This window comes from Hirundo rustica, chromosome 2 (assembly GCF_015227805.2).
Source record: "Hirundo rustica isolate bHirRus1 chromosome 2, bHirRus1.pri.v3, whole genome shotgun sequence".
Lineage (NCBI taxonomy): Eukaryota > Metazoa > Chordata > Aves > Passeriformes > Hirundinidae > Hirundo > Hirundo rustica.
Genome location: NC_053451.1, coordinates 8,265,232 through 8,337,320, shown reverse-complemented (window position 1 = coordinate 8,337,320; position 72,089 = coordinate 8,265,232). Strand labels below are relative to the sequence as shown.

Sequence of the window (72,089 nt, the reverse complement as noted above, 5' to 3'; positions counted from 1 at the left end):
ACACCCTCAGGGCAGGCAGCCACCTGCTCTGTGTTGGTGTTCTCATCCAGTCAAAGCCCCCGAGGCTGACAGGCAGGCAAGCCAAGGCACTGACTTCAGGATGTGTGAAGCAGGCTGTCGATTCAACATGCTGTTGCCACAAGCTTACTGATGGCGGTTTAAATGACAGGCTCTTCAATTGCTTTCAATGAGGAATGTAAAACAAAACCAAACAAAACAAAAAAAAGGAAAATCCAGCCACTGCATTTAATGTTCTTTTCATGAGACCAAGGCTGGTGCATGGCATGGGGAAACAAGCCACAGCACACGTTCTAGCAGGTCAGGCTGTCTGGGATGATCAAGTGGTTAAAGGATTAGCTACCTCTGGTCCATGGAGTCACAGACTGGGTGGTGGCTGCAGGTCTGCAAAGAAGAAAGCTGGTTGCTACCTCTCCTTCACCATCCTTGAACTAATGGGTATTGTCCTCCTAATCCCAATACCCCCTCAAGGCAAGTCTGTGAGGAACCGTCAAGAGGGAAGGCAGCCCTGGTGACAAAAGTTTTAAAAGACCCTCTAGGAGGTGAAGTTCTTTACCTTTACTTGGAAATTCATAATTTACCACATTTCTAAGACATTTCCTGGGGATAAGAAATGTTAATTTTTTTGCAGACAGCTCTACAGAATTAATGAAAACCTCCAACTTCCCAGGACCCTGGAGTCCCCTAGGAGCAACCGTCCCAATTAACATGTTCTTGATTGCTTGTCATTAGGCTTTTAGAATGTGAAAAAGTGTTGCAGAGAAATCACAGTTCAGTCACCTAGCTAATCCAGTGGAACATTTTTATTGTAGCATCTGAGTGAAGAAGCCATAAAACTGAGAGAGAGAAACTGTGCTGAATCTTTCCAGCTCTTTGAGCAAGTACCCCCCCAAAGATTTTGCACGATTTCCCCTCTCCCAGCTGTAATTTAAATAGCCCAAAACCTACGGCTTGTGCAGGAGTTTGTTATATGCTTTATTCTCTCATAACTTACACTTGAGGCCTGGTGGTGAAGAAAGTGTTAGAATTAAAGGCTCAAGGCACACCAGGGAGGTTCTTCCATTAATCCCAAGGTGAATCACGAGCTGAACACAATTATTAATGGAGATAATAATTGTGAAGATGAGGCACAGTATCTCTGCTTTTATCCCCTCTGCCTGCAGAGCCTGCACACAGACCTTTGTCTCTGCCCAAGCATTGCCTTAAGCATTCCTCACCAGGGATGTGATCATCAAACAGGCTGACAGAAATCTGCAGCACAACCATCCCATTAGAAATCACAAGGTGTTTTGAATCTTCTGTTACTGTGGGCACTGGCCCAGTCTCAGCTGTGACTAGCTCTCTCAGCTGAGGTAGACCAGGTATACAGGCCAAATTAGGAGTCACCCGAGGAATAAATTGGTACGTTCCAGGTTACTGTGGAGCCCAAAACCAGACACAGTGCTCCAGGCACCACTCTTAATTTCCTAATAGAGGAAAAGAATAATAGTCCTCAACCTGCTGCCTGTGTTTTCATTAAGGCAGTCCAGGATATGGTTCTGAATTGTTCTTCACCAGAAGGGCATGTTGCTGGCTTCTGTTCAACATGTCCATCAGGACTCTGACTTGTCTACAAACAGAACTGTACACACCACCCAGTCCCCACTGTCTGCTTTGTTTTGTAGATGTATGCTGGCAGGTTCAGAACTTAATCCTGCCTGTTACTGCATTAGATAACCCTCCAAATGAAGCACTTCTTGATATTGTGTCCCTCTGGGGTCACCAACATAAGAAGGATGTGGACCTCTTAAGCGGGTCCAAAGGAAAATCATTAATATGATCAGAGGGCTGGCACACCTCTCCTATAGAGGCTGAGAGAGTTGAGTTAGCACAGAGAAGGAAAGGCTCCAGGGATGCCTTCTAACACCTTCCAGTACCTGAAGGGGCTACAAGAGAGCTGGTGATTTTTTACAAGGCATGTAGTAACAGGAAGAGGGGCAATGGCTTTAAAATGGACAGAGGGCAGGTTTAGATTAGATATTACTGTGAGGATAGTCAGACTGGCACAGGTTGCTCAGAGAAGTGGTGGATGCACCACTCCTGGGAGTATTCAAGGCCAGGTGGAAGGGACTTTGAGCAACCTGGTCTACTGGAACGTGTCCCCGCCCACTGCAGGGGGGTCGGAACTGGATGATCTTCGAGGTTGCTTCCAACCCAAAGCACTCTGTGATTGTATGACTGTAGCATTCTATGATACCTGCTGCTATCCACTGAAACCATAAGGGCAGGGTGGAAAGCATGCTCCAAGAGTAAGACTAACCAGGCTGCTTGAGGATACACACTGGAGAGAACTCCAACGACTGGATGGACAGGGAACTTTCACCATGCTGTTCCAGCTGCAGGTCCCTTCTGCCACTCCAAATGATCAGAACTGATGAGAAGAATTTTTCTAGATGTCACTGGGGCATTGTGAGTGGGCTGTATGGGAACATCTGTTTACTACAGGCAGAGAAATCCTGAAATATTTGAGGGGCCACATCAGGTTCCCATTACTTGTCTCTTATAAAGACCACTCTAAGGACGGGATAACAATCAGAAAAGGAGCCAGAGGATTAATTATTTCTGTTCCTCTCTCAGTAACTGCTGAACATCCATATTGCATAATGTCAGTCACTAATATTTCTAAAAAATAAACAAATAAGGCTCATAATGCAAAATAAGTAAGGCTTATAATGCAAAATGCAGTAAGGCTTATAATGCAAAATTTAAAATCTGACATAAATTATCTTGACTCTTTCATGTGGATGCCTCAGCAGGGGAATAGACTCCAGTCAGGAATGTCTGTATTTCCTTTCCAGACACTTGGGTTAACACAGATGACAAAGAAGTAATCAACAATGCCAGACATGCTCCATGTTACACCTACCACACTGAATGCAGCCCTCCTCTGGACCCACTTAAGAGGTCCTTCTTATGCTGATGACTGCAAAGGCTGGCACACTCAAAAAGTGCTGCATTTGAAGGGTTATCTAACACAGGCAGACACAGATTGCTGTTTGGCACCTGACCACAGTGAACAAAATGCCTAAGCTGCAGTAGACCCAGCTGTCCAATGACCCACCAGCCTCATGCAGAAATATGACTTCTCTGTGCAGCATAGAGCCAGGAAAAGCATGCTCTTTCTTCACCTTTCTTCAGTTCTTCATCCCTAGCAGATGAAGGACAACAAAGACAATGACTTCTAATCCTTGCCTATTTTCAACAAAGGAAAAAAACAGGGTTGAAATTATCCTAAACTCTCCCAAACAAAACTAAGCATTTATGAACTGTTTCTTTGAGCTTTGCTTTTTTACAGTGCTTACTAAACATGACACCCTACAACTCCTAGTTGATTCATATTTACTCATGTGGACACTATGCACACAACTTTCCTACAATTAAACCTCAGAATGTATGAAGACATTCATTTGAACCTTTAGATATGTTCCTAATATCATACACCTAGGAACGCTGAATTACAAAGTGACCATTAACATTCAGCTAGAGCATGACAAGGTTCTGATGTTTAGGCCTCTGTCAACCTTAAATTTATTTTTACTAGTGTAAACACAGCCTCAGAGCTCCTTGACATAGAATTGCAAATCTGCCTTTAAAGTTGCACCTGGGACACAACAATTCCATATAACAGATCAGGCACAGTGAGGGCTGGCTGGAAAGTAGTTTTGCAGAAAAGTACTCGAGTATCCCAGTGGACAAGAGCATGAATCAGCAATAAGTCATTGCAACAATAAAGGTAAAAAAAAAATCTCCTGCTCAGATTGAAAAGGGTGATTCTTCTCTATCAGCACTCATGAGATCACATCTAGAGTATTATGTCCAGATTTGTACAAGAAATAATAAACTGGAAGAGGTCCAATGAAGGGATGCAGCTCTTGTCTCATGAGAGAATTAGGTTCATTCAGGCTGGAGAAGAGAAGGCTCAGAGGGGATTTTGTTGTTGCTCTTAAAATAAACACCTGATAAGAGGATGTGAGGAAGCCAGAGGCAGGCACATCTCAGAGGCTGAGGCTGACAGCAAAAGGGCTACAGGCAACAGTCGAGACAACACAGGGAATTGCAATTAGACATCAGGGAAACATTTTGAACATGAAAGTGGTCAGTTATCAGCACAGGCTATACAGAGAGGTGGAATCTTGGTGTTTACAGATATTCATAATTTGATGAGATCCTGGACATGATATGAGGAGAGACTTGGACTAGGGCCAGTACCTCACAGTCTGTATCATTCTACTACTCTATGATTCCATGACAAACCTTCTTAAAACTTCCATAAAGAAAACTGGTTTAAATCTAAGTAAAACTAAATCACCATTCATTAAGTATTTAGTGACTTAGAGGTACAACCAGATTTTTTTCATCCTTTTAGATTCTTTAATCTGAAATTCCTTTCAGATTTAAAAAAAAAAAAAAAAAAAAAAAAGAAAGAAAGGTTTTTTTCAGAAAAACCATTTAACCTAAGAAGAAGAAATTTCAGTTGCATGCTCGTTTTCCTGTCTGCATCTGAAAAAAAAATCTTGACTCTGCAGTTGTCTTCCAAACAGCAGATTTCAGAACCAAGCCCTCAGCTATGACTGTGGACACTTTTAAAATTTATTTTGGTTATTTTGCCTTGCTCCACAGAGAGTGTGCAGTTACTTTAAGGAAAATAAAATATGTTCCCCAGCAATACTGCAACATTTTCTAGTCACTTCTACAAGGAGGTGCAGCACTGTAGTAAAGAGCTCATTGATAAGGAGAAAGTCACATGAATGAAGCATCAGTGCATTTGAATTTCTTCCCTCCATTTTAATTTCTAAAAAGGTAGCATGAAGAGACCCAACTTGGTATAAGAGAACTACATGCAGGGAGCTGTTCAGATTCAGACTTCCCAAAATCCCAGGACTGCTGCATGAGTCTTTCCCTATCCTATGAAGGTCCAAGTTGTAAGCTTTCTCACAGGCACTTCTGAACATAGTGATTAATAACATTTAAACCCATCAACTTTTATGGAAGAGTTTATTCATTCTATATTACAATTTCTGCATAATGTACATAACAGTCCTACAGGAAAGGGGGGAGTTTTAAGTGGTCATCAGCTCCTCCAGCTTTCAGGCAATTTCAGCCAGCCTTAGACCACCTCTGAGAAATCAGATATTTCTTAAAAACTGGCAGTGGGACCACACAGACTCCCAAGGCAATCTGTTCCAGTGCTTAAATGTCTTTATAGTTAGAAAGTTTCTTCTAATATCTAACCTAAATCTCCCTCACTACAAATTAATCTGATTATTTCTCATCCTTCTCTCCACAAACATGGAGAACCATTGATCACCAGCCTCCTTACACCTTCATTATGACCAAAAACTCCAGTTCTGTTATCCACTTTTCCTTCTCTTTTACAGAAGAGATTATTCCTCCAGCTTATTTTCATAGGCCACATTTCTCCCTGTTGAGTGTCATTTAAGTTATTCTTCATTTTCCTAAAATATGACATCCAAAATATTCCTCCAACACAGATTTTGTAAATGTGAGGTAAACTAAATTACCTAACATAATGTTTCACCTAGGATGTGGCTGTCAATGCATTCAGGAGAGACATAAGTACCTTCTAAACCAACATTACATTGTTTACCTGTCTCAAGTTTATGATCTGGTACCACCACCAAATTGTTTTGCACGGCATTGTGGAGTTACTACTTTCCCCTACATTGTAGTGGAGCTTTATTCCCTAAAACATGTTCAGATTGGTCTTCATAAAATTCCCTTTTTGTAATTTTAAACTATATTTATTGTCTGAAGTGTATTCATTCCAGTTTTAAGCCCTTCTTCCAAAATGCTTGAGGTCCCTGTCAGATTGTTGTTCTAATAGCTATATAGATTTTTTTTCTTATATTCCTTGCTATCAGCACTGTATTTCACACTGTTCTCTTATTTTACCCATAACAATGGCAGTATTTATTATCAGAAATATTTGTTGCAAATTTATGTGAGGTTCTTTGACTCTTGGATCTTTAAGTAAAGTTCTAATACAGCCAGAAGTTTCCTATTACATATCTGCCTTTCTCTCCAGATGCAAAATTTATTGGTCAGCTGCTTCTTTATCTTCTTTCCTTTAGGATTAGGAATTACAAGGTTATGGGATAGCTTTCCCCAGATACTTTCTGATTTTAATTCATGTAATATTAATAATTCTGCCCATTTCAATCAAAACAAATGCATGAACATTTGTTCCAGCAGATTTCCAAACCCACAGCTGGCTAGTTTGTGTCCAGCTAGTTTGCTTTATCCAGAAGACTTTCATTCCCTGGCTGCCACCATTACCAGTCTTGCCCTTGAAGTGTTCCTCACGTTGTTAACACACTTCTCACACTTCATGGCCTGATCAAGTAATTTCCAGTAAACCTCTTCATGTGTTTATGCTTCCATTATTACTCCCTTCATCCAGATGCTTTCAAAACTCCTATTATCACTTCCTGGATATTCAAATATGCATGGACAGGCCTCCTTTCTGTTTTATTGGTATAACTATGATGTAAAGCACATATTTTACAGACTGCATCTCAGGTTTGTATTTATTTAAGTAAACACATATATACAGAAAGGTGTGATTCTACCCCACTCAGTGGAATGAGCTATGAAAACCCCCAGCAGATGATGAACCAGTTTGTAAAAATCATTTCCAGCAAAGTACAGCAAACTGCAAGACGCCTCCTCCGCCTCCTCCTCCTCCTCCTCCTCCTCCTCCTCCTCCTCCTCCTCCTCCTCCTCCTCCTCCTCCTCCACCCTGTCTAGCCAAGACTGTCACTGAGAGAATAATTATAATTCTGGCTGAAAAACTGCAACCCAGCAATATTCATCTTACAGTCTATATGAGGGTTGCAATTTAAAGTGGCACACACTTTTCACAGCAGCCTCCATATACAGATATGGACTACAGTTTCAATAAACTTTATTTTTTTAATAGATTTTAACTATAGAGTCATACACTTACAAACAAAATTATTGTGATTTTTCTTCACTGCAATGGTGCTAAATATGTATTAATCAGTGGTAACATAGAAGAAGGGAGGGCTGGCTCGTGTTGTGCATGTCACTGCTGCTGAAGTAAGTTCAATGAGCTCTGCTAGGCTTTCTTATGAAATTATTGCTGCATGTAAACAAAGGTACTACAGCCTTTCCTGGACAGCAAGAGTAATCAGCTTGTACAGAGCTTTTATCCAAGGAATATCAAATTGGTTACCCAATGTTCATTAATTCTCAGTGTATCTGTGTGATACATTGCTGCTATTCACAAACAAACTTTGCTAGTTTACAAGCTAACTAAAGTTATTAACATCGCTCGTATGTAAAATGCATGAATACACTCATTCAAAGACTCTCAGCTTTCAAAAAGAAAAAAAAAAAGTCAAGATAGTCACATATCTATGGATTTCTTTTTAATTAAGAGACAATACTAATTAAAAATGCCCCTCCATCCCAAGGCTTAAGACCACAGCCAGAACTATGGCTTCTTGTTCTCAAAGACTATTTTTTCCATCCTGTTGAGCAGATTCACATGATCCTTGTAGAGAAAGAATGCTGTTCCCTCCAGCTCTGCTGGGGCTGCAGTCAGCACAGAGAGCTCATGCTGCTGGAGGCACTAGCATGTCTTTCCCACGCTCCTTGCTGAGGCACTGGGAACAACCCAAGGGCAGCAGACCAGGGGACTTGGGGGTGTCCTGCCTCCCCATGGTTCACAGGCTCCAGTTACTCCAGCAGGGTAATTGCAAAATGTGTGGCCACTTGAAACTCAACTGGTCCAGCAGTGCCCATATGGACATGCTGAAGCAGAAGCCCTAAATAACGTTATTTTTTTTTGAAGCAAAAATTATGAGCCCCCAAGGAAGCTTGTCTCTACAGCCAAAGATATGTAATAACTGCTGACAGTCTCACATGATGTATAGCTTTATTTTGACATCTAAAGGACTATTTTCAATTATTTCTTCCTGGACAATTATATTTATTCTAGCCCCATAATCCATTGTGTCAGTCATCTCTGGACATAAAACATTTTAATAGTGTACAGTAAGCTTTCTCCTTCCACACAAAATATCTTTGGACCTATAATTACATTTCATAAAACTTCAGTACCATAACTTAGCAGTCCCCTTCCTAATGCTAGGTCCGTGTTTGTACAAAATAAAAAAATAATAATTAAAAAAGCCATATATATGCTTTATCTCTAAAGGTTAATTTATTTCTTGTCTATACAAAATGTCAAAAAAAATAGTCAAAGTGGTGTGTTACAAGGCAAGAATTAAGCTAATATAATACCTTGACAAGGCCGTTCCACAACTGGCAGCAGTGCAGGATTATCTTGGGTTTGAATTTAGTTAACTTCACCACATAACTTTCCTCATAGTAGGTCAATAATCTTGCCCTGTATTATGCCCCATTACCCAGTGCCAAACTATTTCACAGCATTTTAGAAGAGGAAAACCTGATTATTATGGCTATGGCAGAATTGTCTCTTCTGATACAGATTTCTTTTACAAAGCCCAGCTAATGACCAGAGGTCTCCAGGAGTGGGATAACAACATGGAATTTGTAAAGGCAGCTATAGCAAGGACTGGAGCAGGCTCTGATACCTCAGAAGGGTTCCTATACAGCAGTCAAAGAAGCAAAACTCAAGGCAAGGCCACACAGATAGAAAAGTATACTGATTTTTGAAGAAACAGATTTGCCTCACCCACACCCATTCTCTTAAAACTCTCTCATTCCTCTATGGTCTTAAGAACTGAGATGTTTTTGTATTCAAATACCTAGTCCTGGATGCCTTGCGGTGACATAGATGGTGAGGGACACCAGTTGCAAAGTTCTTATCCATTTTTCTGGATTCATCACAAGTGGTGATGAAATGCACGAACGTTGGAGCCTCTGCAGCCTCTCTTGATGAAAAAGGCTCATATCCAGTGTGAGCTGTTTTGCACCAGCTTTCTATCTGTGATGAGGTCTGTGGTCATGGAGCAATTACCACTGCTTCCAACACTTGAAATTTCATTTACATCATTCCTCTACTTTATCTTCCTTTTTCTGTCTTTTTGACCTACCATGTGTACACCATGACTTTAAATATTACTTTACCACTAATTCCAATGCCTGACACACATGCACTGTCATTCACACTCTGCAGATATGATTTAAAAATTTTATACACTTCAGAATGTCCTAGTGGCAGCAAGGGTCTCACCTTAACATGGAAGGTAAGAGCCCAATATCACCCAAATGCCATCTTTCATAGCTTTCAGGTACAGGAACTGGAGACCCAGGATATGGAAACCATTCATTGTAAGAACAAGCAAAGCCATACAGGTACAGTGGAATGAGTTTGAGATATATTGCTCTATTAATCACCTCAAAGGAAAAAAATGTCATTCAGCCATGGCTCACACTGCTGAATAGGGGTTAAATCAGAGATATGAGCCTAAATTTTCTACCAAATGACAGAATTTCATAGGAAGACAAGGCACGCTGGAATTATTGGTTGCACAGATACATTGGATGTTGAAAAGGAACTTTCAGGATGTATGGTTAGGGATGTAAAATAAGTGTGGCTCAGTTGATCTTGGTTAAATTCATTTATTGACCCCAGGTTACACTTTTGGGTACTTGGAAAACAATAATTCTTCTGGTACTCAGGAAATTAAGGGTATAATTATGATATGAACTTTGTACAATCACTTTAGAACATTTCAAAGGCAAGACATCTATAAGAGAAATGCTTCTTACTGGTTTAAGGAATGTTGCTAAGCAGTTCAGTACCCCTTGCTCCACAATTGTCAATTATTCCCATGCACATTGGTAATAAGGTTTGAGATCATTAACCTGTAAATCATTGGTTCAAATCTTGAAGAGTTCATTAGTGACTAGAAGGCATTAGTATCTAATGACTGGTCTCATTCCAGTGGACAAATAGTCGCTGTCACAGCTGGCATTAGTCAATTATTGCAGTACAGACCTAGGAAAGGTACCAGGTCCAGACTTCACTTCTGCCAATCTGATATCCCTGCCAGTTCAAATTATTAAGCTTTGAAAGTAATTTTTTCCTGAATTTTCAAGAGAAGCTCTTGGAACATTTGTTGGGAAAATACAGAACAGCATTAAAAACAAACAAACAAACAAACAAAAAAACCCCAAAAACAAACAAACAAACAAAAAAAACCCCAAAACCAAACAAACAAAAAAACCCCCACAAAGTATTTTTTAATGTTTGAATCCACTTTTCTAGAGATTTCTGTCTTATAACTCAAACACTGTGAAAAAATCACTGTCTGAAAAAATACAAAAGAACAAGAAATGCATTTTCCACAGCTGAGACATTTTATAATGTCTCTCTCTCTCTCCCCTGTGTGTATTTCTCTGCTTCATCAAAATTTGGAAATCACAGTGGTTCTGCTAACACGCAGAACCACTCTACAGAGTATTTACAGCAAGCCTCATCTGTCCTGCAGCAAGCCTGTGATGATGGGACCCAAGGGCTACAAGGATTCTCATACGCCACAGAGTTCAGTCCCTTGCAATCCAGACTAATCCAACACAAGGATTTCCAAGCACGCAACTCTTCTAACAGCATCCAGAAAACTTGAATTGGAAGGCAGGACAGGTTTATGAAAAAAAAGTTCACCACTATTGCTCAGTTTCTTCTAATTTAAGCATTCACTACTGGGAACACAGCACTGTCTTAGAAGAACTTCTGCTCATTTTCTTTAGCAAGATCAGAAGGACAAAGACCAAAAATAACAAAAGTGGAGGAGCAAAGCAGGAAAAATTGAGTATATCATGAATGACCAAAGCACCGCTTAGAGGGGGGGTTTTCTAGATGAAAACAGGCAGCAGATCCCAGGTGCCATAGGCTTTATAGGCCCTTTATAGGCTGCCATCTGACTACACATGTACAGCCACTCTCATGTATTTACAATAAATTATTATATGAGTCATAAGACACATACTGACCTTTGCAGTCCATTAATTTTCTTCTTTCCTCCTGTTCAATTAGTGCAAGACCTTGAGTCATTGTGGGTAACCCAGAATAATTGTAACTAAAAATTAATATGAAGCCAACGTGTGGTGTGCAAAGCTCTGAACTACTTTCGTCAACACGTGTTTATGATAATGAAACTGTGATGAAGTTTTTATTGCTGAGTAAAATACTTTTGAATGTACAGTCACTGACCTGCAAAGTGTTCATATGGTGAATGTATTACATTTGCCTAAAGATCTCTCTCACAGCTGAGAAATAAGCCAGGCCAGTTTTGAATAGGATTTAATGGAATAATCACCACCTACAAGTTTTGCAAATTGCAAATCCTCACACCTCCTGCTGCAAACAAGGCTTAGATATTCAGCATGTAAAATCCAATTAATAAATAATTTTAGGATGCATGTGTTTTAAGCTACTACATGGCAAAAGCATTAAATCAGGTCCTCATTTCTTCTGCACTTGTAATATAGGTCTGGGTTAGCAGACATTGAAAATACCACTCCAGCAAGGACTAGCTGTAGTAGTCACCAAACGAAGTAAAGCAGAATTTGCATTTACCCATCTTACCTGTCAGCCCATCAGCCACAATAACTCTGTGCTGTTAAGAACCATGTTACACAGCAATGCAACCAGAGAGAGGAAATGTTTTAGTGTGGGCTCCATCCTGAAAATCCTCAACAGACTCAGTTATAAAGATGCATAATCAAGTCTCACTTATCTTCTGTGCAAAGGTTAAAAACATCCAATAGAATAAAAAGGAGATCATGTCATTATTTATTATTTACCATATGGCTGACCTGGCTCACCTGACAAAGCAGCAGGAGAGAAGAGAGTCAGAGTAGAGTCTAAGATGTGTTCTTCTCACCAGGTATCACCCCCAAGTGTGAATTTTGTGCAGCTTGTGGGATTTGTCAGCTGTCCTTGCACCCTCCTCCCTGTGTGGTGGGCAAGAACAGGTTTGTGAAGGCCACTGCCCAATATGTCCTGAACCAACAGACCAGCCAAAGTTCCTTCTGGACCTGCTCCTACCTGACTTTGCTCCCTGACATCCTGGGCTCTGCCTGTACCAGGCTTAGGCTTTGTGGGTAGTATTGCTCTGAACCTGACAGAATTAGGTCCTGAAGGACATAAAAGGCATAAACAGTTGCTGTCCATATTTTACCTCACCTGCATAAAAATAGATCACTCCACTTTCCAAAGCAAGCAGTTAATCTTCATAAGCATAACCTATATTTTCTGAAGGAGGAAGAAAGAGTGCACTCTGCAAGTTTGTTATCTTTGGCATATTTTTCCTAAGCTGACTGATTGCATTAATAAGGCATAAGAAGACATATATATTAAAAATCCTGCATTTAAATCTTACTTTGTTTGATCTACCACAAACTGACAAATCCAAAAATTTCAAAGTTATAGATGACACCTTATTTTAGGAAAGGAATAGGAATCTAGGACAGAGACTGAGGGTAGCAGAACTGTGTCTAGTTGAAATTCTTAAGTTGCATTAAATCAGGCAATTAACATTACAATCCAGAGGCATGAAGGCCGATTGTTTTCTCTGAATTTGTTTCCTTGGGGCTTGACAGTGACACTCAGACACAGCTCTCAACAGAGAGTAACATTTAGCTATGCCACATTAGGAAGGAGCCTTGGGAGGCAATCACAGGTTCATATTTTGTCTTACTCAGAGGCGAAAGCATTTCACTGCATGATTGAAAAACACTTGCTTATTCCTTTCTTCACCACTTCCACTTCTCCACTCCAGTTGTGTCTAATATCAGAGAGTTAAGCACTCCAGAGGAATGTTCATTCCCCCATCATAACAAGGATGAACTTCTGGGAGGGACCTCGGGATACACCTAATAGATAGAAAATTATTCCCTGACTTTCTGTTTCTGCTATGAAAATAAAACCAATAAATGCATTTCTACATGCCCATCCTAGAGCAGATACCATAACATGTATCCAAGCCACTAAAATAAACCAGGGAAACAGCAGGTCTAGCAAATAAAAACATCAAACTGCTTTTAAAAATCTATATAGTAATCTTCTTCTGGGTAAAGGCACGCCTAATCACACAGAAAATAAAAATGGTACATGATGCCAGTAGTGGCTTATGTGCAAAGGATGTTATCAAAGCAAACCAGAGAGACTGTACAGAACAGCCCTTACCCCTCTGGCTTGACTTCAGATCTGTGTGCAAGCTTATGAACCCTGTATAATGGGACCAGATTAGCTCCAATTCCCGCATTTTCTCTGGCCATAAACCTTACAAGACACTACAAGAGAGGGAGAATTTGAGCATAATACATATCAAACTCAAATAAGGCATTTTCCCACACAGCCACCCAATTTTGTGCTATTTTAATGTCATATATTAACTTACATTTCATTCTTCAGTTGAAGCAGGAGCTTTAACCTTTACAGTAGTATTTATGAAGGAGAAAAAAAGAAAGCTCCTTTCCCCTAAATTTTTATTCAAGCACACATAGCCATACTGATGAAACTGCTTCCCCCAAAGTTAGCTCACAGATAATTTGCAGAATGAGGTCAGAAAATATGCTAAGTGGCATCAAAAATTAGTGTACACACATCAAAAATGCTGATCTTGAAAGGATGATCCACAAAGACCAAGAGAACAGTGTCCTGGGGTGACTGTGTATCCCCAGTCGTCTGTTGGGTGCAGGGGGGAGGGCAAGTGCGGTTTGTTTTTCCCCAGGAAAACTCTACTCATCGGAGTGACCTTGAAGCGGGGGAGTTGGAACACGGCAAGACGAAAGAAGCTCTGTTTTTTTCTTCCCCGGCAGTTAGTTAGTTTAGTGCTAGCGTAGTTAGACGCTGTAGAATAGCTGAAGCTTTTTGCTTTTTTCTTTTCTTTTTTCTTTTTCTTTTTTTTTTTTTTTCCTTTTTTCCCTTTTTTTCTTCCTTTTTGCTTTTTTTGCCCTCTCCTCAGAACTGTTCCAACCTCTCTGGACTAAGGACCTGGGGAAGCACTGGGGGCCTCCACAGGGGACCCACCCCACCAAGACCAGCCCTGCACATCTCCTTTTCTCCCAACATCAGTGGAGACGGAGCGGTGGAGCACAGTGACGACCCTCAAGAGGAGACTTTCTTTAAGTTTTTTATCCCTCCATAAGCGGCACGAAGCTCTTGTCATCGGGTTTTGTGCTGGGAGTGCTTTGCCTGTTTAATAAATAGGTTTTTTCCACTTCTCTCTGAGGAATTATTTTTCCCAAACCGGTTGGAGGAGGGGAGGGGGGCCCCGTGGGAGGGTTTCTCCCAAAATCTGCCTGAAACCACCACACAGAGTTATTTTGCATGTGCTCTGTCCAAGATCTCAATATGAACAAGACAAATCATGCATGCCAAGAAAAACTGATCATTCAAGATCCCTTTTTTCAAAGAGGGTAAATGGCCCACTTGAACTCCTAGCAAACTTTGCTGGGGGAAGACAGGAATGGGTATTTTTAAGTGTAATATATGTGCTAAAGTTAATTCGTGTTATCAAATTATAAAAGGTAAATGTTAAACTGTATGAATATGAGTGTCAAAGATGTGCTCAAACTAACATAGGTAAAAGTAAAATGTAGAAACCAAAAATGGAAAATTTCCTCAGCTTGGGAAGCACAGGAGGGACACGAGGAAAGTATGATTGGAATTACCAGAGAGGGGGCCTTAAAACTATTGCTGCCGGGAATCCCTGAAAAGAAACAAAGAACCACGGAAGACGAAGATACAAGTCCGGAGACCAAGATAATCACTTCAGATAGATATCTCTACTCGTCTCCGTCGAAATTAACATATCCACGACACACCCGGGCTCGGCCATCAGCTGCATTGTTCCACCCTACCGGTCTATTCAGACTCCCGATACCGGGACTTGAATAATTAATGAAGACGCCTCGGAGAGGATAACGTCAGAATTTCGGACTTCACTCCGCGATCTAGTGTATAAAAAAGGGTGGCTGGAGACCAAAATTGTGAACTTGGGGGGATACCAGGCTGGCAGAGACTGATATCCGTGTTCACCCAGCGGCGATCCCGGGCTCGACGCTGTCCTTTTAATTGTGGCTTTCTGAGACTGATATTTTGTCTCACAATAAAATTCTAAATTTTGATACTTTAAATTTATTTTATTTATATTTTATTTATAACAATTTTATTTATAACAATTCTGGTGACCCCGACGTGATTGGAGTGATACCGAGACCCCCGAGGGACCCCCGTCTCTGACCAGGAGGCGCCCTGCTGAATTCAGCGGCCTGGCGGAGCTGGGGTAGCCGGGTGGAACCGATCAACCACACGATGAACAAAAACAGCAAAAGCCACATTTAAAAGGGAAATAGGCGAGGTCAGAGCTCTCGGGGAACTCGGGGAGGTTTCTCTTTGGAAGCAGAACCTCCGGAGCCGCGGCGAAGAAATCTACTCATAAAAATCTACGTGCACGAAGAATCCACGCAGGAAAAGGATCATAAGTATTGCGTGGTTGAGTGGGAGTGACCAAGCGTGTGAGTGAGACGTGATTTTATCACCAAGCGAGTGGGACCCCAAAATCGCAGTTCCATTGTCCCGCGAGGGACGTGGTCGGTTGCGGGGGAAGCGAAAGTTTCGGGGGTAGAACGCACCTCACAAGTTAAGCCCTGAAAACTTGGGGAGTTTTCGGAAAGGGGGGTCGGTCACAGGAAGGCTGAAAGGGAAGGTTACGTCCTTACAAGTGTTCCGGGGACTGGTAAACCTTTCAGCCTTGGACCAGGAACGGTCCGGGGAGGAAGTAAGGAGAAGGGAGAGCTCGCACACACCAGAGAAAACCCGGGGGGGGAGCGATCACCCACAAAGGGCAAGTATCTGGTAAACCCACACCATGGGACAAACAAAAAGCAAAGCTAGTAAGAGGAATTTCAGGAAGACAAAGCGGGGAACCGGTAAAGGAATCCCCGAAATCCCAGTTGAGAGCCCGCTGGGATGGATGTTAGAACATTGGGAAGAATGCCCCATAAGGGAGAGAAAATCCAAGAAACAGATGGTGCATTATTGCATAGAAGTATGGGGAGGGGTGGAAATACGGGATCACGTAACTTGGCCCGTGTTTGGAACATTTGAGGAATGGATATGTAAGGCACTGGTGCATTATGTCAGAGAAAAGGGAACTACGGAGGAGCAGGAATATGCTGGGGTTTGGGGAAAAATAGATGCAAAATTGTTACCCGTAAAGATAAAAAACCCTGCCGCTGTCTCAGGGGATAAATGGGAACCCTTAGACAACTTACCTCCACCATACATTGCGCCCTCACCCCCTCCCCTCCCAGAGCAAAATAATCCACAAAACCCTGGGAGATTGGGACCCCCTTTGGGACGGAGAGTCCATATGCCTCCGTCTCTTCCATCTGCCCCTCCGTTGGAGTCACAGACAGGGGCCCCGGTCCCACCAGTCGGGCTCCCTCCCCCGCTAGAACCTGTGCAGGTCCCTCAGCCACTGGGAGGGAGGACACAGAGTACACACACCTCTGCACCAACACGGGATGACCTGCTGCCTGATTTAGATTCGGCGGCTTTCTTTAATTCCCCTGCAAATACACAGCAGAGTTGGGCAGAACCAAAACACTCACCTCCCGCTAGGAGGACCAGGAGACAGCTAAAGAGAATGAATGAGGTGGAGAGTGAAGGGGAGGGTGAAAAAGCAAATCTTTTTCCCTTAAGGGAAATTCCCACTGCTCCGGGAATTATCGGGTACGTAAACGTCCCGATTAATACCAGCGATGTAAGAGCTTTCAAAAAGGAGATGGGAAAACTTATGGATGACCCTTTAGGGGTCTCCGAAAGGCTAGACGAGTTTTTGGGAACTAGCATCTATTCATATGAAGATCTCACAGCTATTCTCAGGTCCTTGTTCAATACGGAAGAAAGAGAAATGATCAGACAAGCGGGGATAAGGGAATGGGAGCGGAGAAACCCTCAGAGCACTCCTGGAGATCAGAAATGGCCAAGCCAAGATCCCCGATGGAATGCTCAGACCGAGGAGGGTAGGAGAAGTATGATTGATATGAGGAACATCATCATACAGGGAATCAGAGAGGCCGTGCCCCGGGGACAAAATCTGAGCAAGGTTTTCGGGGAATGTCAAGGGAAAGATGAGACTCCCACAGAATGGTTAGAAAGATTGAGAAAAAGCCTCCAGATATATTCTGGGACCGACCCTGATTCTCCCGTGGGGGAGGTATTATTGAAAACCCAGTTTGTAGCAAAATCATGGGAGGACATCAGGAAAAAGCTGGAAAAGATTGAGGGGTGGCAGGAGAAGGGATTGCAGGAGTTACTGCGGGAAGCCCAGAAAGTCTATATGAGAAGGGATGAGGAAAAACAGAAAATACAGGCTAGGGTGTTAGTGGCTGCTGTAAGGGAAGCCCAGAAACAGGAACGCCCACAAGCTTCGGAGAAACCCTTAAGGAAAGCACCTCCGAAGGGAGCCCTGCATCCACAGAAAGGGACTTCAGGGAATCGGATGGAGGGAATGGAATGTTTCTATTGTAAAAAGAAGGGACATATGAAAAGGGATTGTCCGAAGAAGATAAGGGATGAAAAGATGTTTCGGGAGGACTAGGGAAGTCAGGGGCTCTATCTTTTGGGGTCCATAACATCGGGAGAGCCCTTGATAACATTAAAAATAGGACCCCAAGGAACAAAAATGGATTTTTTAGTAGATTCAGGGGCTGAGAAAAGTACATTTAAACAGTTGCCCCCAGGATGCCAAATAAGCAAAGATTCTATGGTGGTTATAGGAGCTAAAGGGGAGCCGTTTAAGGTACCCATAGTTAAAAATGTGGAAATTGAATCAGAGAATAAAATTTGTTTGGGGGACATGTTGTTAGTAGAAGAGGCTGATTACAACCTGCTGGGCAGGGACTTGATTGTTGCACTAGGTATTAACCTCATTGTAAGGAATTCACAGATTATGGTTAGCATATACAAACTAACCCGTGAAGATGAGGACAAAATTAACCCCAAGGTATGGCATACAGGGAAGGAAGCCGGGAAATTGGCTATGGAACCTATATCAATTGAGATTGAGAAGCCTGAAGATCCCATAAGGATCAGGCAGTACCCAATCCCTTTAGAAGGGAGGCGGGGACTGAAACCTATAATAGAGGATTTAATCAAAAAGGGCATATTGGAGCCGTGTATGTCCAGACACAATACCCCGATACTGGCCATTAAAAAGGGAGATGGGAATTATAGATTAGTGCAAGATTTAAGAGCCATAAATGAAAGGACAAGAACCCGGTTCCCTGTGGTGGCTAACCCCTACACCCTTCTGAATAGGATGTCCCCGGAGGATACTTGGTACAGTGTTATAGACTTAAAGGATGCATTTTGGACTTGCCCTTTAGCTGAAGGCAGCAGGGATTTTTTTGCATTTCAATGGGAGGATCCAGATACTAACAGGAAACAACAGTTAAGGTGGGCCTCACTTCCCCAAGGATTTGTGGACTCTCCAAATTTATTTGGACAAGCATTAGAACAGTTGCTAAGTCAGTTCTCCCCTAGGAAAAGGACAAAGATCTTACAATATGTAGATGATCTATTGGTGGCTGGTGAAACAGAGGAAGGTGTAAGAGAATGCACTATTGATTTATTGAACTTTCTAGGGGAAAAGGGATTGAAGGTAGCAAAACAAAAGTTACAGTTCACTGAATCTGGGGTGAAATACTTAGGGCATTGGTTGGTAAAAGGGAAAAAGAAATTGGATCCTGCAAGGATAGCTGGGATTATAGAACTGCCCCCCCAAAACCAAAAGACAAGTACGTCAGCTATTGGGGCTGTTAGGTTATTGTAGACAGTGGATAGAAGGGTATAGTGAAAAGGCTAAATTTTTGTATGAAAAATTAACTGCAGAAAAGATAAAATGGACAGAACAGGATGATAAAGAATTAGAGCAATTAAAGAGTGCTTTGGTAACTGCCCCAGTATTAAGCCTCCCTGATATAAATAAGAAATTCCAATTATTTGTAAATGTAGGGAACCACACAGCACATGGGGTATTGACACAAGAATGGGCTGGAGATAGAAAGCCTATAGGTTACCTTTCCAAAATATTGGACCCTGTAAGCAGGGGGTGGCCTACATGTTTACAGGCAATAGTAGCTGTTGCCTTATTGGTAGAGGAAGCCAAAAAGATTACTTTTGGGGCTCCCATCACAGTTTATACCCCACATAATGTAAGAACAGTTTTGCAACAAAAAGCTGAGAAATGGCTCACGGATGCAAGACTTTTGAAGTATGAGGCCATTCTCCTTCATGCTCCAGAATTAGAATTAAAAACAACACAAGCAAGTAATCCTGCTGGGTTCCTGTTTGGGGAAGCTTCATCTGAGCCTATACACAATTGTACAGACCTAATAGAATTACAGACAAAGATTATAGAGGATCTGGAGGACGAGGAACTTGAAGAAGGGGAAAAATGGTTCGTAGATGGGTCAGCCAGGGTTATAGAAGGAAAAAGAAAATCAGGATATGCTATTATAGATGGAAAAACTGGGGAAGTAATAAAATCGGATGACTCCCGGGGCTTTGGCACCACTTGTTACCTCCGCTGAGGCGTAGCGACCTGGTTCAGGAACGACACGGCAGCCACACCCAGGCTGCTCGGACCACCAGCTCACAGACACCAGTGTGGTGGATGGCTAATGGCGTTTATTAACTGGTTACATGGAGTTATAAAGCCTCTGTTTGCTACATCACATCCGTCTGCTTACGTTACAAGTTAGGTTTTGCTTACCTTAACAAGGACACTAACCAACTAAGAGTTGAGGGAGGGGTTCTGTCTGCCCATACAACGGGATATCTTCCGACCGCCTGTCCCTAATCTCCCACATAGGTGACACTTGCATCTTTTGGTTTCTTGGCTCTGTGGGTTGTTGCTTTGCTAGGTGCAGAAGCCATGTCTATTTTCTCGTTTCCCAGCAAGCAAAGATGCTTCTGCACCTTTCCTGCCCTTTTCTAACACTGGATGAGATTCTGAGGGAGTTTTACTTTTCCAAGGGCGTTGCTGGCTCTTTGCTGCTTTTCCACTTCTGTGCTTGAAAGAACTAAAAGCTCAGTTTTACAGAGAGAAGGTTGCTTGCTGCTAGGAGCCGGGGAGGAATCCCGAATTCCGAGCCGTATGCAGAGCTTTTGACTTGACCCAATTTGAATTCAGTTGGAGAGACTTAGAAACCTATTGCTCTCACAGTTTTTGATTTCTCCTTAGTAGAAGTGGTTGTAGACGTGAAAGGAAAGGAGTCTCTAAATGATAGGTCATGGCCTGTGCCTCATGCTTCTCTGTTTCCAGAGAGCTCAGAAGCAGTCTCAGTGTCTGCCCTGGCTTCCTCTGCTTCTGAAGAAGAGGCCTGAGAGGAAGAAATTGAGCTGCAGGACTCCATGTCTCCAGCTGTGGTCACAGAAGAGCTTGAGCAATCCATGAGCGTAAGTGCCAGATGTGGAGGCTGCTGTCTTCAGTGCAAGGCAGAGGTGCAAGTTTCTGAGCAGGCAGCACTTGCTGCTGGGGCCTGAGGATGCCGAGTGCTGCAGTCCTGCCAGGAGCGAGCGAGTCCCCCCCCGGCAGGGACAGCTGGAAACTGGGCGTTGATCTGTCATGTGGAGGGAGCAAAGCTGTGGTGCCTGCATGTTAGCATCTGGCTGCTTGGCTCAGTGAAGCTCCATCTCTTGGCCTCTGCAGTGCAATGGCCAAGGGTGCACAGGCCCGTTCTGGAGGTGCCGAGGCTTTGTTTGTGTGTTTTGGCTTTTTGGAAGTCTGTGTTTAGCTTGTGGAAGTCTTCTGCAGTTTTCTTGTGCAGTTCTTGGCTTCCTCTGGGTCTTTTGGCCCAGCTGTGTTTTGGCTGTTGAGAAGCTGCAAGGAGAGGATTGTGTTGTGCAGGAAGCTGTTGGGGAGCCATTGTTGTGGCGTGTGGCACGAGAAAGAAACCGTGCCCGTAGTTGTGACGCCTTCTTCTGAGGCAAAGGCCAGAAGCAGCAGGTTTCTGTTGATCCATGTTGAAGTGAAGTCAGCAGCGTTGTAAAGTGCATTGGAGCCTCGGGTGGGGCTGCAGCTGCAAGTGGTTGCCTGTAGTCTTGTGGAGCTAAGAACAGCAAGGAGATGTTGAACTTCTGCATGCTGCATTTTCAGTGCAGTGTGTGTGTGTGGGGAGCTGCCTGGGAGAGAAGGAGCCAGGGGGGCCGGTCACCAGCAGCTGAGCGTGAGGCAGCGTGTGCCCAGGTGGCCCAGAAGGCGAAAGGCAGGCCTGTGTCAGCAAGAGTGGGGCAGCAGGAGCAGGGCAGTGAGCGTGCCCCTGTGCTGGGCAGCGCTGCGGCCGCAGCTGGAGTGCTGTGTGCCGTTCTGGGCAGCAGGGAAGCAGCAAGTCATGGAGGGGCTGGAGCGTGTGCAGAGAAGGAGCAGGGAGCTGGGGAAGGGTGTGGAGGACAAGCCCAGAGAGGAGGTGCTGAGGGAGCTTCAGCCTGGAGCATGAGTCTCATCACTGGCTTTCATTTTCATCACTCACTCATCGCTTCCAGGTCTTTATGTGCTGGCGTATTTGACCTTTTCCCCTTTTTTTGATGGATTTTTCATTTGCCAAGGGTTGAAACCGTTGACGTTTTTTTCTCTTCTTCCCACTCCCAAATGAGCTTTTGCTAATGATATGTTGCCCTTTTCCAGCACTGGCTATGATTTGGTTAGTATTTTAGTTTGCAAGGTGGCAGATGTTCAAGGTGCTGTATTACCGCCTGAGAGTTTGTAATTTGAGGCAGGGACTCGGTTCAGATGGGAGTATTCTTTTGCTGAGTCCTCCAGTCAGGCTTTCACATCACTTTCCAGTTAACAGGGCCCTTCCCCTTTGGCAGCCCGGTGGGTCAGTATGTGTTGTGTTTGGGAATTGAGCAGGAAATCAATGCCCTGGCATTCCAGCTGGTCCTCAGAGATCACAAGAGCTGGGAGGGCCTGGTCTTCATTTCTGACTACGGCCACTTTTGCTCCATTGGTGTGGTCAAGTCCAAGAGAAGAACTTGCCTGGGCACCGATGCCTAAAGAGGGCAGTTCCCAGTGCTGTGCTCTGGCTCTGATGACATTCCATAAGGGCCGAGACAGTCCAGATTCTTCAAGAGTGTTGTTTAGTGAAACAAGAGGGGAGCAAGTTCATGATTGCTGCTGATCAGGGCACTGGCTACAAAGTGCTGATGTGTGTACCAACCAAATAGTACCTCCAAAAAAGGGAGAGATTATAATCTTGAGATCTAGCTGTCCATCTGTCCATCCACCCAGCTACCTATCCATCTATCTATCTGTGTAACAGTTACATTATAGAATCTTCTCGGCTCTGGTCCAAAGCAGCTGGAGCCGCAAAGCTCACCTAAAGGCATCCCTTTCAGAAGAAGAGGAGAGACATGTCCCATCAACTGATTCTGAGCAGGCAGAGATGTTTGCCAGTGTAGACATGGGTGTTTTTCCTCCTGCAGCCTCTTCTGCCCTGAATCCCGCAGTTAATTCTTTAAATTTCTGCCTGTCCTAGCGAGGTGGAAGAATTCTGTGTTTTAGGTGGTGTTTTGTGGCTCTTGTCATACGTGCATTACATGGATCATCGTTTCCGTCACTGGCATCCCTAGGGGTGTGTAAGTTAATTTGCTGATGGGGCCTAATGAGGGTCTCTGTTAATGAGGGCTGGTCAGAATTCTCAGTTGACAAAAGAGGGAGAAAAAACACCTTTGTCCTGAGGTGGCTGTAGAGGGTCTCTGACCTCCATCAGAGGATCTTCGTAGGCATCCTTGTCTCCTGAAGGAACAGGATTTCTAACAAGAGTGTAGATGTGAGAAAGGCAGGAATGGCGGTGCAGGCCTGAAGAGAACATGAACTCCGGAAGTGTCCCTCGCAAGGCGTGAGCTCACAGAGGAAGCCACCTGCAAAGCCGGGACGTAGCTGTGGGACAGGGCTTTCACTACAGAAAGACAAAGAGGACACAGTAGACGTGGAGAGGGGCCCTCACCAGACCCTTGAGAAACTCCACACCTTCCCTGTCAGCTGCCTGAGAGGCCGTTGGAGCTTCATTCCCACATGGACCCTGATTGTCCTGCCAGTGTCACTTTGGAATCCTTGCCTCCGCACGGGCAGAGAATGACCCAGGAGAGGAGCAGCAGCGTGCTTTGGGAATGTGTGAGCCCATCAGGCATTGAGTGTTGGCCCACAAATGTTGTGCGGGAAGTTGAAACCCATCTTCTGTCGCTTTGTCTGCAGGTCCTTCTAGAGATAGAGCATGAGCAGACTGTTTAATCAGAGATGCCATGCCAGACCCAGGGAGAGCTGTTCCCAGCCCAACACCAGGAAAAGCAGCTGGGGCAGCAGGTGGAAGAGCCACAGGAGAATGGCCAGGTAAGCGTGGCTCACCAGGTGACAGAGCAAAGGGCAGGAAGAGGGGCATAAAAACGGAGCTCTTGGGACTGAGGAGGCCAGGAGTCCCATGGGCACTGAAAGCACAGAGCCTTGTACTCTCCAGAGACCAGCAGCGGGAAAGGAGGGTTGCAATGGAAGCAGAGGTGGGCAGCGAAGCAGAAAGAAGCGGCCAAATGAATGGATATGGAGGCTGAAAGAGGAAGAAGCTGAGCCTGATGGCAGCTCCCAGTCACATGCTCTGCATTTGTGTGTACAGAACATGAAGGCGGAGCCACAAGCAGAGCTGCCCGAAGCTCAGAGTGACATCAAGGCAGTGAAGAGCAGGAACAAGGAAGACATGAGAAGCAGCCAAGAAGGGATGACTCTCCATGAGCAAAGGGGCGATCAACAAAAGCAGGTGGGTGAAAGAGTGGCAGCCACTCCACTCATGAAGCATCCTCTCGCTTGCTTTTTACAGAACATCAAGGAACAGCTGCAGGCAGAGCTGCAGGAAGTTGAGGCTAGGATCAATGCAAAGGGGAATAGGCTGGAGGAAGAAATGAAAATCATCAGAGAGACACTTAACACCCTCCCTCAGGCTCTACAAAAGCAAGTGAGTGAAAGAGCGATAGCCACCACAGTCCCCAACCTGGTGCTTTCTGCCCTTCTTGCCTTTCCACTGTGGAGCAGCTGCAGGGTGGGGTGATGCCTGAGTGCCATCCTGCTGGAGTGTCTATCACAGCCGCTCTGGAGGACATTTCCTGGTATCTTGAATCTCAACTGCTGCCCTGGACAGTGGAACTAGTCCTTTGGCCTTTTGGCCAGCAGTCATCCCAATCAATTCCAGCTGGCCTCTTCTTGCTTTCCTTGTTTCTTGAGGTGTTTTTACGGTGGAACATGGTGAGCCAGATGGAGGATTGAAACAAGCTCTCTGTATCGCTTGTAAATCTGTTCTTTGCCCCTCCTCACAGCTGATGACTCTTGGCTAACAGGGACAAGCTGTAGTCTCTGACTGCTTTGTTCTCTTTGACTTGAGGTGGAAGTGTTGACATGTCACCTGGCAGCCTGCAAAGGCTTCGAGCAAATGACTGGCAACAAAGAGCCCCAAGATCGGCGTGAGGCACAGGAACTGTCCCACCCAGAAGTGCTGCAGGTTGAGCATGACCTGAAGGTGGTGGAGGAGAAAAGGACTCAGTGGGAGGTGGTAGAACATTTGAGAACAAGGAGCTGCAAGTGTGTCTGCAGCCCTTGGAGGGGGAAAAGATTCCTTGGGAGGAAGCGGAATGGTCATTGTGGCGGTCATCCTTCAGAAATTCCACGAAAATGGAACATGAATCTGGCCATGAACTCAAGTGAAACCAGCCTTTGGCTTTGACCCGTGAAGTTTGAGAAATGGACATTAGAAGAAAACCATTTAAGAGCCCTGCACGGGGCTGGCAGCATCTTCTTGAGGGCTTGCATTTGCAAAGGGATCTCAGGGTAATCTCCGCCAGCCACCTTTCTGACACCAACTCATTTCTTCTCCCAGATGTACAAAGGCTCTTTCACCAAAGCTGCTGCTGCAGCAGCAGTGTCATCTACAGGAGCCTTTGCTCCTCAGCCTGAGAAGAGGAGCCCAGGCAGTCGGTTCATCTCCAGCACTGACACAGCTGCTGCTCAGCAGCAGGAGATCAAGGATGACTCCCTGGAGCTACTGAGTACGCCTTGTGTATTTCTTGTTTGAGGGAGAGTGTATTGGGTGCACGTGTCAGCAGAGCTGTACCAAGTGTTCCTCCTCAGTTTGCTGTCATAGGGACATTTAGTACTCCCCACAGGAACTTTGGCAGAAAATCAGTCTCTGCTGGCCATGTGTGTTTCAGAGCTGTCTGTCTGGTTGTTGTTGTTACCCAGCTGACCACCAAGGGTTCAGAGCCCCAGACACCGGGGCTGCCTTTTGTATCTCCTGCAAGCTGGGATCTCTGCTCTAAAGTGAGCCTCTTGCCTTTTGTTTCCATCAGGGTGTTTTGTGACCACGGCAAATCCCATGACAAAATACATTGAACTGGAAAATATCGGCGGTGGGTGAGTCCAACCACTTCTACGCCTACAAAACCATGGGCCAGGTGTTTTTCTGGTGGAATATCTATCAAGTCTGAAGTCCGGCATGGTGCAAACATGTCCAGACATTGAGGATAGATTGTCCCATCTCTCAGTATTGGCTAGAATTTGTAAGTGTGGCCAGAAGGCATTGTCAAAGACATGTCCATGCTGCCAAGGTCTTGCCTGCAGCAAGGAACAGCACCTGGTAGACCTCCTGGTCTCACAAGTGTGGGACAGTTCTGTGTTAATTTCCTAAGCATTTCTGTAGATCTCTAAATCATCTGGCCACACTAAGAGAAGGAGAAGAATCTTGCTGGTCTGCAAGAGAAACCTCCCCACTATCATAGCGGTGAGATACCAGTTCTCAGGAGCATTTCTTTCCAAGAGTTTGCTGAAGGAAATATCCCACGGTCAAGATAAGAACTGCACAGTTTAGAAACTGAAACCCAAGAAGAAATAATAAGCCCTCTTTTTGAGCTGAGGCAGTAAACCCCAATGCTCCAGGGCCAGTGGCCATGCAGTTGAGAGAGAAATGCATCCTTCAGGCAGACTCCTCCTGCATCCTGCATCCTGCATCCTGCATCCTGCATCCTGCATCCTGCATCCTGCAGGATTTAGGCATTTATAGCAGAGATCTCCTCTCTGGGCGGGCTTTCACTCCAAGATCTAAACGTCTTCTCCTTTGTTGCTCTTCAGTTTCTAGGACCTTTGGAGAGGTTTGTCGAGCACTCGACACTGCCACAGGAGAAGAGGTGAATGTCAACAGCACTGCAGATTCTGCTGCTCTTGAGGGCTTTCATCTCTGCTGTGAGCTGGAGCTTTGGGTAGAGCTGTGCTGAAGAGGCGCAAGAAGCACAGACTGGTGTCAGCCTGCAAATTGCATTTGGGACAGTCTTTGTCCTTCTCAGCTGCCAGAAGGAAGGCAAGGAGGGCAACGGTTCCCTTTGAGAAGGACGCACTCACTTGCTCAATTGCTCAAACAAAGGAGGTGCCTTATAGAGCATTTGTGAGTCACTCAGAAACGACGGGTGGTGGGGCTTCCTGAGCTGCTGAGTGACCGATTATAAGAGCCCTCTAGGGAGCGTGATGACCCGGAGCGCGGCGAACACGAGCGGGCAAACGGGGGCGTGACACGTGGTCCTTGGAGCGTGTCCACAGCAGTTTGTGCTGCAGTTTGCGCAGGCAGGGCAAGCAGGCGGGGTTGAAAGCTCTCTTGCTAGCAAGGTGTGCTGTGTGTTGTTTGAGGTGCCTCTGCTGGCTGGTTGGTCTTGGGGTTTCTGTTAGCAATGGTTTCAACACGGTCGAAAACTGTGGTTGGTACAAGTGGATGTGGCCAAGTGGAGCCCTCCCAAAGGGATGCGTCTGTACAGACTCATTCCTGCCCAGAGCGTTTGAGCTTCTCGGTTGTTCCAGGGGTGTTGCGGAGGAGGTGTGCCTGCGGTGTGAACAGGTGAACCGTCTCCTTTCACTGATGGCCGAACTTAGGGAGGAAGTTGAAAGATTAAGAAGTATCAGGGAAAGTGAAAGGGAAATAGACTGGTGGAGTTCAGCCCTTCCATCCTTCAGGGAGGCCCATCAAGATTCAGAGGACTCATATGCCTCCCACTCCCAGGCAATAGAAGGGCACCTGGTAGATGAAGGGGAGTGGAAGTTGGTCCCTGCTTGGGCAGGTAATAATAAAAACTCCTCCCAACCTCCATCCCCTAGCCAGGTGCCACTTCACAATAGGGATGAGGCCCTGGATCTAGAGAGCCAGCCGGATGATTTAGATGATTTAGAGGGAAACTATCTGCCCAGTGAGCCTCCCAGTTAGGAATCATCTGTACGACGAATCTCCACCTCTAACATCAAGAGGAAAAGAAGGGTAATGGTAGTAGGTGACTGCCTTCTGAGAGAAACAGAAGGCCCCCCATATGTCACCCGGACCCATCCCCCTGGGAAGTCTTCTGCCTCCCCGGGGCCTGGGTGCAAAATATCACTGAGAGTCTTCCTGGGCTGATTCAGCCCTCTGATTATTACCCGCTGCTCATACTCCAGGCTGGCAGTGATGAGATGGAAAAGAGGAGTGTCAAGGCACTTAAAAGAGACTTTAGGGCACTGGGTCAAGTGGCTGATAAGACAGGGGCCCAGGTAGTGTTCTGCTCAGTCCCTTTTGTGGCGGAGAAAAATGATGAACGAAATAGGAGAACTCCCGTCATTAACAAGTGGCTTAAGGATTGGTGTCATCGACAAAATCTCAGATTCTTTGATCATGGGGCAGCTTTTACGGCGCCTGCTCTGTTGGAACCAGGTGGGATACATCTCTCTGTTAAGGATTGAAGGTTCTTAGCTCATGAACCGGCAGAGCTGGTTGAGAGGGCTTTAAACTAGGTTTGAAGGGGAAGGGCATGCAGCTGGGCTGCCTGCAAGGCGGCCCAAAGGTGGTAAGCCTGAGTCAGAGGTGAAATCAGTAGCCCAGCTGAAGTGCCCATATACCAACGCACACAGCATGGGTAGCAAACAGGAAGAGCTGGAGGTCATGGTGCAACAGCAAAGCTGTGATGTAGTTGCCATCACGGAAACATGGTGGGATGAGTCACATGGCTGGAGCACTGCACGTGATGGCTACAAGCTCTTTAGAAGAGACAGGAAAGGGCGAAGAGGTGGAGGGGTGGCCCTATATATTAAGAAGGCTTTGGACACCATAGGTATTGAAATTAACGAAGATGGAGTTGAACACCTGTGGGTCAGAATTAAGGGCAAACCAACAAGGCTGACGTCCTACTGGGCATCTGTTATCACCCACCCAACCAGGAGGAAGAGGTGGACAACTTACTCTGTAAGCAGCTGAAGAATGTTTCAGGATCGTCAGCCCATGTTCTTGTAGGCGACTTCAACCTGCCAGATATCTGCTGGGAACTTAATACAGCAGAAAGGAGGCAGTCCAGGAAATTTTTAGAGTGCATGGAGGACAACTTTTTGTCTCAGCTGGTGGGTGAGCCCACCAGGGGAAGGACTATCTTCGATCTGTTGTTTGCAAATAGAGATGGGCTGGTGGGAGATGTGGTGGCTGGAAGCCGTTTGGGGCAGAAAGATGATGAAATTATAGAGTTCCCAGTATATGGTGAAAACAGGAGGAACACCAAGAAGACTCTTACAGTGGGTTTCCGGAGGGCAGACTGGGGCCTATTTAGGAGACTTATTCAAAGCCTTCCTTGGGAGGCAGCCCTTAAAAACAAAGGAGTTGAGGAAAGCTGGATGTGCTTCAAAACAGAGATTTTGAAGGCACAGCCTGACTTCAGCACCTGGCAAGGTCTTGGAACAGTTTATACTGAGTGTCATCACACAGAATTTACAGGATGGCCAGGGTGTCAGGCCCAGCCAGCACAAATTTAGGAGAGGTAGGTCATGTTTGAGCAACCTGGTCTCCTTTTATGACCAGGTGACCTGCCTGGTGGATGCAGGAAGGGCTGTGGATGTTGTCTCTTTGGACTTCAGCAAGGCTTTTGACACTGTCTCCCACAGCACACTCCAGGATAAGCTGGCAGCCCCGTGGCTCGGACAGGAGCTCTTTTTGCTGGGTTGGGAACTGGCTGGATGGCCGGGCCCAGAGCGTGGTGGTGAACGGTGCTGCATCCAGCTGGCAGCCTGTCACCAGTGGTGTCCCTCAGGGGTCTGTGCTGGGCACGGTTCTGTTCAGTAACTTTACTGATGACATGGCTGAGGGTATCGAATCTTTGATTAGTAAATTTGCGGATGACACTAAGCTGGGAGCGTGTGTTGATCTCTTGGAAGGTAGGATGGCTCTGCAGAGAGATCTGCACCGGCTGGATGGATGGGCAGAGTCTAACAAGTTGAAGTTGAGTAAGTCCAAGTGCCGAGTCCTGCACTTTGGCCACAGTAACCCCCTGAAGCGTTACAGGCTGGGGAGGGTGTGGCTGGACAGTGCCCAGGAGGAAAGGGACCTGGGATACTGGTGCCAGTGGCAGAACATGAGCCGGCAGTGTGCCCAGGTGGCCAAGAGGGCCAGTGGCATCCTGGCCTGGATCAGGAATGGTGTGGCCAGCAGGAGCAGGGAGGTCATTCTTCCGCTGTACTCGGCACCGGTCAGGCCTCACCTTTGAGTATTGTGTCCAGTTCTGAGCCCCTCAGTTTCGGAGGGACGTTGAGATGCTTGAGCACGCCCAGAGGAGGGCAACAAGGCTGCTGAAGGACTTGGAAAACAAGCCATATGAAGAACGACTGAGGGAGCTGGGGTTGTTTAGCCTGGAGAAAAGGAGACTCAGAGGTGACTTTATCCCTCTCTACAACTTCCTGAAGGGTGCTTGTAGACAGCTGGGGGTTGGTCTCTTTCCCTAGGCAGCAAGTGACAGAACGAGAGGACAGAGTCTCAGGCTGCGTCAAGGGAAATATAGGTTGGATACTAGGAAAAAGTTTGTCATGGAAAGATTGCTAAGGTACTGGAATAGTCTGCCTGGGGAGGTGGTGGAGTCACCATCCCTAGAGGTGTTTACAGAAAGACTGGATGTGGCACTCGATGCCATGATCTAGTTGAGGTGTTAGGGCGTGGGTTGGACTCAATGATCTTGAAGGTCTCTTCCAACCTACACCTTCTGTGATTCTTTGATTCTGTGGTCTCAGTGCTCGTTGGGGCTACGGCTTCCGAGTCCGGAATTCTCCCTTCTGGCTGCCAGCAAACACATCTGAATGTTACTGGTGGTTCCTTTGCCACCTGCAGTGCTGCACTTGGGAGCTGCATGTAGAGAGAGATCTGCAAGGCATCCCTAGAAGCCCTAAGCCCTGCCCATAGCTCAGGATGTATCCCTAGAGTACTAACGGGTGGATTACGTCTGAATCCCAGACAGCGCAGAAAGAGTGTCCTCAGAGGTTTGTGGGTGTCCTTCCAAAATCACTCGCTCCACGTGCATTGTGGTCTCGTGCCACCACCATCTGCAGTTACTGCTCTTCAATGTCATTTTAGGTGGCCATGAGGAAAATAAATCTCCGAGGACTGAGGAAGAAGGGATTAAACTTCAATGAACTCACGGTCATGAGGATGAGTAGGAATCCCAACCTGGTCCACTGTGTAGACAGGTGAGTTGTTGTGCTTTTGTCCCATGAATGTTTGTTTACATGCTGCAAACACGCAAGGTAAAAACCCACTTTGGTCAGTGGCAGAAAACAGAGGTGTTACTTCTTGGTTAATTATTATTGCTCTGCTCACGTCCAGTGGATGGGAAGAGAGTGCCTCTTGTCTGCATGAGTCTTCCGTGGCCACATGTAGTTTGAAGACTGTCCAAAAACCTGGATCAGTCGTGTCTAAGTAAATCAATGGCCTGTGAGTTCACTGCCACCATGCTCTTTTGGGGCTTGATTTTTTTCAAGTCTCTTCTTAGGAGCGGATAAAGTGAACAAGGATTTCCCCTTGGATCGTGTCCCCTCTTTTCTGTGGCTGTGCATGCCAGGAAGACGAGGCGCTTATATCCAGAAGCATGCAACGTGACATGTCTTTTATCTGGGCTGTTACTAAACAGCGTTTTACACTTGCTGGCCGTCTAAACTTCTTGTTTTTCACAGCCGTGCCTTTCTCCTTGAGACCGATTGCAAACAGTGCACAGCCAAGAGGGAGTGTCCATTCCTTTTATTCTGTCCTCGTCACAAGGGCACCTGGAAACAAGAATCGACCAAGAAACAAACGTAGCCGTGCGTGTTTATCTCCATGCCCTTGTTTCCTTCTTTCAGCTACCTTGTGGATAAGCAGTTCTGGCTGGTTATGGAGTACATGGATGGAGGCACTCTGCGTGATGTCATCAGCAAGACCTACCTGTCTGAGGATGAGATGGCAGCCATCAGTCGGGAGGTCAGCGATCCCATCTGTGCCTCTGAGGGCTTGGGCAGGATGGTCTGGGAAAATGGGGCTCAGAACTGGACAGATTCCATGTGCCAGGCTTTGTTTCTGCATGGCCGGCACACTATAGGCAAATAAGAGCATCTCAGGTGAGCTGCCTGCCAGGGCCCCTGCACTCACTGTACTCCTTTCCTGTTCTCTGATCTCCTGCTGTTGCATTCTCACTCTCTCTCTTGTATTTGCTGTTCTCCACCTTGCCTCTTTTAATGTTTACCTCAAGCCTGTCTGCACTGCATTCCTTGCCTGTAAAAGCAAAGGTGGTGGAGGCAGGATTTGAAACGAACAGTAAAGAAAAGAGGGAGACTCATTTCTCACCGCCCTGAGCTGAAAAGGATAGTGTTGCAGCTAAAATGCTCCTTGCTTCTGGAAGGTGACTGATGTGATACTTCCAAGTCTCTGCTGTGGCCAGCAAGAAAACCTTTGTCATGCAGCCTCCCACACAAAAGTGACCCACTTGACAACAAAGGGAGGGACATTTTCTTTTGAGGACCTTGCTTGTCCTCTGCTGCATGAAGCGAGCACATCCACTGCGGCAGCAGTCTTCCTGGCTGGTTTGCAAGGGACAGTCTACAACAGCGGTTGCTGTTGCTCTTTCCAAAGCTCTTTCCTTAGAGAGGTGCTGCTCTGCTACTGTTGGAGCAGCAAGCTCGTCCTCTCAATGGCACTGTGTTCTGCCATTCTTCCCCATTTCCCTGGAGAGGGAGTTTCTAGAGCTGTTTCCTTTCTTGTGTGATCAAATCACATGACTAAGTTTTGCCCTCCTGTTTCTCTTTTCTCACTCAGTGCCTGCAAGGACTGGATTTTCTTCACTCAAACCATGTGATCCACCGAGATGTGAAGAGCCGCAACATCCTTCTCAGAACCGATGGCTCTGTCAAGCTGGGTCAGTATATTCTTGGTCAGGTGCAGCATTCTGAGCACCTAGGGTGTGGAGGTGCTTTTGAGTGACGGCCAGCTCCCCAGAAATAGTGCTGGTGGGAGTGCTGGGGTGCCTGCTGCAAGCTGATGGCACAGTTGCAATGTGCACAGCGGTGTGACAAGGAACCACAAGCAGTCAAGGGTGGCAGTGGTCTGTGTGTATGTGCGTCCCTTCCAGAGGGAGAGCGCTACAATCTAAACCTTCAGGGCAATAAAGGCCAGTGCTGCGAGCAGCGTTTAAAAACCTGGGGTGTTTTGGAAGTGGCAGATTCCACACTTCCTTGGTTTAAGCCCCAAGGAAACCACGTGCGGATAGCTGTCCAGGAGATTCAACAGCACTTTCTTAGACTGAGAGTGGGAAATTCTTTTGCTCAGTATCCTAATTTGAGCTGGCTTTTCATCGTGTGTTGTTTTCTCCACAGCTGACTTTGGCCTCTTTGTTCAGCTCACCCCTGAGCAGAGTAGACAGAGCTCAGTGACCGGCACTTCGGGGTGAATGGCGCCTGAAGTTGCGGAAGGTCAACCATGTGGCCCCAAAGCGGACATCTGGTCTTTTGGAATTGTGGGCATCGAAATGGTGGAAGGAGAAGTTCCCTACTGGATTGAAACTCCTGTCTCGGTAAGGTGCAAATACGGACTGATCCCACTGTCTTTCTCACCTGTTCTGTGCTGTTGGACAAAATCGCATTGCCGTCTGCTGGCGCCACTTCCACCAAGGTCCCCTTCTGAAAATGTCCCTGCAGCACATCAGCATCTGCATCAGAAGGCGAAGTGGCGGGTAACCAGTTCAGAAACCTGCAGTTTTGGCCTTCAGCCATGCCTGACGTTTCCAATTTGCTGTTTGAACAATGTTGGAGCTCTGTCTTTGAAGGACAAGAATTTTTTTAGTAGAGAGGTTAGACATGTGATAAATACCCTGAGAAATGGAGGTTGGACCTTCCGACTTTCAATTTTAGACCTAAAGTAAGACAGAAAAAAAAAAATAAAAAACAACCAAAACCAAAAGTCAAATGAAAAGACAAAGGAAAAAGATAAAAGGCAAAAGCAAAGAGAAAGAGAAAGAATGAGGGAAAAAAGTTAAAAAGAAAAACCAAAAGAAAAACCAAAAGAAGAAGAAAATCAACCACCAAAGCAATCCCAAAGCAGTTCTGCTTGCTTTTTCCTTTTTTAACTACAGCACACCAAATGTTTTCCATACTGTAGCATCTTTCCCAATTCCTCTGGGTCTGCCAAACTTTCAGCCTTGCAAATCATTCATCTGTGCCTCACTCTGTCATGTGTCTGTGTGGCCTGGATAAGTTTAGGATGTGTTTTTCCCTGCCTGCAGTGACAGTTGTATGCCGGACCTTTGGCTGTTTCTCGGTACTTTAACAAGTCGATGGGCTTGCAGCCAGGTGCCTGGGGCTGGGATCCAAGGTGTGCGGTTGATGCCAGTGCTGTTCCTTTACCGTAGGAGCAGGGACAGGCCTGGGTTGCACAGTTCCAATGACATTGAGGACTCCAGCTCCCCACCACGTCCAGTGGCTGATCTCAGCTGCGGAGGGACAGGATGAAACCCCCTTTGTGACCTCTGGTGGTGTGGGAAAAGGAAAGAATGCTGCCGTAATTATTTGTACTCGAGGGGCATGTGTCTGCTGGTTTAGGCTTGTACATTTTCCTCTGGATTGAGGAGGATCCTAACAAAGTCTCTTAGGTCACCATCTATTTCAGTGGCACCAGCACAGAGCCGTTAGCATTGCGATGGGCATTTTTACAGAGACCAGGCTGGAGCCTGATTTTTTGCCAGGCACTTTCTGTGATGGGCACACCCATTAATGCATTGACTCGAGTATCCAAATGAGCAGAGGGTTATCATTGGGTTGGCACTTCTTCTTCTGATTAGACCATGAGAAGCTTTCCTGTTGCCACATAATGAGGCTGAAACTTACAGACTGCTGAGAGACAGAGCTGCAGGTGGCTCCTGTGTGCCCAAACAGGCATCTTCATCCCAGTACATTTGTGCAGGCGTCTTCACATGTCTGGGTGGAATATGAGATTCCAAAGGTTTGTTTCCTTACCTGAGGAATGCCTGCTGGATTTCCTTTCTTTTCTTCCAATGACCATTGTTTTCTAGAACAGGACAAAATGCCTGATGAGTTTTGTTTTACGGCAGCTGTGCTTGAGGGACCAACAAGCAGTGCAGAGATGCCTTTCATGTAAAAATCCTTGGAAATAGTAGGGTTAGTTAGAACAGCAAAGTCCCTCTTCTAAAAAGCCTGTCCAGCTGGTGTGACTCATCAGAGAAGGAAACAGGCTTTTGTTGATGTAGTTCGCACTAACTAGGTCAGTCAATGAAATCAGCTGCCGAGGCAAGATCCGCTGGGCGTTGGAAAAGCTGTGGCTGCATCAGGATTTGTTTTTTGTTGGTACCGAGCAGTCATGTGTGCCTTGTCTGCCAGGGCAGCAAGTGTCACTGCAGAGTGGAGCTTTAACAACGGGATCTGGGAGAGCAGTTACAGATGTGGAAGAAGTAGGTGGAGCCTGTCGTTTCCTTTTTCTCCAGCATCAACTCCTGATAGCCACGGGAGAGAGACGAAAGCTGCAGCAGCCAGAACCACTATCTCCTTGGCTGCGGGACTTCCTGCGCTGCTGCCTGCAGACAAACAGTCTGCGGCGCTGGTCTGCCAAGGAGCTCCTGCAGGTAAAACGACAAGGGGCTGCAGGTGAAACAGTGTCCGAGGGATGGGCTCTTCCTCCACTGAAATCGAAGGCATCGGGTGACCCCCCCTCTTCCTCACCTCCGCTCTTGGTGCTGTTGATATGAGAACAGTGAGGGATCCTAGACTGGGCTGGGCTGGCAGGGACCTGTAAAGTTCCTCTGGTCCAAGTGCCCTGCAGCGAGCTGGAACATCTTTAAAGAGACGAGGTTGCTCGGAGCCCTGTCCCATCTGACCTGGAATGGCTCCAGGGCCGGGGCACCTACCAGCTCTCGGGGCAACCTGTGCCAGTGTGGCACCGTGCTCCGAGTTCACAGGTTCTCTGTTAGACCTACTGTGACTCAATCCCAATTGTGTTTAAAAATATTAGCCCACATCCTCTTGGAACTGGAGCTGTTAAAAAAGGTGTCCTGCACTCCCTCAGAAGCTACTTTTTAGTTTTGGGAAGTGGCAATAAAGTCTCCCTGGGTCCTGTTCCTCTCCAGGCTGAATATCTCCAGGTCTCTCAGTCTGTCCTCAGAGGAGAGGTGCTCTGTCCTCTGACTGTTTCTGTCACCCTGTTTTGTGATTTGGTGGGGTGTTCAGTTATATGTAATGGCAAAAGAATTGAAGTAGAGCAATGCAGCGTACAGAGGCCTGAAATGGTGGTGGAGGAACCCCAGGAAACCAGTCCCGGCCAAGCGGTCAGAGGTTCGGCTGTGGGTAGGAAGGGCTGTGGGGGGCTCACTGTGAGCCTCTGAGGGGCCCTGGTTTGTGCCTCCTGCCCCACTCTTAGAGGTTTTGTGTCACACAAACAGGGACAGCTGAGGGTGATTTGTCCCAGCACCATCTGCTGCCTGGCACAGTCAAGCAGACGGGAACTGCCCCAGGGTTACTGCCAGCTGGTGTGGCAGAGAGGGAATTGCAGGACCCAGTGCCAGTCGGCTCTCCCTGCTGAGAAGGAAGGTGCCATCCAGCACAGGAGGGGCAGGGCATGGAAAGGTGGACACTGCTCTGTGTTCCCCTGGAAATCAGCACAGTGCCTGTCTTTCAAAGAGAGGGACCTACGTGAGTCATTGGAGTTTCCTGAAAGGAAGGAACCCCAGGGACAGAAGGCAACATTTTTAGAGACCTGGCAAGGCAGAAGTCCCATCAAGATGCAATCACCAGAACATATAGATGAGTGGGATTCTGGGCCAGGTTTGTGGCCTGTGGTGGAAAGGTCCTCCATATGAAGATGGAGGAGCGGGTGGTCCCGTTGGTTCTCTTCCTGCATCTTTCCAGGAGCCAGAGGAATCCTGGTTGAGCCTGTGAAACACTTGGCTTGGAAAGTCATGGTTCATTGATTTTTGTTGTTTTTGTTTTTTCTTTTGTTTCTTCTTTTCCTGTGGACAGCATCCATTTGTAACATCAGCCAAGCCAGCATCCATCCTGGCACCATGCATCATTGCAGGGAGGAAGAAGAAGGAAGAGACAGGAATGTGAAAAGCACATCCCGTTTTCAATGCGAATGCTTCGAGAAGAATCGTAGAGTAGAATTGTAGAGGAGGATTGTAGAGTAGGATTGAAAATAAAGCAAGTTTCTGAAACTTTAACTCATCTGCAAGGGTCCTTTCTTTCTCAGCCTGTGAATAAGCTCAGCATTTCCTTCTGAGTTGTCAGCTGTCTCTTGAAGGTGCAGAGTGACATTTACGGCTTCCTTGGTGTGCCTTGAAAGTGTGGAATGCTCGTCTTCAGTCATCCTCTCCAGACCACACTGCCTTTGGAATATGGCCCACTGGCCAGATTTTGCCCAGCTGTGCTACTTCTATTTGAGGCAGAAAGGGCAGCGGCATTTGCAGGCAGAACCAAAGGAGGAGTGGGGCAGCCAAAAGACCCTGCACACATGCAGGCCTTCAGCTGTGACTCAAGAGCATTTGGGCTCCTGCCACTTGGATTGGTGTCCCCAAGTGCTACCTCTTTGGCTGGAGGAGAGTCTTGCTCAACGGAGAAAGCAGCAAGATCAGTGCGGGTGTTCTGAAGGGCCTCGTCTGGTGCAGAAGGTCGGGGGCTCCTTTTCAGGAGTTTAGATTCCCCGGCATTCAGGTGGTTTTAGAGTTCTGGCCCTCTGCAAAGCTCTGTGCCAAACGGAGGAAAAGACGGAGTCTTCAAGGTTACATGCTTCTTTTATTAGTTCTTATCTTACAATTTCTCAGTGTCCAAAAGGTGTTTGCCGCGGCTCGGACATCTGGTGACTCCCGACTCCTGACTCCTCTCTCCTCCTGTCTCTGGGCTGTCCTTATCTTTTATACTAATTGTTACGTATTCTTTTTTTACTATTCATTACCAATGTCTATCACTATTACTAAAAAGGTCATCTTTACTCTGACCCAATCTTCACTAACTACTTTGTGCCAACGTCACTGCAGAAATGGAGTGAGGGAACAAGAAGGAAGAAGAAAGAGACAACGCCCTAAATTCTCCATCTTGCCCCATTCACTTCAATGCCAAAAATCCCAAACCCACTGTTTTTTCACCCCGTGATATACTAAACTACATTTTCCACACTCTTGTGGCCTGCAATGCTTCCTGCAGTGCAAGAAGCCTCTCCCATGGACTGAAATCAAATCCAGTGTCTCTCTGAGCTCTGGGCTCTGGGCTAGGGTCCCAGACCCCCCTGTCCAGGTCTCTGACCCTCCAGGGCAACCAAAGGAATGCCCTGGACTCCAACACTACACCTGCTTTCTTCCATAGTGATGGCATCAGCAATGCATGAAAATATGTTATGGAAGAGAATCTCACGGGAAGATCACAAAATTTAGGCTACAGTTCTTTGTACTTCTGGAATTAAGGGAAATGAAAACAAAAAATAACCTATTTTATTAGCACAAAAAATGTTCTAAATTCTACCCCAGAACACGGTAATTATATTTCGTTTTTGCTGAAAATCTATATTCCAGGGTTTTGCTCTTCCAGTATTTTCTACAGAAAGATAAAATGGCTATGACTTGTGTCCTAGGGTAACTTTATGATGCTTGTATCCCCAGTCGTCTGTTCTGTTTGTGCTGTATATTGAGTCCTGTGCCTTTAAGACTGGTTCTAAGAGCAAGGAGAAGCGCGGAGTTTGTTTTGAGAAAACTGCCTGACTCCTCCACATTCTTCTCTGGACTGGCTGTTCGGCAGAGGCTTGGAGAGACTGCAAGACAGAGATTTTTTTTGCTTTTAGTTAGTTTCGGCTACCTAGGGCAGAGAAGTTCCCTGAACTGTTTTTTTTCTTTTTTCTTAGAACTGTTTAAACCTGCTCTGGACTGAAAACCCAGGGGAGCACTGGGGGCTGCACCTGCGGCCCACCGGGGCCTGGACCTCGGCATTTTCCAGCAGCGCCGGAGAGACTGGGACTGAGGAGAGGCTGAGAGAGAGCCGAGCTACACCCACGGCAAGAGCTTTCTCAATTTACCATCTCACTTCAGAAAGAGAAGTTTTATTGTTTCATATTATTCATTCTTTATACTTGTGTGCACTTTATTTGTTTAGTAAAATAGCTTTTTCCACTTTTTTCCAAAGAGTTTTTTTTTCAGACTGGTTAAAGAGGGGGGCCACTTAGATCTGCTTCCCGGAGGGATCCTATACAGAAGTTTTCCCCCAAATTTTTCTCCAAACCAGGACATACACCTAATTGGTGCCCACTGCAGGGCTCGAGAGAGTGGAAAAAACTTGTATTGATTATTATTAACTGCATTTTTTTGGTTGTCCTTTGGGTGGGGATTAAACAGACAGTGGCCATGTTGCTTCTTGAAGTCCTAATGTCTCTTAAAATGGAGTCTTTTCTGCATTTCTGTTCCCTAGGCTTTTTTAAAGTCTTAATACCTTTCTAGTCCCTAGATTTGTTTTCCTACCCAGAAATAGCTCCAATATTGTCCCTAACATACAGCTTTTACACTAGGAATGCACAAATTAGAACAGTTATTTTGCTGGGTTCAGTGATTATAGTTTACAAAAAGCTTATAAAGATACTAGAGTTTGTTCTGGGTATGTTCAGTTTATGGTTTTTTCGTCCTACCCTGCGTCCTAGTTCCAGCAGCATGTTTTAGGGATTTATCAATAAATGCACCCAGTTTGTTAGAGGAGGAGTAGGGGATGAGGCTCTTCAGCCTCTTTTTTCCTTCTTCTCTTTTGAGTCAGTTACATCACTTTTGGAAAATGTTCAGGGTCTCCTAAATGTTAAAGACCCCACCTGCCTGGTATTTCACCTGGTGAGCTTCCTCTATATGGTTTATAGCTTTTCTAGAATGAGTCACACACTGCTAAACACTGTAGGGCAGCAGATAGAAGCAAGGGAGCAGGGAGATAAATCAGTCACTCAGGCTGCAGCCAACCCCACAGCTATTCAGGCTGCAGCTAAACCAGACAGTGAGGCTAAGACACCGGCAGTTGCTGCAGTAAAGAAGGGAAAGAAGCACACGAACAAAACCGATCAACCAGTAGACAATGATTCAGGTGAAGGATCCTCACTGCCTCCTGACACCCAGTCAGGAGTCAAACCAACTAACACAATCAGAAGCTGAAGCAACTGATGATACACAGTCAGAAGCTGAACCAACTGATACAAAATCAGTAGCCCAACCAACTGGTACAAGATCAGGAGTCCAACCAACTAGCACATGATCAGAAGCCCAACCAGCTGCTACAACATCAGAAGCCCAACCAACTGCTACAACATCAGGAGCCCAACCAACTGCTACAAGATCAAGAGCCCAACCAACTGCTACAAGATCCAGACACACTATTAAGTCCTTTTCCCTGAAGGACCTTTGTAGCCTAAGAAAGGATTATACTCGACAACCTGATGAATCTATAATTAGTTAGTTAGTTCGTCTTTGGGATGCTGCAGGCGAGGCTACAATACTGGATGGCACTGAAGCGAGACATCTGGGATCCCTGTCACATGATCCAGTTATTAACCAAGAAGTTATGAGGGAGGCTAGTCCTTGCAGTCTCTGGGAACGGGTCCTGGGAAGTGTGGCACAAAGATATCTGTGTGCCGATGATCTCTATATGCAGCAAACCCAGTAAAAACCCACTGAACAAAAGATTCAGTGCTTAAAAGAAATGGCAGTAGCAGAGATTGTCTTCTCAGATGACCTAAACACTAGGAACCCTGACTTGGTGCCATGTACACCTGTAATGTAGCAAAAACTTGTACGACTTAAGCCACAAGAATACTCTTCTGCTTTAGCAATAATAAAGCGGGATGAGACAAAAGAGACTGTGCTTGATATGGCGAAGAAGCTCCAAACATATGCAGATGCCGTGCATGGTCCAACACATGCAAAAATTCCAGCTCTGAAAACGCGTATGAGAAAATCAGAAGACAAGATAGAGGAAAATCACAAAAAACTCAAGGAGGACATTCTCCAGATCTCTGCAGTACAAGTTAGGGGCTCTGGCACCACGCACAAACATTCCCTAGATAAAAAGGGAAAAAGCATCCCATGGTCTAAGCTGTAAGTCCTCCTGCGTGAATGTGGAGAAAACATGAAAAGATGGGATGGAGAATCTACTGATGCTATGACCCAACAGCTGCATAAATTGTTAGATGGCAAGACTGTGAGAGAAATTCTAGCAAGAAAGAAGCAGCTCCAGTTACCCAGAGAAATAAAAATAATCAAGCTTAGAGGGGCCCTGCCTCTAGCCAGGTAGAAGCTAAGGAAAACCGTGTTTTTTAGACTGTGTGGATTCGTTAGCCTAGCACATCAGAACCACAAAAATATGAGGCCTTAGTTGACACTGGTGCACAGTGCACATTACTCCCATCAAGACATGTGGGGGAAGAATCTGTTTCCATTGCTGGGGTGACAGAATTCACAAGATTTTACTTTAGTAGAAGCTGATGTAAGCCTGACTAGAAATGAGTAGAAGAGACACCCTATCGTGACTCGCCCAGAGGCTCCATGCATTTTTAGCATAGACTTCCTCCGAAATGGGTATTTCAAAGACCTGAAGGGATTTAGGTGGGCATTCGGGATAGCAGCTGTAGAGACAGGGGATGTTAAGCAGTTGAATACCTTGCCTGGACTATCAGAGAACCCATCTGCTGTAGGTCTTCTGAAGGTGGAAGAGCAACAAGTGCCAATTGCCACTTCAACAGTGCATCGCCGACAGTACAGAACAACTTGAGATGCTGTAGTCCCCATCCACAAGATGATCCGTGAGCTGGAGAGCCAAGGGGTGGTCAGCAAAACCCACTCACCCTTCAACAGCCCCATCTGGCCTGTGCGCAAGTCTGATGGAAGATGGAGATTGACTGTAGACTACCATGCCTTGAACGAAGTGACTCTACCATTGAGCGCTGCTGTGCCGGACATGTTGGAACTCCAGTATGAGCTGGAGTCCAAGGCAGCAAAATAATATGCCACTATTGACATTGCTAATGCATTTTTCTCCATTCCTCTAGCTGCAGAATGCAGACCTCAGTTTGCTTTCACCTGGAGGGGTGTGCAATACACCTGGAACTGACTGCCCCAGGGGTGGAAACACAGCCCCACCATCTACCATAAACTGATCCAAGCTGCACTGGAAAAGGGTGATGCTCCAGAACATCTACAGTACATTAATGACATCATTGTGTAGGGAAACACAGCAATAGAAGTGTTTGAGAAAAGAGAGAAAATCATCCAAATTCTCCTGAAGGCTGGCTTTGCGATCAAAAAGAGCAAAGTTAAAAGACTTGCTTGAGAGATCCAGTTTCTAGGAGTAAAGTGGCACAATAGAAGGCGTCAGATTCCCACTAAAGTCATCAACAAAATCACAACAATGTGTCCACCAACCAACAAAAGGGAAACACAAGCTTTCCTAAGCGCCATAAGTTTCTAGAAGATGCACATTCCTGAGTACAGTCAGATTGTGAGCCCTCTCTACCTAGTCACCCGCAAGAAGAACAATTTCCACTGGGGCCCTGAACAGCAACAAGCCTTTGCCCAGATCAAGCAGGAGATCGCTCATGCAGTAGCCCTTGGCCCAGTGAGGACGGGACCAGATGTGAAGAACGTGCTCTACTCAGCAGCCGGGAACAATGGCCTGTCCTGGAGCCTTTGGCAGAAGGTGCCTGGGGAGACTCGGGGGCCGACCACTGGGATTCTGGAGCCGAAGCTACAGAGAATCCAAAGCCAACTACTTTTTGTCATATTTCTTTCTGTAAAAACAGTGAACCCTGAAAAATTCAACAAAATAAATAATTTGAATTAAAGAGAGCACAGTGAGCGTTCTGCTTCACTACACTTGTAACAAATCATCATCATATAAAAATGAAGAAAATTAAATTGCATTAAAAATCAGAAAGATGAAGATATCAGTGATTTTAATCAGTTTTATAACTTTTCTTGTCACTTGTAGACATTTCAAACTGTCAAGCATATCCCAATAAAGAAAATCTAAAATGGCAAATTACCTTTTAAGATGAAAATTATTACTAAGAAACCATAATCACACAATATTGCTATCTGTTATATTAGAAATTAATTGAGAAATGATGCATTTGTTGCAAGAGTAACACATGCTGAAAATTCAAAATTAAATGTAGCTTTAATTTATTAGAGTTGTAATTAACTCTTTAGGTTATATGATAGAATCAATAATACCTGTGAATTCTTAACTTATGAAAATATATATTCAATTCTACATTGAAATAGCTATGAAGAATCAAAATCTTCAATATTAATCCAGTTTAAAGTAATTAACTGATCACAGATTTTAGCTTAGATTTCTCTGTTATATATACACAGTTTGAGCTTGTGTGCTAGTACACAGAAAACAGATGTTGTTGCCTCTTTTACATATTTTGAGTGCTCCTTGCTTAATGGAATTAAGCATAGGAGTAAGTTGATTTTGATTATTCTTTAATGTATTTGTACAGTTCAAATCATCATTTTCTCTCCCAACATTGCCTGTGCTACACATATCCATGAGGAGTAGAAACTGAAATAATGCTCCGCATCACATCTCCTTTTAATGACTACGTTTTCAGGTCTCACTTTTCAGTAGAGATGTATTTACCATGGATAGAAATATATCTGTTCACTAATTCCCATTGTAACTGGAGGATTAAGTTTTCTTGCTAATTTGTATGGATATATGACAGAAAACTGTAGAGGTAACATAGTTGTTAATCTGGTTATATCTTCAGCTTCCACAACTTAGACATGAATTGCAACAGAAACAACCCCCCCCCAAAAAAAACCCCCCATCACACCCCAAAATCCAAACAAACAAACCAACCCCAAACAAACAAACAACCACAAAACAAAACAAAACAAAACAAACAACCCCCCAACCCCACCAAACAAAAACAAACAAACAAACAAATAACCCCCCCACAACAAACAAGAAAAAAGAGCTGAGGCATCACTGACACTGAACTGAGCACAAGGTAATTGTGTTTTATAAGGCATTAACTCAATAAATATTTAGTACGAGTGTTCAATCAATAAATTACTGGAAATGTTTAGGTCTTGAAATTGCCTAAGTTGTCCAGAAATTATATGTTCTTCCCACTCCACTCACAAGAGAAAAGAAAATTAGCAGGCAGCATTTATAACTATACAAACTAGTTTACAAATTAAAAACTCTTAAAATAAAGGATACCTAAAATAAGACATGAAGAGGTCAGCAGCTCTGTAACTGATTCAGTACTTACATCAGTTTAGAGAAATAGAAGTATTTTGAAAACATTTGCCTAATGTTAAATATTAGAACAGCCATGGGGAAAACCAAATCATTTGGAATTTATATCAAGCACACAGTTCTGAGAGGTATTTTTTTCTGACTAGCAGCACTCTATTAGGACTAATTTCCTTTATGTAATACAAGAGGACTGGAACCCAAGAGAAACAGTTCCTGACATTTTTTAGCTGCTGCTACTTGCTCTCAAAACCTTTCTATCCCCCCCTTCTTGTTTCAGCGGAAGTGTCTCACTGACCATGGGGTAAAGTGCATGCAAGTTAAAACTGACCCATAAATAGAAAGAAATAAAAATTTAGGATTGTTCTTTTTGGTAATGATTAGTGCTGGCTAAAGGTTTCTGAAAGTTATCCTGTATCCTTTACAGCTTCTTTATTATTTTGACTTGCTTGGGGGTTTTTATTTTCTTCTTATTGTTCTGTTAAATGTTTAAGTCCTGATTTAGGGAGATAAGCTTAAGTGAGACTGACAGGCCTGTCGTTTCTGGTGTCCTTCTTCTTCGAGATGACTTTAAACAGTCTCCCCTTTAGGTGGGACCTCTCTGGATTCTCAGGACCACTTAAAAATCCTCAGATCCTCAGAGATCATCATTGTCACCTTTCTGTCCCTATGTCTAGTACAACTGCGTATCTCCTTGAAGACAATCATGAACAAGAAGAGATGGATTTGAGCAGCACTGGCCTGGTCTGGCCATGGAGGAACAGAAATTGCATCTGAGCAAGAGGCAGTGGTTTGAAACCAGAGCCCCCTATGCACACCCTGTGCACCTTTTCTTCTAGAGAAATGAGGAATTCATGAGCTCTGAGAGACTGAGGGTGCTAAGCAAAGACTTAACAGCTGCAGATTCACAGCTCAAAATCAACCCCCACGAAACCTCTTACCTTGAATGACTTGATTTTGCAGTCTTTGTGGAACTCTTTCGGAGGAGAAAGGCAGAAAAAAGTGCATTCTATTGTCATCCCTGCAGAAAGTAGGCTACAGCGGACAGGGATTGGCTGCACATAGGAAGAGAATGAAGAGAGTTTGATGATACATTTAGCAGAACAGTGATGTTCTGAATTAGGGCTCCCATAGGAACTCTGGGAGGGTCTCCTCCTAGAACCTGTAGAGGTGAAAGAGGAATTTTGATAAGGGTGACAAGGGATTGTGAGGATTAAATCTGCAAAGGCCTTAAAAAGGGTTTGAGTCTTTTAGGAGTGCTTGGAAACCTCAGAAAACTGCTGTGTTGGAGTCCAGGGCATTCCTTTGGTTGCCCTGGAGGGTGAGGGACCTGGGCAGGGGGGTCTGGGACCCCAGCCCAGAGCCCAGAGCTCAGAGAGACACTGGATTTGATTTCAGTCCATGGGAGAGGCTTCTTGCACTGCAGGAAGCATTGCAGGCCACAAGAGTGTAAAAATAGTAGTTTAGTATATCACAGGGTGAAAAAACAGTGAGTTTGGGATTTTGGGCATTGAAGTGAATGGGGCAAGATGGAGAATTTAGGGCGTTGTCCCTTTCTTCTTCCTTCTTGTTCCCTCACTCCATTTCTGCAGTGACGTTGGCACAAAGTAGTTAGTGAGGATTGGGTCAGAGTAAAGATGACCTTTTTAGTAATAGTGATAGACATTGGTAATAAAGAGTAAATAAAGAATACGTAGCAATTAGTATAAAAAATAAGGACAGCCCAGAGACGGGGGGAGTCACCAGATGTCCGAGCCGCGGCAAACATCTTTTGGACACTGAGAAAATTGTAAGATAAGAACTAATAAACGAAGCATGTAACCTTGAAGACTCTGTCTTTTCCTGCGTTTGGCACAGAGCTTTGCAGAGGGCCAGAACTCTAAGACCACCTGAATGCCGGGGAATTTAAGCTCCTAAAAAGGAGCCCCCGACAACTGCCGTCCCTGGGATGGGCAGAAACAACTGCCGTCCCTGAGATGGGACAGAAACAACTGGCACCTCAGAAGAAAAAGAAACACTGCTGAAAGGAATGATGGAGAAAGGAGGCAGCTCTTTGGAGCTACAGACTCTCCTGGACACTTTCATCCAAAATCTTACTTTGGAAGTGGGTTACAGCCTGTCCCCTTCCACATTCTCATTTTCTGTGAGAAATGCATTAAAAGCCAGAAAAAAGAGACATCACTGCTCTTCCCTTAAAATTTGATTTCTAAACTACTTAAGCAGTGACTAGGAAGTGGATTAATTATATCACTTTAACAACTTGTTTACAAGCAAATATAAACTTACTATCACAAATACCTGTGGTGGTGTGCGATTTGTTTTATTTGTTTTATATGATTTTATACAGATTTGTATAATGGTTTGTTCTATGTACCCCCTCTTTCTGTATTGGTTCAGAATTGTTTACTGCAAAGTTGAGCTTGCTCGTTAAATGTCAATCATCCCTTCCCCCTCATACCGAGTTGTCAATCCCCTCTCTCTCCCCTTGGGCGCCCTGTCTATCACTCCAGGACCCTTCCCTGGCTTCTGGAAAGCTCCAGGGAGGGTGTCGAGTGATAGGCTGGGGCCCTGGAAATCCCCTCCCGTCGGTTCGTGGTTGGTCCCCTGTTTTATGGTTCACACCCCCAGTTACACCCCCAAGTTCTGTAATTGGCTGACCGGTTGTCGCCACCCCTGTTTCCGCCCCTCCTTAAAAGCTGCTGCACGCCTGCTCTCGGGGCTCTTCTGGGCAGCAGGACAGAGAGTGCGGAGTTCTGTGCTCCCTCTCCCCCAGTAAACCAACATTGTACCCTGTCCAGAGGAGTCAGCCTTTCATTCGGTTGCCGCGGTTGCCTGTTCCATCTTGTGCCAGTCGCTGGTGTGGGGGATCCAAGTCCCCACCGGAAGGAGGTGGCTTGCCCAGCCTGCCACCCCGACCGTGCCACGTTGCCGGAGTGGGAAAACCCGTCTGAGCTAGCCTGTGGCTGCGCTGGTCAGCGCTTTAAGGACACTGCGACAAATACCTTTCTCTTGTCTTCCTGGTTTTTGTTGTTTTTTTTCCCCCTAAAAGCCCATGAAACCCATAGGAAACAAATAAAAATAAAACAACTAATTCAATTTTGTCATCTTCTTCCTTTCACTTAATAAACATGCCTGATGTAGTTCTTATGTTTGTTTTTTTTTTTTTCCTCATTAATTAATTGCAACAGTGTTTGTTGTTTTGTTTGTTTTTTCACTTTCCTGTAAATAGAAAAGCAAGCAGACTCCTGTTACTTCAAGACAGCATCCCTGTGAGGGGTTTCTGGAAGCACAACCTGCACTGAATTAAACTTGTAGGGTAATTTCACCAGCAACAGGCTGCTCTAGAATTAATAAAATGTCAGCCCCTATTTATGGTATACAACAGTCATATTCAACAGCAACTTTTTGAATTCTGAAGACTGAATCTAAGTCCATCTGATGCAAACTGAACATTTCCTCAGAAGTGAGAAGTTCCGTTTCAACACTGAATTTCAGGCTCTCTTAATACATTTTTCCCAAAACTAATGGTTTTCATAATTTCAAAAGAAATACATCACTTTCTTACACTAAAGCTGTTCCAGCAGAATTGCCTTTGACATGTCATCTTAAAGTACGTATTGTAAATAGAAGAATTGCTAAACAAAGCCACAGCACTTCTGTTTGAGACCATAAAATCTGCACTAAGCTGTACATTTCATACCAAGAGTCTTTACTATGGGAGTAGCAGCTCCTCAACTAATTCAATTTGTGAGCACACTATTGAATATTAACATGAAGCCAAAGCACTGTTCTGGTGCATACTAGAGCTTTATAGCTCCAAACAGTTTCAAAATATTCAAGTGTAACCAGATCAAACTGTCATTTTATAAGGTATAGCTGAATAATATCCATAATGAAATGAACTGTATTAAATAAAAACACCCTTATTTCTCTATTGGCAACACAGAAATTAACTTGAAGGAAGCAAGCTATAGTATTTATATGCAGCTGTAGTAGTGATTTTACTTCACATTTGCATATTAAAACATGCATTCCAGCAAAGAAAATGACTTTGATAAATTGCCTTACACATAATTATTGAATATTCTTATGCATCTTAAAAGACCTCAGGTTCTTGTAAAATTAATCTCAAATTTCACACAAGGATATTTATGCCATTTAGTTTTTAAAGCATTTTTCTTTTCTCAGAGAGAATTGTTAATGAATCTTGTAATTTACTTTTAAATTAAAAACGTTATGAAATTAAAATTTGGTTTAACTTTTTTTTTTTTTTTCAGTCTGTTGTTCCTTTTCAATATTGAGAGATACACCTTCAAAACTTGTTTCATTTTATACATTTTCAAGAATGGTGACTCCTGAAATGTTCTAATATAGTAGTATTTTGCAATCCTAGGTTTAAGGTACTTTTTCTTTCCTTGCACCCTGGAAGTTTATGTTCTATATTATTTTTCCAACTAGCCACATACAGGGCTTTGTCATGAGATCATTTCTGGTATTATCACAGAAAATTTCTTCTGTATTATTTGCTGTTTCTGAGAATGTGAACAAAAAATATTCTCTATCGTCATGCTAGACAAGAAAAAAAAAACAAAACAAAAAACAAACAAAACGCCCAAACCTTCACCATCTCTTTCATGGTTTTATAAACCAAGATGTAATATCTGCCTTCATGTGATTTATCTGGAGTTTTTATCACATTTTGTATAATTTTCTTTTTTCCAGACAGTAACATCCTAGTCCAAGTAGTCAGCCCTCCTGGAGAAGCTGCTCCCTGTCTTTGACATTCCCTTTTGCCCCTTTTGTTTTAGCATGAGGAAACCTGAGCTACACAGAAAGGTCAAAATGCATAACAGCATTGATTTATATAGTGTGCTAATCATGTCCTAAATTGTTCCTTATTCCTTTACATCCTAAAACCTTGTCATTTTTTGTGCTTTCTTGCCTTTTTTTTTTTTGTGCTTACTGAAGGTGGGCATTTATCCATTGGTTTACCTGAGTGTTACTAAAGCCACCACACAGCTCCTCCCTCATCACCTTTCCTTGATCCAATCCCATTTAGACAGTGGCCCAAAGCAGAACAGATACTAGCCAGGTCTAGTGCACAAAAACTAGATGCTCTGCTGATATTGCTGAATAATTTCTTATCTTTATGGGCAGAAATTTATACTAAAATGCCCAGTTCCTTTGTAAAAGGATCAACCTTTGAAATACTGGCTCTGTCATGCCCAAACAAGGCACACTTCTGTGCCTCCATGAAGCTCAGCCAAAATTTCCTTACCAGAAACTATTTGCTCTTTCATGTATCCTCTCTACATGATGGAAATGCACAATGTTGGGGAAGTTTAGCAATAGCTGAAAACAGAACTTTTATATTTTTATATTCTTTCCAATGCAGTGACAGTATCTCAAAACTGAGCAAATATCCCAAATATGATATTAATTGCTATTGTAAAAAATAAAACAATTATTCTGTGAGCAATTTCAGTCTGGTCTATGTCATAGTTAGGGAGACTTTACTGTCCTACATGTTAGTAATGAGGAAGACAAAAGAAAACATTAAAAAAAACTAAAACACCCTGAATGTTCAGGAGTGGTGATGGAGGTTTTGCACACACTGGTACTGCTTCTGATGAAAAGTCTTCAAGGTGAAGTTCCTGTTGTATATCACTGTAAATATCTTCCTTTTTGTTTCTTTTTATAATCCTTCTTGGTTCTCTGTCTCAGCTGATACTCTTTTCTGTGGCCTAAAGATATCAAGATTTTTTTTTTTTTACTCATTACTACATATACATTATACAATATGCTGTGCATAAATGGATCCTATTGAGAGTCTAAACACAAGACAAATCTAAATGGGCATAAAAATGAATACAAGGGAAGGACCTTTAGAGAAGTCTTTTAAATTAACAAATAATGTTTTGAACTAAATGCCTCATGAAGGAGAATTATTTTGCTCCGAATGCAAACTAATCTTCAGAGGTTTTTTTCTGTTGTTGTTGCTGTTTTTTGTTGTTGTTGTTGTTGTTGTTTATTTGTTTGTTTTTAATTAACTTGTCAACTTGATATTTATTTATGCTTTCATTCTTTTATGTTTTGGCTATGTAGTCAAAACTGCTGCCAGTAGTAATTGTACATCCTTCCTTAGAGATCCTCAAGAAATATCTAACATCTTCTCTCTTCACTGAATGTTAAAAGGTTTTTGTCAGTATGGTAACAGATTGGCATTTCAGATATCTGTTTAAAACAATGACAAAAATACAAAATTTTATGTTGTCAAACCCATGATTTTCTGTCTCTGTCTATAGCAAGCTGAAACTCTTAGCCATTTTAGGATGGTATAATTTTCCTCTGAAGGTCAGGTATATATTTATCTTCTAAAGAATGACTTTTAAGTCTTGATTGTTGTAAAGGATTTTTTATTAAATTCATTCATAGGCTTTGTCTGGCTAAATCTAACAAATGTGTCTAATGCAGAAACTAATACATTCTCACACAAACAAATGCTTAAGGCACAGGTCTTCTTGTAACCAAAGTCTGTGAGAGAGATAGTGGGGACAGTGATGAGAGATCTCTGGAGTCCAGGGCAGCTCTTGAAACATGTAGTTTATTGCATAGTTCATGAGTATAAGAGCTTTGCTTAAGCTGCCAGCCACAGCTAAAAGCGTGCCCAAGCCAAGAGCCCTCAGTACCTGTTACAATACATTATTGTGGCCATGTGGGAATTGTTTTATTAGGTTTTTATAAGAAGTTTTATGTTATGGTTCAGTTCACTGTATCACGTTTGGTAACAGTCCACCGCTGTCGCGGTGCTGTTCCTCGCGCTGATGAGTGCGGCCACGGGCTAGCTCAGTCTCGTGCACCGCGGCAACGTGTGAGGTCGGGGTGGCAAGCTGGGCGAGCCACCTCCTCCCTGTGGGTCTTGGTTCCCCTCTCAGCGACAGCCAGCAGATGGCAAATGCAACCCATGGCAGCTAATCAAAAGGCGGACTCCTCTGGGCTCAATTAAACAGGATTTTATTCAGGGGGAGAGGCAGCACGGGGCTCAGCACTCTCTGACCCACCGCCCAGAGGAGACCCCGGGGGCAGGCGTGCACGAGCTTTTAAAGTGGGGTGGAAACAGGGGTGGTGACAACCGGTCAGCCAGTCACAGGAATCGGGGGGTTAACCGGGGGTGTGAACCATGGGACTGGGGACCAATCACAAAATGAGGGGAGGGGGTCTCCCGGGCCCCAGCCTATCACTCGGCACCCTTCCCGGAGGATTCTAGAAGCCAGGGAAGGGTCTCTGAGTGGCAGGCAGGCGACCACGAGGAGGGGGGGCGGGGATTGACAGCAACAGGTGCAGGGAAGGGATGAATGACAGAAAACGTCGGGTTTTACAATAGACAAAACAACCGGTGCAGAAGGGAAAACCAATGCAGAACACAGGGGTATACAGTGAACTAAACCATTATAAAATAACTTAAAAATCTTAAAAAAATAACTTAATAACTTAATAAAACAATTCTCACACCACCACACATCCCCTTTTGTGTTTTCTGCATAATAAGGTGTTTTGTGTCAATCATCCCACCCCCCACCTATCCGTGTCCATTCCCTCTGCCCCCCCTGCTCTGGGGCAGCCCCCCCTGCTCTGGGGCAGCCTGCTTATCACTTCGGGACCCGTCCCAAGATTGCGAAATCATGCAGAGAGGGCTTCAGGTGGTAGGTCCCCCGGGGCAGAATTCCTTTGCCCTTGGTGTCAATGGTCAGAGGCTTGGGGGTGGGCACACCTTGTTACCCCCTGAATCCCCTGATTTGTTGTCTTGTAACCTCCCTTGAACCCCTCCCCCAGTTATAAGGTGGAGGAGGGAGATTCAAACTCTCTCGCTCTCTCACTCTCTGGCCTCTCTGGCCTGTGGTTTGGACCAGCTGCAGACTTCCCGCAGCTCAGCCTGAATAAACATCTTTTAACCTGCTAAGCTGAGAGCCATCCTTTTCTACTGCTGTTGCTGTCACAACACTATTTAGTCCAGCTGCTGCTGAGAAGCCGAGCCAGCAGGTAAAGATAACCTGCGTGCCTATCCGAACTGGGAACATCTTGTAGCTGTGCAGATCTGAGCTAGCCGGAGGCCGGCGTCTGCCCAGTGCGGAGACAGGCACAGCCACACATTATATCTCCTTCTGTGTTGAATATTCTAGTTTACACCAACCAACCAGTACCAGACACAAATGCTACAGAATTTACATACAGCCTATAGGAACTACTACATTACCATATTGTGCTACATTCCAAACCCTAAAAGCTACTTTCTAGACTCCTTTTCCCTGCCACCTTGGCAGGGCCCCTCCCCCTTGGACCCTTGGCATCCTTTTGTCTGTTAGGGTTATTGCTCAATCAACAGGGCTCTTGTCTTCAGGTAACTCAATCACTGTCTTCCACTTGGCATCCTACATCTCAAAGCTTGCTTTTGCCACCCTCCAGCCCCCCTGAGGATGCGGTGGGCCCGGCACCAGCGGCTGGTCCGACCCCGCCTACTGCTTCCTGCTGCGAGCATTATGGCGGCTGCGGGCGCCGGGGTGTTTAAGTTCAGTGCGAACGGGGACACGGCTGGAATGCGGCCAGTCTTTGACAAGAACAAAGGGTCCCGCGCTGTTGGCTTTTCCTCCACAGCCTGGTGGACGCTCCCCCCCGTCAGGTGACCGTACGCCCAAAATACTGCGGGCGATTCTGGGGAGAGGTAAAGGCTAAGGTTGAAGGACTGAACGATGGAGCAGATGCTGTTGCTGGATATGAAGTGTCTGGTGTTCAGCCAGTCCCGAGCCGAGTGCCTGCCTCTGACCCTGTGGGGCCCACAGGGCAGGATATGGCAGGTGCTGCTGCTTCATCGGAGGGTCTTCAGGCCTTCCCTGTCCTTCAGGGTGCTACTCATAACACCTATCAACCCTTGGCTTGGCAGGCCTTGCCAGAACTGCATGATGCAGTCGGGAAGTATGGTCTGGGCTCAGCTGAGGTGATGTAGGTTCTCCGTTATTTTAATGCCAGTCTTTTGATGCCCTTTGACATTCGGAGCTTGGCTTGGGCCCTTTTCCCACCAGTTGAATATGACTTCTTTGAGCATAAATGGACTCAGTTGACAGTCAGAGTGGTGGAATGGAATAGGACACTGAGTCCAGGAGACCCTAGGTGTATGGTTAATACCGATATGCTAATGGGAACAGGCAATTATACCCGGACCGATGGGCAGGCTGGTTTTGACCCCTTGGTCCAGGAGCAGTGCCAGCAGACAGGCATGGCAGCCCTGGTTCAGACCATACAGCTGGTTACTCCACAGGAGTCCTTTGCAAGGATCCTCCAGGGAGTTGGTGAGCTCTTCCTGTGCTTTGGAGGACAGCTGACTGCTGCGGTTGAGAAGCAGGTGAGTGATCCTGCGGCAAGGAAGCTCATGCTTCAGTCCCTTGCTCGAAGCAACTGCAATGCTGTTTGCAAGAGGATAATTGAGGCGCTTCCTGGGGAACCATCCATGTTGCAGATGGTTGAGGCCTGTGCGAGGGTAACCCCTTCCAGCCAACAGATGGTTGCCGTAGCTACGGCTGTGCAGCCAGCTGTGACTACGGTTGTCCAACCAACAGTGTCTACAGTGGTCCAGCCGGCCGTGCCTGCGGCCGTGCAACCGGTTGTAGCTGCTGCTGGGCAGCCCGCCTGGATTGTTCCCCAGGGGGTGCACCAGCAGCAATGGGGTGCTCGGGCCAGGAAGAAACTGGGCAGAAAGGCACAGAAGCCTACGGCTGTCTTGTTTCATTGTGCACAATGTGGAAGGCCGAATCACACTGCAGACGCATGTAAGGCAACAGTGCACGTGAATGGTCATTCGTTGGTCAGTTCAGGAAATGCAATGCAGAGCGTGAAGGCGAGACGCATGCCGACACAAATGTCTCTGCCTCAGCCCCAGTCAATGGAGATCTGCTCATCAGGCTTGCAGCCAGCACCCACGGTTCAGCAGGTGTTGATGTCTGCACAGCCGAGCCTGTCGTGATTGATTCGGACAAAATACACAAGGTTCCCCTGGATGCCTTTGGTCCCTTCGGTGATGGCATGAGTGCCTTCCTGATGGGGAAGTCCAGTGCCACCATTCAGGGTATCATGGTGCACCTGGGACTGATTGATGCAGATTTTTCAGGACAGATTCACGCAATGGTCTCCACACCCACCCCCCCTCTGACTATCCCAAAAGGCACATAAATTGCTCAACTTGTTCTTTTTAAGTCTTCTGTTTCCAGAACCGAGGACTGGTCGCGAGGTGACGGCGGCTTCGGCTCTACTGGGCCACCTCAGGTGCGCTGGACTGCTGTGCTGACCAAAGACCGTCCTCAGACGCTGTGTACCGTGTCCATGGCTGGTGCCACACCATCGGAGATTCACCTTCGCGGCCTCCTAGATACTGGGGCCGATGTGAGCATTCTCTCCCTGGCTGCTTGGCCCCCGCAGTGGCCTTTGACCCTGGCAAAGACATCGATCTCAGGCTTAGGAGGAACGAAGCAATGCTACGTGAGCCAGAATCCCATGGCCGTCATGAACCCGGAGGGACAGACGGCCCTAATTTTGCCTCATGTTGCTGAGATTGCTCAGAACCTCTGGGGGAGGGATGTTTTGGCCATGTGTGGGGTGCGAATGGGCACGGATTTTTGATTGGGGCCACTGTGATGAAGGGCACAGAGTGTCCCATGCCTCCTTTACAATGGCTGGTGGACAGACCCATCTGGGAGAACCAGCGGCCCCTCCCTCATGACAAGCTAATCACCCTTCGTGAACTCGTACAGGAGCAGTTGGAACAGGGGCATTTGGAACCATCTACCAGTCCCTGGAACACTCCTGTCTTTTGTATCAAAAAGAAGTCTGGGAAATGGAGGTTGCTACAAGACCTCCGAAAGATCAATGCCATGATGGAAGGCATGGGGACATTGCAGGCTGGTATGCCATTGCCTACCATGCTTCCTGTGGACTGGCCGGTCCTCATTGTGGATCTGAAGGACTGTGTTTTTACGATCCCTCTGCATCCCGATGACAGACCAAAATTTGCCTTCATGGTACCAACAATAAATAATGCCGAGCCCGCATAGCAGTATCAATGGAAATTTTTGCCTCAGGGCATGCAAAATTCCCCAGTGTTATGCTAATGGTATGTAGCCCATGCCTTGTCTGGAGTTCACAAGCAGTTTCCTAGTGCTCATGTCTATCATTATATGGATGACATTTTGGTGGCTGCGCCCACCCAGGATGAGCTGCTGAGGATACAGCCTCAGTTGTTGAATACTCTGCATTCACATGGACTGCAGGTGGCTCCAGAAAAGGTACAACCACAACCTCCCTGGAAATATTTGGGGGTCAAAATTCTGGAACGGACAATCCGTCACCAGGAGGTACAATTTGTGCAATCAGTGAAGACACTGAATGATGCTCAGAAGCTGGTAGGTGTTACCACTTGGTTACGTCCTTACTTGGGACTGACCACAGCACAACTGTCTCCCTCGTTTGAATTGTTGAAAGGCGACACTGATTTAAAGTCACCTCATGAATTCACCCCTGAGGCACGCAAAGTTCTGGAGGAGGTTCAGCAAGCTGTTTTCGCTCGCCAGGTGTACCGTATTGAACCTTCCATTGATGTCACTGTGTTCATCACCACTCCTGATTTACATCCTACTGGTATCATCAGCCAATGGAATGATGATTGGACTGATCCTCTGCACATCGTGGAATGGGTCTTCCTGCCTCATCAGCCGCATAAGATGGTGATGGCGCTGTTTGAATTGATTGCATGCTTGATAATCAAGTGCTGGCAACGCTGTTTGTAATTGATGGGTGCAGATCCCTCAAAGATCATACTCCCAGTTCAGAGGGAGGAATTTGATTGGAGCTATGTAAACAATGTTTCGCTGCAAAGTGCTCTCGAGGGTTTTTCAGGGCAGATCACTTATCATCTGCCTAGCCACAAGCTATTGCAAGTGGCAAAAAATACTCAATTTTCTCTACGACCCAAAAATAGCCAAGAGCCAGTGCAAGGTCCCACCGTCTTCACTGACGGTTCGGGCAAAACAGGAAAAGCCATTGTTACCTGGCAGGATGGATCTGAGTGGCAGGTTTTGGAAAGTCATGAGGATGGGTCAGCCCAGCTGGTTGAACTAAGGGCTGCTGTCATGGAATTTGAGAAATTTTCCCAGGAACCTTCCAATTTGATCACGGATTCAGCCTATGTTGCCAACATCGCACAGCGATTGGGTTATTCAGTTTTGAAGGAGGTCAGTAACCCTGCCTTGTTTGATTTACTGAAAGCCCTGTGGTGTGCAATTCAGGCCAGAGTTCATCCATACTACATTCTGCATGAACAGAGTCACACTAACTTGCACAGGATTTGTAGCGGAAGGTAACGCAAGGGCTGACAAGTTGGCTAACCCAGCGTGGGTAGCACCTCAGCCTGACGTGCTCGTGCAGGCCAAGGCATCGCATGGGTTTTTCCACCAAAATGCGCATACGCTGCAGAAGCAGTTTCAACTGACGGCCACTGAGGCTCGTGAGATTGTCAAGTCGTGCGACAACCGTCATGCCCTTGGTGCGCCATTGCCGGCAGGTGTTAATCCCAGAGGCCTTAAAGCCTTGGAGCTTTGGCAGACCGATGTCACCCAGGTCGCCAAGTTTGGCTGGCTCAAGTATGTGCATGTCACGGTGGACACGTTCTCCTCTGTGATGTGGACTTCTGCTCACACTGGAGAGAAAGCCTGTGATGTCATTGCCCACTGGAGGCAGGCCTTTGCTGTTCTTGGCATACCTTCTGCTGTGAAAACCGACAATGGTCCTGCTTATGCCTCGCAGCAGGCACGACAGTTCCGACAATCATGGGGTGTGTCACATAACTTTGGCATCCCTCATTCTCCGACAGGACAGGAGATAATAGAATGTGCTCACGGTACACTCAAGTGTGTTCTTCAAAAACAAAAACAGGGAATGCAGGGTGAAACCCCACACAGTCGGTTGGCAAAGACTTTGTACACCATCAATCACCTTACGGTGCCGCAGAACTCAAATAATCCTGTAATTTTGAACCATCATCTCTCGTTGCAGGCTTCGGACGGTGAGCAACAGCCTCAAGCGAAGGTATAGGTCCGAAATTTAGTCACCAAGCAATGGGAAGGACCCTATGACCTTATCGCTATGGGGCGTGGGTATGTGTGTGTGACCACAGATACTGGGACATGCTGGCTACCTCCAAAGTGTGTCCGTCCTGACCTGCGACCGCAGAGGCAGAATTCAGCTGACAGGCAAGGTGGAAGCCGTGATCAACTTGAAAGTCACCAAGTGGATGAATCCTCAAGTGATCACTCTGATGATTCCTCCACAGACAGTGATTGAATTTGTATATATTCCCTTTGTATATTTGTTGTTTTTTTTTTTTTTTTTTCTGTTTTTCTTTTTTTATAAAGTTAAAAGGGTGAGATGCCACCCTGGTTTTTCTGAGTTTTTTAAAGCCTTTTGATTGTTCATAAAATGGAGTCAGACTTTTTAGCTACTGTACAATATTAGGAGCAGTTTCTACTTTTTCTCACACATATAACATAAACAAATCCTTTGTTTTTCATTCTCTGTCCTTTGTTTGCATATTTCTAACCTGAAAACAATTGTAACTGACAGTTGGTCTGGCCATTTGGCTGGGAGGTGAAAACTCCAGAAGGCAACCCACAGCAAGACTCACAAATGTATAAAAAGTAAGAAATAAACAGGCATAGGGGCTCTTGGCCTTGGCTCAGCCTTGGGCTCTCTCGGAGGAACTCTCTGCCCTGCAAAATCTCTCGTCTCCATATGATTGCTTTGCGTATCCTGATCACATGCTTTCATTTCTATTTCACTCACAGGTTTCATGCTGTTAGCATCTTTTGCCAAGCAATCATATTTGTAAGGTTTTCCTGTTTCATCCTCTCCAACAAAAGTCATAAAAAAAAATTCTTTTCCAATAATAAATAATAATTCTAGGGTATCATTTTTTTCATTAATAGAGGCATCTGTAGAAAGCTTTGTGCTTGAAGAATCATTTAAAAGATAATACAAATGAACTAAATGGTGTCAATTTGCCAACTTTACTGATTTATTTCTTCTCTTTCTCACAGTAACTTGTTTTAATTCTTGTAAACTCTCCCAAGTCCAAGAACAAGCTATTGTGTATTGCTCATTAGACTTACCAACTTTCAGAACAGATAAATGGGAAAGTCCTCTCCCTTTTAAAAAAATCCATTTACTATCTAACAAAATCAGTCAATGCAACAGCCATTCTCCTCTGCCATCACAATATATGTTACTGTCTATAGTCTAAAAGTACATGTCTGGTCTCATTTTTGGTAAACAAATCAGCTCTGAGTAGAAGAATGCTGAGAAGAATTAAAAAAAGGCAATGCATGTTGAACTCTTGTTTATAATAGAACAATTGATTTTTGTTATTTTACAAAATTAAGGTGTCTCTTAAATATCCCAAGAAACAATTTAGTGAAGTTCATGAACTAATTTAAGAAATATTAATTAATTTTGAATAAAAATTGATGCAGATTTCAGAATAGCAGAGAAGTTGGAACCAGATGGTCTTTATGGTCCCTCCCAAACGAAACCATTCCAAGATTCTGTGGTCTTGTTCCCTCTACTGAACTTTCTCACTCCCGGGACACATGCACATGCTTCTAGGACACAGCCGTTATAGGACATATTCTGAATATCTGCCCACTGGAGAATACATCCTCATCTTCTAACTATGCAGGAGGTTTTTCCTATGCAAAGAATTTAATCCCCAATTTGTTGTAAGTGCTCTACAAATTGCGGGCTTTCACACATGTGCTAAAGAAGGCATGTGTCCTGAGAATAAAAAGAAAACTGAGTCTTCTTATAAAAGGACAAAATTCATCATCATCTGCCATCATCACCTCACAGTCAAGCACTGCTCTCCTGAAGCATCTCCAGTAAAGGCTTCTCATATTGGCCGTGTCACCACAGGGCAGGGTTTACATGGCTTTGTAATTCTGTAGAAAGACTTTTCTTGATCAAACTGAAAACATATCTGACAACACCTACCAAGCAAATCCATGATGCTGGAAGGGAAGGAGAGAGGTGGTTTGCTCTCAGTGCTTTTGCTGTTTCTTGTGGAGGTGAGGACAGCAGAGATATCAACAAGCCCTGGTGCTTCTGGGACAAGCATCAAATCCAAGGGGAGCAGAGCACAGCATTGGAACAAAGCATTTGTTTCTCTTCAGAGGTGAGGAAATACAGTCACCTCTGAATAGGGAAGAAGAGATTAATTAGTGGATCCGCACCACTCCCAAAAAAGGGATATTTTTCCTGATGTAATGACATTTCTCCCTCAGCATCTCGGGTGCCATTTTTCATGGTGATCTTCCTAAGCAACACAAATCTACAAACTCAAGATTTTCAGCAAATATTTTGGCAAACTTCCCCTTCATGGGATATAATATACCTTATCTATTAATTTGTTGATCTGAATATGCATAATTCTTTCTTGCCTCCATCAGGATGACTCCTCCATAGTCAGTACTATTTATACAATGTATATGTTTATGCAGATAAGAAGAAAGTGCTTTTTTCACAGAAGAATGATGACTTAATGAAATGTAAATCAAACCCACAAAGGTAAGGCACAGTTCAAGCCTCCCTGCAGAAATACTGATGGCAGAAGCACAATGATCCCAGGCTTCATTGCTGTTATTTTTTCTGGGGGCAAACCCTTATTGTTGTAACAGGAGGATGGGCTATGGCGGTGCAAAGAAGTCAACACTCAGTGTTTGCATTTAGAGTACAACGTTAAAATGAGGGGGGAAAATCAAGTAGTTTGTCATCAGGATGAAGATTTGGTGTGTTTTTCCTGCTCTGCCTTTGAACAAGAAGGACAATGGTATGACACCAGAGATGGGGGTGGGTTGTAGGGAGTGAGAAACTTATACTTACAGATTATATGTGACAATGAGATAATCACAGAATTATTCCATTTGGAAAAGACCCTTGGGGTGATTGAGTCCAACTGCAAACCCAACGCTGCCAAGCCCACCACTAAACCATGTCCCTGAGCAGCACATCGACACATCTTTCAAATGCCTCCAGGGAAGGTGACTCCACCAGTTCCTTGGCCAGTCTGTTCCAGCGCCTGACCACCCTTTCAAGGAAGAAATTTTCCCTAATATCCAATCTAAACCTCCTGTGATACAACTTGAGGATGTGTCCTCTCATGCTAAAGTAACTCCGGGGTTTTTGGGAGAGGGGAGACTTGCTTTAAATTCATTATGTAGTCTGACCCATTTGTGACACAGGAATTCTCTTTAGACCACGCTTTATGGGAACAGGGAAAAGAGCAACACAGCCTAAGTAGTTAAAAAAAAAAAAAAAAAAAAAAAAAAAAGCGCAGCAGAACATAGACCATCACCTTGGCAAGATCTTTATATTATTAACAAAATCTATTATATGCAGGGGGTAGGCCACAGCTTTACCTTCCACAAAGTTGAACATCTTACTGGAAAGACATTTCTCCACTTGTTGTTGGTCAGACAATTAAGTGTGCATCCTGGAGGAATCTCTGATATTTTAAATTTCATTTCATTTTAAAATCAGTAAGAAAAAAAAAGGGATTTATTTTTTTTTTTTTTTTTAAATGAACCCAGTGATTCCCTGGATCTTTCTAGGCTTAATTCCTATTCACAAGATAAACTGCAGAATAATGTTTTCCAATATTTTTTTTTTCTGGAAATCACAGTTCCCTTCAAAAGCCAATCTGACAAACTCAGCTTTTGATGAGCTCTAAGCACCATTTCTTCTTAGCCTAGTTTTAATTTGTTCCTCCCTGCTGTCTGTTCTGTGAAATCATGCCTGAAAGCTGTAAGTGTAATACACTTACCAGTCATGTAATTTTAAACAGAGTTGTGCTATCTAACAGCTTTGTGGGCTTGGAGTGTGTCCATGACTCCTGAGATACAAAAAGCAAGAGACCTAAACTGTACCCTTATCTTCATATGACTATTATTTGCTATGAAAACACATATTTGAAAAGAAAACTAATTTTGATGTTATTTCTGATGCTTATTTCTGATTATTTCTGATAATAGTACCTTTTTTACGTGATAGTGTTGTATAATTTTATTTTCTGGCATGTGAACAAATATTTCTCTTCTTAAAAAGTATAATTTTTTCTCTTTTGTGAATAAGAACTGTAAGTCACCAAATCAGTCCTGTCAATCATAGTACATTTTGCCTGTCACAGAGAATTTAATTGTGCTAATTAAATCTGAAAATCAAACACAGAACTGACCATAAAGCCAAACAAACCCATTCTTGTTAAAACAGACAAAATGTGAAGGTCACAACTTACATATTAATATATTCTTCCATGTGACCTTCAGTCATAAACAAAGAATATTAAATGCTGTTATTCATTTTCTGTTAATGAACATATATTACTCTGGAGTATAATGAATAGATAAAACATCTCTGTTCATCAAATATTTAGATAAAACATCTCTGTTCATCAAATATTTATAAAAGTAATATTTTCTGTGCTTACCAATTAAAGGGGTATATTATTACAATGTTAGAGCACGCCAGCTTCAAAATCCTCGGAGACTAGGTGCTTGAGAGTGCCAGGAAATGAAGACTGGTCTTAGAGTCATTGTCTTCACATGGTTATTTCCAATAAACAAATATGAAAACGTAATACTAAACATAATATTAAGCCAAGTGAATAGCCAATGAGTTTCCTTATTCCTCTCTCAGTCCCTGGTCTGGCAGTAGCAGATGATTTCATTATTCTCTGAACATGTCTAAATACTAACCTGCATCAGAGCTACTTGCAAAGAATTGGCCCCTACTCTCATCCTATTAGAGATATTCAGAACGGCATAAGCCAGATAAACACAATAAATTAATTCTTAAGTTTGTAAAATACATATGAATACATCTATAAGCAACATTTAATATCATGCAAGCATGCAATATAATATTTACATGGTACAATTAAAAGAATTCACATGCTTACATGGCTTGCATCCCCCCCATCCCACTCACCCCTTGTACCTGACAGAAACTGAAAGTCTCAGTGGTATGAGGTCTCCACAGCAATACTGAAATACTTGTGGCTGTCTGTTCAAATAAACATATTAATACAAAATAAATGCAATGAATATTCTGTGTGGATCTTAAGGTTTGTAAACATGTCACCTTCAGTTTATGGATATGCCAGGGACTTATGCATAGATTTCAGCAGCCTAGTATTTTCTCTTCTGTTTCTACTAGTTTGGATGAAAAGAACTGTCACATAAATCACAATTTACTGAGTCTTTAAAACTTTTAGATTATTAATATATAGGGCACAAAATATTTTTTATGAGGAATAAATACTTTTCTGGGAAGGTGAAAGGCTAAAAATTCCCAAGCAACGAGCATTTATGAATAGATTACCTTCAACAAATGTGTGAGCAGTAAATTTTGATAAACAACAGTTTGGACATTTTTCTTGTTTCTGTCTGACATCACTTGGTGGAAGCTACCTTTCGGTCACAAGTACATATCTGGAAAGCCCAAAAGAGTCAGCTCTAAGAATATGTTAAAATTGACATATTGCTATGGCTTTGTTGCATTAGGCTGATAAGAGCAAACAAGGATTTATTTATTGGGCAATTTACAAGGGAAAAGAAAAAGTGTGGTAATGCATTAAGTGGGTTTATATTGTGTTTTATCGGATTTGTAACCTGTATCATGTGATTTTTCCTTACTTATCTGTAACCTGATTCTCTTCCACTGCCCCTTCTCCCTGATTGGATGGTATCTTGTCCCTGTCTCTGGGCCCTGCCCCCTGGGGAAAAAGCCCCTGGATGGGCGGGGCCGAGGTCTCTGGGGCACTGGCGAGCTATTGGGAAGATCTCTAGCCAAGCAGGGCAGGACTGGAGAATAACGCAATATTTTCCCCCTGGACAAAGAGCAGGCTCTTTCTTTTTGCCATCGGCGATCGTCTAGTCTCGTGGAGAAACACCACAAAAAAGGACATTTTCCTCCAGTGCAGGCCACTGGTGCCCTCTGCTGTCACTCTGCCAAGTTCACTTTGTTCTCTCCAGTCCTGCTCAAGTTGTTTCTAAACTGCTGACAGTGTTTCTCAGTTACACTTGGAAGTTACGGTGCAAATGCAGAAATGAGAGGTTTCTCTTTCCGTTTCAGTTTGTGCTGCCTCCATCAAAAAATAAATGTTCTGGACAAAGACTTTTATGATTTTTCTGCCTTCTGTGGTTTGCATCCGCACACAGCAAATAGCTGATCGTACAGGCTGGAGTCTTTCTCTGTGTCCTGAAGTTTTCTGTAGCCTTAAGAAATTATCTGGCATCCTGTTCAAAACTTTCTCGGTCTGCATTCCCAATAAGATAATGAAAGCATTTTTAGAGACCTTAAAACACTCTGCAGCTGCCTCAGTAGGCACTGCTGTGCTGTGCTGCAATTTAGGGTGGCTGTCTGCCACCTGAGTATTTACACACCTGTGGTTAAAATTAAAAGCCATCAAATCTCACTGCAGCCCTAATGCTGGATAACACCTTGGGAGGAAAGATGTGCAATGAGCAGCTTTATCCAGAAGTCTTTAACTTAAGAGGAAATTTAAGTAAACTCCCACATCCACATCAAAATGCAGAGGTGGCTACAGGCCACAGCTGCCACCTCTGTAACAGCTTTTCTCTGATAACAAAGCTGATTTATACGTGGTGCTCAGGCACGATGATGATGAATGTGTCAAGGAATGTATATTCAGGTCCCATTATCAGCAAGTTAAGAAGACTTAAGAAATAGGCACAAAAGTTTTGCTGATGTGGAAGCAGCAGGGTATACCTGGTGAGATGCACTACAGCTGCATGTCTGTGGCACTGAGTTTCTTAAAGATCTGTAAGCACAGCTAATTCCATTATTGGAGAGAATTCTGCAAGAGAGTGAGAGTCAGCAGGATGATCTGAGTCCAGGAGTGCAGATTTAAGTTTTAGCCCAGTTGCATAATAAATGCAGATTTTAGAAAAATGGAAGAGATTAACAGAGGAGACTGCTCCCCCATGAAATGCAAACCTGTATTATTGAGAGTTTTTATTACTTTCTTTTCACTGGGTGGAGTTCTCCCATCCTTTGTTTGCCTAGGAATAAGGACCACTGACCAGGAACAGCATGTCAGAGGCACTGATGGTTTTGGCTTTCAGGATATAGTCACAGTATACAGGCAAAAAATCAAAAATGAGTCATGAATATGTACAACTCTTTTTGTGACACAGCAAGTTATTTTTTATTTGTCTCAAAGAAGAACAAACCTTATCTTTTGCATAACTAGAGGTAAATGAAAGGAATAACAAGTACAGAAATAAGTATTTTTTAAATTTTCAACATTTTTTAATGCATTTCTTTTGAAAGTAACCGTTAAAGGCTTTTCTGAGTTCATATTTATCCTGAGATATGTTTGCACAGAAACCCTTCTTTTCAGCTAAATTCAGTGTTCTTCTTGTCCTTCATACTTAATTCCATTTATATTTTAATATATTTATGATTAGAAAGCAAAGTCTGTTCAAGACAGCTTCTACCTTTAACCACCTTACTTCAGAATCCTCACTTTTTCTGCAGAGTGCAGACATATGTAATTTGTTTCTCCATACAAAGAGGCAAGGATCTCGAATTCAAAATGCATGACATAAAAGACAAACTAAAGAAAACCATCATCGTGTCTCAACAAAACTAATTTAAATTTCCTAATATAACAAAGCAGCTGTGAATCTACTGCCTGGAGGCACAGGCACTGTGCCACACTTAACAAATAGCCAAGCAGATGCCCCTGTTTGGATCCTCAAAGGATAAAAGGTGTTGGTTTTTTTGTGCAACACATCAGTACCTTTGGTGCCTCAGAAAATTACTACTGAGATCTCTCTGCATAATAGCCGGAGCTGCTTAGGTATTCACACTAAGAGCTACAAAGTTTTTTGTATTCTGGTCTGGCGCAGGGCTGCCTACTTTTCTTAGTGTTAACCCTTTTTGTGAGGTCTTGAATCACCCCAAAACTGCTACTTACTCCAGGATTTGCCCGTCCTGGGGCTTCAATCCAATTTCCTGCCAGTATCAGAACATACACCCATTTGAAATGGCTGTAACACTTGTTGGGCTGGCTAAAAACGCTTTCACTGGTGTGATATATCCTGGTCCACAAGCTTAAGGCATCTTAATGATGGAGGAGTGCTGGGGGGAGTTCTCACTGCCAGCTTCACTGGTGCCATTTTGAGAAGACCTCTGCGATCTCTTTTCTAAGAAAAGTTGGTTCTTACTCACAGCATGAGAGAGTGACTATTTTTTTTTACTGCCAGGTCAGTAGGAAAGGTAAGGTCTATTATCACATCTAACAGAATGGCTCAAGGAAAACCCATTTCAATACAATGGAATGTTATAAAGATTTTGTTGGATCTTGCTAGGTCATGGCTGGAAGTTTCTGGAACTGCAGATTTAGATTTGCAAGTGCTGAGCAGATGAGATCAAGATGCTGACATGAAGGCACTGAGTGCTTTTCAAGAAGCTGATTTAATTTGAACCATGTTTGGTACAGCTGGGTACATGTTTTATTATGCTAAACTTTATTTGTGTAGCAGAATGCCTGATCATGATAAGAAGTCCTTTTCTTGAATCCTATCAATTTCTGGTTGCTTCACATATTATGACAAAGTTGAATTCTCCTACTTCAAGAAAATAAAATGGAAGTGGAGCTGTAGCATTTCATCTAGTTAGTTGTTTCCCAAATGTTTAAATCAACTTCAAAATTCTTAAAAAGTATTGTGTGGAATTTTCACCTATTACTCTTCTGGCATGAGTTTAATATAAGAATTTAATTTTTGCAACGATGGGAAACTAAGCAATAACTAGTGATAAGCTAGCACAAAACAAAAAAGTTTATCTGCTAATATGAAGACTTCAGGGGAATAAAAAAGCTGTCAGGATATTTCTACAATTTACTGAATGGGCTTAGAAGAAAAAAAAAAAAAAGAGAGAGAAATACAATGATGAGAATATCTGTGAGAATGTGAATTTGGAAGTAGAAAGAATATAAAACATGCCAGATATCAAGTCCAGACACCTTACTTTATTTACAGATCAAGCTTTGTAAACCCAGCATGAAACCCATGGATACAAATCAGTTTGGAGGAATTTGCTTTGACACTCTCCAGCTGACATGATGATGTAAGTGGCAAGCACACTCTGCACTGCATGGCAAACAAAATTTGTCTTTTTTTGAAGCACACAGCCATGCTTAAAGGTAATGAAAAATCCAAGGCCATAGCTACTGAGATTTAAAGAGTGTGATACTTGCTATCACACTAATTTATACAAGCCTCAAACTTAACTTCAGAGGAACCTCTGTATCAGAGGGAGCACAGCAGACTCCGTGATTCCTTGTCAAATGCTTTCAGTTAATGATGGTGATTTGAAAATATCTATGTCTGAAAAATAAACTTTCTTTCAGGAGGAGCATGTGTGGTATACTTAAGACGGTTTCTTTTGGAAGAAAATAGCTTTTCTTTACTTTTTCAGAGCTCAGCTAAGAGAGCCCTCCAACTAGTATTCCTTCTCTTCCTCCAGATTTCATTTTTCTTATGAAAAATGAAATTCTAGTATTAGACTTAATGAGTGCAAACCTAAATATACTTTTTAGTATGATTGTTTTTAAGGTTTGTCACAACTACTGCTGACATTAGGTGAAAGAAATTTGGTGACATTAGGTGAAAGAAAGAAAATTGCCTGCATGCATCACAGCCTACCCCAGTTCATCTCATAACCACCTTCAAGCAAGTGACTGAACACTTAATCCTAATAAACTACTAGAGAGTGAGGTGGTGAAATCTTTTGGCTTCACTGCTCACAAGTGTTCTCCTGGGTAGGGAGGCTATTTCCAGCTATCCTGCTGTGAAATGTATTGCTATTAGATCTTTCACATGAAAATGGGGAAAACACAAAGAATGACAATTATATTTCTTTAGTATTTTTAAAACTTTGAGTTAGTTAAGCCTTCTTCTTCTTTTTATTTATCACTTACTGTAGCTATAAAAATGTTCATAGTTTACAAAACAAATTACAGCACTTATCTGCTTACTTTGTCATAATCCTGAATGACTATCAACCACAGACCTTGTTTATTCTCCTGTACAATATTAATGATCTTACTTTTTTCTCTCAAAGAGCTGTTCCTTTACATTTATCATTTACAGATAAAGAACCCCAAAACATAGGCACACATCTTTTTTGGTTTTTTTTTTTTTTTTTTTTGTGTTTTATTTTATTTTATTGATTTTATTTTATTTTTTCATCCATAGTTCCCTTCTACTGAATGAAACACAGTTCCCATGAAAGAAGCTAACATTAAACGAGCACACCCTCAGAAGGAAAAACTTTTGGGGGTTGTTTTGATGTCTCGGATAAAGAGTTTTAAATGGTTATCCATACCACTCCAAACATCACTGAGAAAAGCTGCCAGGATTTAAGTATTTTATGAGATGTCTACTTTAAACTAGGAAGTGAAAAAAACCATTGAACTTTAACACTCTTTTCAAGCCTTCAGGTTTAGTTATTTTATGTCTCAGGTTTTGAGTGTTCTGAAGTCTGCATCAGTTTAATCACTTGTCAAAACTTCTCCAGAAAGTTTTAAAAAAGGGCAAGATGATGTAGAGTTTGGAACTTTAGAAACTATGCAACTTAGACAATTTGACAAATTTTACTTCGAGCTTTCTGCTGGAGACACAGATGCAACAGACACTTCAGAAGAAGATGCTTACTAAAAAAAAGACTGATTTGCCACAAATGGTAAATTTTGCTGAACTATTTCACTTTGATTGTCTTCTTAGTTGCCCCACCATAAGTCAAAAGCAATCCTCACAAAATTCCTGTCTATCAACAGAGAGAGAATCAAGTCCCCAACAGTAACACAAAATCGATTGCTTAAGTAAATAATAAAATAATTTTTAAAAAGAAAAAAATACAAAACACTTTCTGCAGACAATAGAAGTTTTGCCATAGCAAAGTTTGGACTAGGCAAAATTTGAGCAGAACCTTGTAAAAAAGTTAAAATTATGTTTTCATGCTTTTCACAAAATTGCTGAGTAATTAGCTGTCCTTTTTCAAGAAGATTTGCAGAACAAAGGCCATTACAGACAGATTTTCCATGCAGAATCATCCCTGTTTATAGTTAGAAAGTGAAATGTGGGAAGGCAGAGGTAAAAGTGGTACAGTGAAAGGACAGAAGTGGCATCAGTCCTAGAACAGAGGACATGCGAGTTTGGAAAAGACACATCATCCCTACCATCCCTACCATCAGAGGAATCCAGGAGTTCCTAAATCTAAAACCTAGAGTCTGTTGCTAAAATAAAGCAGTGTTCATTTGCAAGAAGGACAAAGAACAAAGCAACTAAACCTACAGAGCCACTATTCAAAACAGTGAATATGTTACTGTCAGAGACCAAGGGTGAGATTTGGAAGAATATTGTCAAATTAACTTTAAAGGTACAAACAGAGTAATGACTGAATTTCACAAGTTGTGGTGACTTTTGTTTTGGTTTGAGGCTTTTTTTGTTTGTTTGTTTGTTTTCTTGGTTGTTTTTTGTAGCTTTTTGGTGGTGGTTTTTTTGTTGTTGTTTTGTTGTGTCTTGGGGGGGCTTTGGGATTTTTTCTGGGTTTGTTTGCTTGTTTGTTTTGGGTCTTTGTTTGGGGTTTTTTGGGTTTTGGGGGAGAATCCTTTAATATGAAATTTACTTAGTTTTAATGGCATGTGGTGTTAAGCCAATGACTGTGTTCTACAGGCATTCATCTCACCCGGGCATTGGAGAAGATCTTGGATTTCACTTGGAAGATTCCAGGGGGAAAGGAAAAAACAGAGATAAAATTTTGTGATCTGTATTTCAACGATTACAATAAGCTTCCACCGACACTTGTGATTTACAGTCCCTAGGACATGAGCATCTTCTCCTGTGCACTCTCAAAGAGAAGACAGGAAATGGATTTTTCTGGGGGTACAGTCAAAAGGGAAGAGCTCTGAAAGTCTGAGTCACACAATACATGAAGAAGAAGTCATTCCCAGCTGAGTAACTCTCTTCTCATGTGGGAGAGGAATATTGATATACTGATACTGATATACTGTGCACATGATTATGCCTATTTAACTTAATACGAAGTTATTTGTATTAAGTATATGCAGTATACTCAACCTTTTCAATTTTTCATTTTCAGGCTCTGGCTAAATCATTTCAGTTGGGAAAAACCTCTAAGAACACTGACTCCAAACTTTGAGCAATAAATGCTTATCTAATTAGCTAGATATTATTAAATAAGTATGTATGCTCCATTAAAATAAAACAAATTTATAAGTATACAAAGAAATTTTTTAATTTTTTTTTTCCAAAATATGTGCACTTAACAAACTAGAATTTCCAGTCTGGACATTGTAATACTGAATATACATGAAAGTGAAATCATTTGAAGAAAGGAGGCATTATCTTAAAACATCAGAATAATTACTGTGTTAGGAAATCCACCAGGTAAAAAGGCTACTACCAAAATGAAAGTCAGAATTTCATATAGATTCTAAGCCACAGATGGCTGAAACCTGGCTAAGAAAGGCAATTAAGAAAGGAAAAGATCTCAAGATTTTGGTAAATTGGTGTTGAGGGTTAAGTTTCCTGCAGATTTTTCCCCCCATAAGTTGCTAGGAGACTAAATACTGATAGTTAAAGGGTGCTCAACCCGGACAAAGGAAGTTGATCACTTAGTTTTGAGGGAGGGAAAAAAGCTCCTGGGAGCTGAGGGTGGTGGGCTCACTGCTCTCGGTTTGCCAGGGAGAACAGTCGGGCGACTGGTAGCTGCCTGGAGTCCACGGTTAACGGAGGAGTCTGGTCCTGGGAATTCTATCCTCTGTTGGAGCACCCAGGAATTCGGAGTTCCTTCGCTGCCCTGCTGGATTTTGGGTCAGCCTGGGTCCAGCCGCTGTGGGTTCTCGGGCACTGCCCACTTTGCCTGCCAGGACACCCCCCTGCCTGCCGAGGACAATCCACCGCTTCCAGCCATCAGCGCCGGAGTTTCCACCGTTTGCCCCTCGGGGTTCTTGGTTCTGTTTTATTATTATTATTATTGCTGTTGTTGTTTGTCTGTCCTGTTATAGTTACTAGTAAAGGACTGTTATTCCTTTCCCCATAGCTCTGACTGAAAAGTTTTTTTTAATCTTCCAAATTATAATAACACGGAAGGAAGGATTTGAATTCCTCATTCCTAGAGAGGCCTGTCTCTCCCTAGCAGACATCTGTCTTTTCAAACTGGGACAACTGGTTCTTTTCTTCCTGTTGGATATACTTTGGGAAACTGATGAGCACCTTCTACAACGAAGATGCTCAAAAACCTCATTTTCTCTACCACTTTGTGAGAGACTGAGTTCTGTTTGTCTGTAACTGGCAGATAAATACAAATGAAGACATCAAACCCAGTCTGTGAGCTTGGCCAGACTAAAATCAATCTGAATGTAAAGGTGAACTAAGGTTAATATTGATTAGGAAGGAAGAAAAGCACTAAAAAAAAAAAAAAAGAAAAAAAAAAAAAAAAGAAGTCCTATTTGTCTCCCATGTTACAGGTTATATGTTTTGTTCTTATGTATATTTTTTTCTTTAAAGATGAGGAAGGAGGAAAGAATGTAGATTAAAAACTGCAAACTCAAAAAGGAAATGCACCTGGATATAGATGAAAGATATCTATACAACAAAGTGTTAGGATCCAAACCTCATTATTTTGGAAAACACTCACATATTTGGATCATGAATATCACCTAAGCTGTTTGTTAGAATATATGTCTCTTTTCTGCAGCTTGCTTTATCAAAATGTATTCTGGAGCAATTTATGGTTAGAAAAGCAATTTATGGTTACTAGAAAAGCAAAAAGGGGAAATAATTGGTTGTCAGAGTATTCAGAAAGTTTCTATTCTTATTGCAATAGGTGCAGAATTCTCTGGTTAAAAATAAAATGAAACACAGACAACTTTTAAGCTGATAAATGATCTATGTGATTCTTCAGTTGTTTTTCTATCAACCACTGTTTTGACAAATCATGATGCTTTCAGACCAGTACTGTGCAGTTAATGGAAACTTGGTTATCAGAAAGGTGCAAGTACTCAATGTATCACTTAAAATGATAGTATTTCTTCAAACAACTTGTAATGGAGGCTGAATTGCTGGTTTTCATATGTTCTTACTAATGAGGATATAGATGTACACACATAATGTTTACTCTGATGTCAGCATTTGTAATAATGCCTACTATTATTCGAGCACACTTTTAAAAGCACCTCTTCGCATTTTGGAGCTTGTCAAAGACTGTGGTGCTTGTTTTCCCCAACCCAGGACACAAGCTTTTACTTGGAACAAGGTTTTGGTTCAAATGTTGAGGTACCCTTTTCACTACAAGTCTGATGAAGACAACTAACAAAGCAAAACCTTGACATTTTGCAGCTAAAGCTAAAATTATCCAATGGCTAGTTGTCACTTAAAAAGTCCATTTTTGTCCTTGTATTTCTGCTGTTTCCATTTCACCAGAGCTGTCTCTGAATGATTCAATGCAGAGAATCAGTGCAGAGTGAACTTCTCATTTCTGTCATGTAAAATTGATTTTTGCCTTGCTTACCTCACTGCCTCAGTTCTGCAGGGAGTCAGAGGAGCACCATGGGTGGTTTAAAGTGTTAAGGGCTGCAGTGTGAAACCATACTCTAAATGACACTCACAGGTTAAAAAAAAAAAAAAAAATTACAAATAAAAAATGAGATAAAGGACCAGTTTTAAACTTGGTCATGTAAAGTAAAAGATTTTAACAATATCTCTTAATGAAAGATGCTTGAAAACAGATTTTTTTTAAGGTAAACATTCGTTACAAAAACTATCAAAGAAGTCAAAGGGGTAAGAAAAGTGTAACTTATGTGGAAGAAAAAATAAAAAAAAGGGGAATGGTTTCTTGGGCAATGTGGTTTTGGATTGTTCCATGAAAGAGATTTTAGAAACTGAATTACAAATATGCTTCTCTCTTTCCTTCTGCCCTTCATTTCCATCTTTACTGAGTCCCACTCAGCTCTGTGCAGTTTTGTCTGGGTGAGAACTTCACAGTAACACAACCGGAAACAATTTAAACCTGATCCATTCTATTTAAAATCCTCTACAAAGCCCGAGTTTACCATTTTCCATCTCTTCCTTCTGTTCCTGACACACACCATATGTGTTTCCTTATAATCATTACTTCATTCATGTTAGCATGGGGAACAATTCAATAGGGGCAAACATTCATATGTGAAGCACATAAAGAGGGAAATTTCTAGTAGTTCTAAGAATGTGTTGGGGAAATTAGGTGAATTCA

At 43.7% G+C, this 72,089-nt stretch overlaps 1 protein-coding gene across 1 annotated transcript; it reads left to right on the top strand.

Annotated features, from left to right (window-relative positions):
* The first annotated feature begins 32,753 nt into the window (after nucleotides 1–32,753).
* Nucleotides 32,754–36,492, top strand: LOC131378499 (serine/threonine-protein kinase PAK 2-like). Its single transcript, XM_058419554.1, has 3 exons — nucleotides 32,754–32,944; nucleotides 34,868–35,005; nucleotides 36,396–36,492. The coding sequence occupies exons 1-3, from the start codon at nucleotides 32,822–32,824 to the stop codon at nucleotides 36,483–36,485; spliced, it is 351 nt and encodes a 116-aa protein (XP_058275537.1). The 5' UTR covers nucleotides 32,754–32,821; the 3' UTR covers nucleotides 36,486–36,492.
* Nucleotides 36,493–72,089: the final 35,597 nt, after the last annotated feature.

What these genes read in the sequence shown, in the direction of transcription:
- LOC131378499 (XM_058419554.1), top strand. Translation starts at nt 32,822, where the DNA reads ATGGCGCCTGAAGTTGCGGAAGGTCAACCATGTGGCCCCAAAGCGGAC. An exon ending in GGATTGAAACTCCTGTCTCG is followed by an intron (nt 32,945 to 34,867) that starts GTAAGGTGCAAA and finishes CTTTTTCTCCAG; the next exon opens with CATCAACTCCTGATAGCCAC. An exon ending in CTGCCAAGGAGCTCCTGCAG is followed by an intron (nt 35,006 to 36,395) that starts GTAAAACGACAA and finishes TCCTGTGGACAG; the next exon opens with CATCCATTTGTAACATCAGC.